The sequence below is a fragment of the Pygocentrus nattereri genome, chromosome 11 (assembly GCF_015220715.1).
Source record: "Pygocentrus nattereri isolate fPygNat1 chromosome 11, fPygNat1.pri, whole genome shotgun sequence".
Classification (NCBI taxonomy): Eukaryota; Metazoa; Chordata; class Actinopteri; order Characiformes; family Serrasalmidae; genus Pygocentrus; species Pygocentrus nattereri.
In genome coordinates this window covers 38,025,318-38,090,886 of record NC_051221.1, presented here as the reverse complement: position 1 = coordinate 38,090,886, position 65,569 = coordinate 38,025,318, and the positions used below count along the sequence as shown (strand labels likewise).

At 39.6% G+C, this 65,569-nt stretch overlaps 3 protein-coding genes across 5 annotated transcripts in view; all 3 read left to right on the top strand.

The window, feature by feature from the left end:
• Positions 1-5,123: 5,123 nt before the first annotated feature.
• LOC108416814 (plexin-C1-like) lies at positions 5,124-18,576 on the top strand. Its single transcript, XM_037542817.1, has 15 exons — positions 5,124-5,402; positions 5,543-5,671; positions 5,793-5,927; positions 6,575-6,675; positions 9,178-9,283; positions 9,378-9,534; positions 9,866-9,968; positions 10,375-10,468; positions 11,596-11,631; positions 13,523-13,653; positions 14,185-14,361; positions 14,797-14,893; positions 15,107-15,286; positions 15,858-16,019; positions 16,785-18,576. The coding sequence occupies exons 1-15, from the start codon at positions 5,142-5,144 to the stop codon at positions 16,854-16,856; spliced, it is 1,941 nt and encodes a 646-aa protein (XP_037398714.1). The 5' UTR covers positions 5,124-5,141; the 3' UTR covers positions 16,857-18,576.
• A 3,081-nt stretch (positions 18,577-21,657) lies between these two features.
• On the top strand, positions 21,658-61,886 carry plxnc1 (plexin C1). Its single transcript, XM_017716337.2, has 32 exons — positions 21,658-22,932; positions 23,073-23,201; positions 23,485-23,619; positions 23,909-24,009; positions 26,919-27,024; positions 27,106-27,253; positions 27,522-27,615; positions 28,854-28,935; positions 29,166-29,177; positions 29,325-29,360; positions 29,729-29,859; positions 29,948-30,124; positions 30,883-30,982; positions 31,170-31,349; positions 31,603-31,764; positions 31,892-32,006; positions 32,128-32,229; positions 32,745-32,848; positions 32,942-32,983; positions 40,284-40,408; positions 40,736-40,934; positions 41,680-41,832; positions 43,978-44,146; positions 45,401-45,501; positions 45,858-45,933; positions 51,373-51,407; positions 55,365-55,460; positions 57,195-57,358; positions 58,228-58,378; positions 58,469-58,609; positions 58,795-58,869; positions 60,270-61,886. Exons 1-32 carry the CDS (start codon positions 22,024-22,026, stop codon positions 60,372-60,374), a joined length of 4,455 nt encoding a protein of 1,484 aa, XP_017571826.1. The 5' UTR covers positions 21,658-22,023; the 3' UTR covers positions 60,375-61,886.
• Positions 61,887-64,044: 2,158 nt separating this feature from the next.
• The window catches only part of uhrf1bp1l (UHRF1 binding protein 1-like), a 53,379-nt gene continuing 51,854 nt past the window's right edge, over positions 64,045-65,569 (top strand). For all 3 annotated transcript variants that reach the window (XM_037542695.1, XM_037542694.1, XM_037542693.1), the window contains exon 1: positions 64,045-64,291. In XM_037542695.1, coding sequence (XP_037398592.1) covers positions 64,248-64,291 — 44 coding nt within the window. In that variant the 5' untranslated portion in view covers positions 64,045-64,247. The remainder of the gene's footprint in view (positions 64,292-65,569) is intronic.

Genomic DNA, 65,569 nt, shown 5'->3' with positions numbered 1-65,569 from the left:
CCTCAACCTCCAACTTCAGGCTCATGATCCTGTCTGACACTCTCTTTACAATCCAGAACACTTTTCACAAGCTGTTCCTTTAGGATTATCCCTACTCCATTTCTCTTCCTCTCTACACCATGATAGAACAGTTTGAATCCACCTCCAATGTTCCTGGCCTTGCTTCCTTTCCATCTGGTCTCCTGGACACACAGAATATCTACCTTCCTTCTCTCCATCATGTCTGCAAGCTCTCTGCCTTTACCAGTCATTGTCCCTATGTTCAGAGACCCTACTCTAACCTCCACACTCCGGCCTTTCCTTCTCTCTCAATGCCTTCTAATCCGCCTTCCTCCTCTCCTCTTTGATGGTCTTCGACCTACAGTAGTCCAATTTCCACCGGCACCCTGCTGGTCAACAGCACCGGAGGCGGTCATTGTTAACCCGGGCCTCGACCGATCCGGTATGGCAATCATATTTGTGATCCGCATGATAGTTTTGGCACAAGTTTTACGCCGGATGCCCTTCCTGACACAACCCTCACCATTTATCCGGGCTTGGGACCGGCACCAGAAGTACACAAAGTACACCCCTAATGGCTGGTTTATGATTCAGAGGGATGCAGTGTGATTTAAAAATGATTATCGATGCATCTTGATGCATCTTTTTTTTCTATGCAGGATTTCTATTTCTCTCTGTGTGAGGACTTGGTACTTTTAACGCAAAGTGTTTACAAAGTGATGTGGCAAGTAACCTGGAAGACTCTCATTCACTGCTCTTGTTTGGAGACGCGGCAGCCACTCATCTGCGATAAAATGCGCTGTTATTGTGAAATAAGATCCAGTGGCAATAGATGTCCATGCAGCATGTTACAGCTATTCTATTCATTTTATATATTTATTTATTTTTTGCTTTTGTAACTTTGGTTTTGGTTTTGTTGTAGAGAGCGGGGGGTTACAGGGTCCAGTCTCAAAGATATTTTATCAGATCGCTGTGTCAGTAAAATATCTTTGAGACTGGACCCTGTATCTCGGCTGGACAGGACCACAGATCGCTGTGTCAGTAAAATATCTTTGAGACTGGACCCTGTATCTCGGCTCCAAAGTACGCAATGTAGGGCGAAAGCCCTGGCTCTCAACAAACGAGAACTGGCGTGCAGAGTGCAGGTCACATAACAACGCAGTCTCCCTTAGCTAGTAGCTACGAAAAGGCAAAGAGAGATTTAAGATGAGCATTCGGAGACAAATGGACTTATTCATGTTTGCAAGCAGGGCACTTGGTTCCCTGGAACATTAAACCTGTAAAGAGAGACTGTCAAACACTAAAAGGTTGAGAAGATGAAGTCAGCGTCTCTTTCGAATTGTTCCGTTCAGAATTTAAGGTGGAAGGAAAAATTTGAATGAGAAGCTGGTGAATGAGAAGCGACTACAGCATCATAAATCAGTCAAACGTTGAGAGACATTTTATATAACTGATATACTTTTGAAGGACTGGTGGAGATGGGAGGAAAGCGGCTATAGCTAAAGCTTAAAGCAGTCTGCATTTTCGTTTATATTCTATACATTAACACATACTGAGACATGCTGGACATGAAATGTTGTGGTTCCCAAGGTGGTTTTTTTTGTTGAAAGGACAAGGACAAAATGGACAAAATGTCTCTTCTTCATATTTGGGTTGTCAACTCCTGACCTAAACTAGCTTTTAATCCAGAGGGGTATGGTCGGTTTTCTCGCTCATCCAGTTGTGTTTTTGTTATGTGCCGTCACGCACTGTTCTAAGTTTTTTTCTGAGCCGCTTCTCCATCAGGGTCGCCGGGGGTGGGGGGTGCTGGAGCCTATCCCAGCAGTCTTCGGGCGGAAGGCAGGATACACCCTGCACAGGTCGCCAGTCCATCACAGGGCAGGGCAATTTAGCATGTCCAATTGGCCTGACTGCTTGTCTTTGGACTGTGGGAGGAAACCGGAGAACCCGGAGGAATGACAGACACGGGGAGAACATGCAAACTCCACACAGAGAGGACCCTGGTCACCCGGCAGGGGAATCGAACCTAGGCCCTCCTTGCTGTGAGGCGACAGTGCTACCCACCACTATGAAGTTAACAATGAAGCCAATTTTAATAATGTACAAAAATCCATACAAAGACTATCTCATATATATATATATATATATATATATATATATATATATATGAGATATTAATTAGATTAATGAGATATTAATGAGATATTAATGAGATTAATATATATATATATATATATATATATATATATATATATATATATATATATATATACATACAGTGAGAATCTTATATCCTGATTATAAGCTTAGCTCTCTATTTTTATATTAATAATGTAGATAGGCCAGCAACTGAGTGATCTGTAGAAAACTTTTTAAAGACACATACAGGGTGCAGATATTTCCTGTGTAAGCAAGAATGGAAATAGGGCTGCCTCTGTGGTTGATGCTTCTTCATTGAAATGAAGTCATCAGCTTCTTCCACAGAAACAGGGTGTATCACCTCAGAGAGGTGCATGTTCTCGCATTGTTTTTTTAAGTATCATGCTACAAAATCCATATTTGGTAAGGCTTTACTCTTTAACCAATCATAAGTCTTATACTGGCTGTTCTGGAGTGCCTACATAACCCACTGTCAGATGAGTGTGTGAGATTTCTCGTTAGAAGACGCAAGCTTTCCAGGTACAGGAATGAAGGAAGATTTTCTGTAACTCAACAGTAACACTTCTTTAATTTGACTGAATCATTCTTACTTAACAACATACATATACACACACACACACACACACACACACACACACACACACACACACACACACACACCAGCTTCATTGTTTCTACAATCATTGTCTTTTGTATCAGCTGCACATTTACCTTACGCAGACGCATTTCTGCAAGTGTTAATATATACATTCAGGACTCATGTATAACTCTACAGCAGTGATACACACACACACACACATTTTCTTCGCTTCTCCCTCAGCGTCGCCTATCCCAGTGGTCATTGGGCGGAAGGCAGGATACACCCTGGAGTGGTCGCCAGTCCATCGCAGGGCAGACAGACAGAAATACACATTCTCACACACACACACACTAGCAGTTATACATGTGATGTTTAAAGTATTTTTTTAAGTCTTGTTTTGTGATTAATGTGTAAGCAGGTACAAAAATAATTCCTGTGTGTTTATGTAGTTGATTCTTTGGTTCTAAAGCCGTGACAAGCACATCAGTTGTCATGATCAGTTTCATCATGACTGAAGCTCAAAGTAAAAGGCTTCTTTAGATTTGATTATTGCCACTGCTCTTACTCAGAAGGTGCAACCTCTGTGGGAAAAAGTTGCTCTAGTGATGTAGGTGGTGCCTCATTTGAACAACGCATGCCTCAGTGTCAATTACCTCAATCTCTGGTTCCTGACTTCTGGACAGGACAGCAGGGAGCCAGTTGTGTAAGAGGTTGTGTTTAAGTCAGTACACATAGAATCTTGTCTGTACAGTGTGGTCAAACTGCAAAACATCCAATTCCTTTGTGTGTGAACGTGATCTGTAACACTGGTCAGCTGCTGTTGGTGTGTTCATTGTTTTCATGATTAGCTTTCAAGTAAAAGTCAAAATATGTAGCCTAATAAACTCAGGAGACTGTGTTCATCTCACTCTCCTCCACGCTGTGGCTTCATGTTTGTGGCATTTTCTCTTCTGTCATACAGCTCACTGAGTGTGGATGATCACAAAGAAACTGGACTTCAGAAAGCCGTGATTGGTCATGCTGTGAGTTTGTAGCGTCACCTACTGGTTAAAAGTGGAACTTCAGGATGACGTGAAAGAGTACATTCAGTGATTCAAACAGACCCCACTTGGTTCACATCACAGATAATGTCCAGAGACTGAGTGAGAAGAGAATCAGAGTATTCAGTGCTGAAAAAAAAACCCCCACAGAAAGCATTAAAGGTTTTTGATGGTTCCTTGTGGTGTCTGATAGTCGCTAATGGTACTTATTTTTTTCGTGATTTGTTGATATCACAGTGTAAAGGATGCTTATGGTTTAACAGGTGTTCTGAAACCCATTCCAGATGCATCTGATGGTTAATGGCTAATGTGATCTAAAGATGTCCTACAGGTCACCAGTGGTCTCTAATGGTAACTATTAAGCCAGTTCTCATTTAAAAAAACAACAAAACATCAAGTTTCAATCCTAATGGTACTGATTTTGTCTGCAGAGTTGTGTGTAGAGATTTGAAAAACAACTCTTTCCTAAAAATGCTTGTTTGCAATAGCGAGAAAACTGTGATAAAGACATCAGCAGCTGCAGCAGTTCAACACTAAAAACACACAAACTTAAAGAAGTATGTAACCGGTTTAACATGAAAGAAGTCGGAAGTTCTCACCTCCATCCACTTCGAGCAGAGACGCTCTGCAGACGTTAGTCCTGATCTTCTCTCAGCTCCACATGTCGATCAGACTGACTCGCTCCGAGTTTCAGCTCCACTCAGACCTGCAGGATGAGGACTGTTTATCTGGGAATGCTGCTCTTATTCCAACGCGCTGTTTCCTCCTTAACGGAGTTCAGCGTTAATGGAGAGATCAGGAACTTTGCTGTTGGAAACGGGAAAGTGTTCGTCGTCACCGACTCTCAGCTCCTCCAGATGAGGCTCGATCTAGTAGAGGAAAAACACAAGGACATACAGAACCACAGACACCAGAACCGAGTTAATATTTTACTGCCTTTCGACGCGAATAAGACCCTGATAACCTGCGGAACCTCTGACTGTGGATACTGTGAACTCCTGGACATCAATGACATCAGCAGAAGTCTCTACAGGGAGGATGTTCCAGTTTCACCATCTGTTAATAAATCATCTGTTTCTTTTATTGTAGATTTTGATGAAGGAACAGAGAAATACATGCTGGTTGCCAGAGAGGAGATTCCTGATGACTGATGCTCTGATGAAGGAGTTTCTCTGCATAACACTCTGGAATCTCAACAAGGAGGAATTTTCTCTAAATCAGGCATTGAGCCAACTGAAGCCAACATTTCTCCACAGAGTGATGCTGAGTGGATTGATGGCTTCCAATCATCTCCTCCCTCTCACTCGTACCTGCTGGTGAACGTTAAGTCTAGAACAGGTCCAGCTGTGGTGGTCTTAAGGATGAAGAACGGCCGCAGTAAATCAGAAATGACCAGATCTTTAGAAGGTGCAGTGCTGCAGTGCTGTGATGATAAAGAGCGTAAAAAGCTCTTGTCCTCCTCTGTAGTTCTCTCCTCTGGATCTCCTCTTCTCTGGACGGGAATATTCACTGCGCAAGAACCGAACGACCCCCAGAAAACTGCTTTGGCCATTTACGACCTGAGTCAGATCAGAGACCGAGTACCTTCATATTTCAGCTGTAAACCAACGTGCAGAGCTCAGGTGAGAAACAGCCAGTAAAAAAAATAGAATTTATTTTAAATAATCTGCACTTTATTCTTCATGTCATTCCGCCTCTAAATCAGATGCTGTAGATCAGTATCTGTCATTTCTTTCCCTCAACATCTTTCTGGTGTCTGCAGAAAGGAGAAGATGTTCTGAGGCCTCGTGCTGTGGTGCTCAAACACAGTTCAATGTCATCTGTAGCAGCAGAAAAGAAAGGATCCTGGATTGAGCTCTACATCGGAACTGCTAATGGACAACTGCTGAAGGTCTGACTCTCTGTCCATCTTCTAATACATAATAGAATATGATCTCTCTCTCGCTCTCTCTCTCTCTCTCATGTGTCTTTATTTATTTTTCTGAACATTGTTCCTTTTTATGTCTTTCCAGATTGTGCTGGACAAGGCTTTGAATTCTGGCTGTGTGACAGTGCTGTACAGCTCGGATGATGGCAACATGGTGTTTCCCAGAATGCAGTTTGACCCAGTGGATCATAAATACATCTACGTAGCTTCGAAAAATCAAGTGAGTTTTAAGTCCCTTTCGAGCTGGATTAGTATTACATGGTGTACCCAGGACGTGGTGTAATTTGAGTGATTACTAACGAGCACCATGATTTTAATCCAGTAGATATGAATCTGCCATATCTGTAGTTTTGACATGTCTGCTACATGTCCAGAGGGAATTAACTCCTACAATTCACCAAACTCAGAACTCCTCAGTAATAGTGGTCTTTTTCGAATCAACATCTGAGAAATGTAATGACAAAAGTGGGTAATAGAAAATGGTTGAGGCTGAAGTCATTAGAATTTTCCTGTTCCATCTTAAATGGTGCAGCAAGGACATTCCAGCGACTCATTTTCAGCTTTGGAGAAAAAAGCTCCTCCCCTTATTTTCTTTTTTTTGGGACCTGAAGGCAAAGCTAACAGGTACAATGGCGCTTCATTTAACCCAATTCATTAATCTTCAAGTTTATGATGAGACTTCTGAAATCCATGTTTTTGGTGACGGCCAAAGGTCTAGTGCTGGCTTATTTGACGCTTATCAGCACAATGTGTTGTTATTGCTAAGAAGTGAGGAAAATAAGTATAAATAATTAATGAGGTTTATTCAGGAGGCTGAAGGTGTGAAAGTTGATTGCATGACTAAACAATGGTGTGTGTGTGTTGTAGATCAGGCGAGTAGCAGTGTCTCAGTGTGGTGTGCACAGCACTTTCACCGACTGCAGAGCTTCTCAGGACCCTTCCTGTGGCTGGTGTGTAACCACAAACAAGTAAGTTCCTCTGCAGTGCTGTTCATGCCTCTCACACCTCAGCCCTAACCCAGACTCAGCCCTAACCTGTGGAACAGTGTCAGAATCTGCATCATTTTATTCTGCATAAGAATTTTCACACAACAACACACAGGTGGCATTTGGTAGTCTCCTCACAGATGTATCATATGGATCAGTGTGGACAGGAAAAGGGAAGGTGAGAGGTGGGCAGGTGGGTGGCTGCAGCTTAAGAGAAACAGGGCCTGTAATTCGGAAAATAATACTCATTAAAACTAAAGTTTTCACTGAACAAACAGATAGATAGAATATGTGTTTATGCTTTTTTTTTCCTGGGTCCAGCCCAAAGCAGAAATTACACTGTCGCCTTTTAGTTTTATTTGAGCTTTTCACACTGACATATTTAACATCAAACCAAAAGATGTAGTCAAAAAAACTGACTGGGCAGATTTTACGATGCACATAGACGGTAATGTACACCAAACTGTTCTACCTATGTGTGCAGTTAAATGTGTTTATCTAGTATTTTATAATGATTTTATAATGACTTCAAACACGCCTCAGGTTCGTTTTAAAATGGATCTGTTAAGAGCTCATGAACATAAAACACATGCAGGCATCAATACAACACCAGAAACTTGTATTTTCCTTGAACCAAAGAAGTTCTACACAGAGACAACCAAGATTAATCTCTCTTTGGTCCATTTGGACATATGAGTCTCTATAGTGTTCATATTTTAAACCAACCGTAACAGACTTTGGATGACAGCACCCTCATTTGAACCTCACTAAGGGCGTTTTCACACCTACCTCATTTGGTCCGGACCTATTTAACTGAAATGACCCCTGGCTGGGAGCACATTTTATTATGCAGACATTATGGCGCTGTTTGTCTGTTTTAACATCTGATATATGTTCTTTCAGCCCAAGATGCTGTTGATAACAGCAGATAAACAATAAAATAATATCCAAAGAATGCATATCATTTTCAGAAAATAAGAACGTTAGACAGAGACGTTTCCTCAGTAATGCCTTTATTAAAGCCCTCTCCACATTTCTTCTCACCAGCCATCTGTAAAATGCCCTGATAACAGAGAGAAACATATTTTCTATAGTTTTTCATTTCTTTTTTTAGTGATACTTGCTAAATAGCCATTCAACAAAATTCATCATAATCCAAATTAGAAACTATACTTGATAAAAGATGAAACAAGCTAGTCTGCTACCTGACCTAAGCCTGACTGGCCCAACAAAATACTAGCTTTTGGGCTGTGAGCTGATGTTTTATATACAACGTTGGGCTCAGGCTGCTTTTGCTGTCTAATCAGTGACTTTCTCATGTAGTAGATCCTTTTTTGCAGTCATACACTTTTCACTTAGTCTCTCCTTTGCCAGCCATAGACATCAGATCAAGACAGTGTAAAGAAAAGATGCCCTCAGCTAAAGATGTTTAAAGTGTTCTGTGAATTTGTAATGAGACTATATGGGGCTATAACAACTAAAGTGAATTGTGCTTTTGTCATACTCTAAATAAAAAATACATAAACTCATGATAACTCATGATCCAGTAACATGACTGTGCTTGAAATAGGATATATAGGATATTCGCTGGTACTTGTGACTAGTGACAATAAAGGTTCTTCATCATCATCATCATCATCATCATCATCATCATCATCATCATATAAGGTTGCAATATACCATTGCCACCCACTTCATTAGAAACCTTACTATTTCATAATCTGAGCAATCATCACAGAGCAGTGTTTAGCCACTTTATACTGAAATATAAACATAATTAGCTAGCATTTTGTCAGAACAATCATTTAGCTCAATGTATGAGATATTGAGATATGATTCATTTTTGTGAACAATCAGTAATATTTGTCATATTGAAACATGTTTTGGAGTACCCCATTATCACACAAACTACAACCCCGTTTCCAAATCAGTTGAGGCGCTGCGCAAAATATGCATAAAACAGAATGCAATGCTGTGGAAATAAATGAAACCCTATATTTAATTTAAAGTAGTAAAAAGACACCATACAGTATCAAATGTTGGAACTGAGAATTGTATTGTTTTTGAAAAACATACGTGCCCATTTTGCGTCTGTCAGCATAGAAACTGAAGTTTCTACAGTAAAATGATAAATGTCAAAAATCGAAGGTGTGACTAATCACAAAGCCGTACAGATGCTTTTCTCCAACATAACAGATAAAATTCACCACTAAAAAGGAAGTAGTAACTAAATGTTACTGACTCACAAAGTAGAAGTTTACTTTCCTCACAAATATACTTTAGTAGACATAAAAAAATATTAAAATATTCAGGAATGTACAAATCTATCAGAATTTTGTTTGAATGTATTTGAATTAATATCCACCTCTTCTTATCAAAACGTAACCACTTAGAACTGTCATTTAGCAAGAACATGACACATAATGAATTGTAGTTGCTCACTTCTTGTCTTGTGTGCATCTTTTTCTCCTTTGGGTCACTTAGGTGCTCCAGCAAGGTGGGATGCTCCAACTCCATTTGGATCCCCATTCCTGAAGATTTTTTTCAGAAGGAGCTGATCACATTTCAAGTGGCCAAAGTCTCTGGAAAGGTAACTGACATTATGTTTTTCATTTATATGTCAAAATGATTTACCTTGAATTTAGCCTTATTTATATGTTTTTATCTGCTGTGTTGTCATTCAGGTCAGTCTGAGTCTCTACCTGATAGCACAGGGCACAGTAGGTCCTCCATTAAAATGCAGTATTAAGGCAGGGAATGTGGATCTGTGTGACAACCTGACCTCAGTTTCCCAGAACAGCTGCTCCTGCAGTTTCTCCAGCCAACGTCTGCCTCCTGAAGGTCAGTGCATTCTCACTTTAGCTTATGATTGTTTTCTGAACTTCCAGAGTTCATTGTCTACTGGTGACAAGAGTCCGTTTCTAAAGAAGGTGTACTTTCCCTCCAGCAGGGAATAAATTAGATCTCTAGGCCTGCTCACCACTTTATAATGAAGCTCAATTAGTGAAGAGCACTAAGGAAGTGAATGAGGTGAATGATTTTATAGTCTTAAATTTAATGGTCTGCATTCATGTAAAGTACTGTGCAAGTCTTAGGCATCTGAGAAAGAAATTTTAAATGCTGTAAATGTAAAAATGTAACCAGAAGGTGATACTTTGCTTTGTGTATCCAGGACTCAGAGTCATAGCGACTGTCACTATTGGAGATCAGAAAATCACAGAGAGCCTGAAACTGAGGAACTGCCCAAACATCACAGAGACATCACCATATGCTGCGTAAGAGGATTCAAGTTATAAAACTCTCTAAGCAGCTGCCCCTTATCACATTAGGTTTGTGACACTGGGCCACTTTAGGTGAACTTCATCAGTAGTTCAGAACTTCGTCAGCTATTTTAATACAACTTTTTGCTTTTGAGTTAGCATGAAAATGTCCCATCACTTTTGCACAGGCCATATTTATATATATATATATATATATATATATATATATATATATATATATATATATATATATATAGTTTTAATTCAACAAATCAGTAAGTGTGCATTTAAATGTGTTTAGAATTGTGTTCTCTGTAAACCATGTGTAACTTATTTTCACTTAGAAACTCACCAAACCATGTGATTTGACCCGGGTGCACAAATTTTTACATATGACTGTGTTTGTATGTTTGCTATGCAGATGTGCAGCGTGTGTCTCAGTTGGGTGTCACTGGTCTCCTGTTAGTCAGAATTGCAGCTGGACTCAGGGTTCTGCACCACAGGTACACATACAGGTGAGTTCATGTAACCCCTCAATACACCATACAGGTTTATGGTGTATGTAAACCAGATGTGTAGACTTGAGTCACAAATTTGATGACTTCAACTCGAGAAAATCAAGAAAAACTTGTGACTGGACTTTGTCTTCAACACCAATGACTCAGACTTTGATGTGGACTCCCACCTTATGACTCTGAGAGACTCAAGACCCAAAGTGGAAGTAACATGGAGGCTTAGTCGTAGTATCAATGCATACCTCACCACAATGCTGATGTTTGCTTCTAATTCCAGTGTTCTATTACATTCTGGCACCAGTGTGGCATTTTTAAAGAGTTAGTTATCTTAGATTCTAAATGTGATATTCAATAATGTTTTTTTTTCACTAAAAAAGTTTCATTTTGTTAAGTCAACTAAAGGTCTTGTTTAACACTGTGTCTTCATATGTGCTGTTTAACTAGAGCTGTGTCTGAATAGTCAAATGACACTTCTTTTCCTGTCCACTTTTCTTGTGATCTATGATTTGTTAGTCAGGTAGATTCATGCTGGTCAACTCTGCAAACATATTTAGTGAGACTAAGGGCTTCAGATCAGCCAAAATCAAGAAAAGCTGGTAGAAAATGAGGATTCATTTAACCATTCTGAACCAGCCTATACAGACTAGACTTCCACAATGGCGGATTGTCCTTAAGTCACTCCATTGTGACATCACATTCCCCAGCTCTACAGATGTAGTTCATTGTGAGATGCAGAGAGAGACAAAAGAGTGAACATTCTGCACTTTTATTCACAGAGACAGCAGCACAGAAAGTAGTCCGTTTTATTTATATGTTTACCGTGTGCTGGATGCTGTAAAATATCAATCTCTTAGACTTGCAGTGTTAGGTATAAATATCAAGTCTGAGAGAGCGACATTTTACAGCATTCAGTGTGATTTAAAACAAGCACTGCTGAACGTTCTCTTTTGCTTGATCATTGGTGTCTGTGTCCTATAAACGGTGATCATCTGAACATTTCTACATTTAGTTAAAGTTTTGATTTAGAATTGCAGATAGGACATATTTTCAGCCGTCTTGCTTTTCAAAGAATTACAGCCAAAACGTTCTGATTTAAATGTTTTAAACTACTTTTCTTTTCTCTGTAGGATGCGTGTAAAGAATTCTCTTCTAAGAAGTACACAGTGAGTGAATTTGCCTACAATATTAGTAGAAATGAGAGCTATTTCTGTCAGCAGGGAGCTGAGAATTAAAAGGAAAGCTGGGCAGAGTGGAGTTTAGGTAAAAGGGTTCAGGCCTTTTGAAGAGGGATGGATTGATACTGATACAGGTATCAAGAATCCATCCAATACCATGCTCTTTTACTCATACTTTCCTCAAAAGACATGAACTGATATCAAGATTCCGATGCCAGCTGATACTGTGTGGCATAAGCCTAGTATACGTTACCATGCTAACAAACAAACTGGCAGTGAATGAGGGTCTGCCTGCACAGCATACTGCTAACACCATGGCAGTCAGATGCCAAGGTTAGGCTTAGGAGTATGTGTGAAGGTTTTGCCTTGAAGTTAAGATTAGGGTCAGATTTAGTAGAATCTATCACACTTTTGAGTTTCATTGCTTTTAATAGACATTTAGTTTAAGTTAAAGCCACATTGTGTATCTATAAAGCATCTACCTTGGACCATCAAATGTTACCAGTGAAGTAACTGTTAAGACACATTGCACTCATTTACACTAAAACCTACTTAATTCCAAGGAAGTTACTAATTATGGTATCAGTAGGATTTGGTTGTAGCAGAACCAATATAACAGTGTTATATAATCAGAATACAACAAACTAATTTAGTTAACTTTATGAAATTGACAAAATAAGCAAAGGCACCTTGCATAGAGACAGATTCAGCATTGCACTAAGTGCAGCATGATTTGGACAATTTTTCTCATTTTGCCATTATTAATGTATTGAAAAGCTAAATCCGTAGCTATTCAAAGTGTCCAGGTGCATCAGTGGTTATGTCCTCCGGAAATGACCAGGTTGCATTTATGAAGACAGCACTGGCTTTATAGTGGAATGTTTTCTGGAGCAGTATGTCATCCTGGTGTCCTTTGCATACTAGGAAATCTATGGCAAATTGTTGGTATAGTGTAGTGGATGGTTGGTATAGTGTAGTGGATAACACCTCTGCCTTCTATGCTGTAGACTGGGGTTCAATCCCCCACCTGGGCAAACATCCTACGCTATACCAATAAGAGTCCTTGGGCAAGACTCTTTAACACTACCTTCGCCTACCTGTGTAAATTGATAAAATTGTAAGTTGCTCTGCATAAGAGGGTCAGCTAAATGCTGTGAATGTATAAATTACAGAAATTTATGTTGGTCGCATACTACTTACTACTTTTATGCACAAGGAGTACTCCAGCAGTATGTAGTAGGCAGCCACTGTCTAGTGAGTGGTAAAGTTGGTTTCATTTTCACATGTAGGATTTTCTTCAGTGGTTTTTGAATGACTTGCAGAATGTTCTCATCAGTCACATCATTTAGCACTTAGTTTTTAGTGTAAAATCAATGCCTTTTTAAACTTGTAGAACACAATGATTCAGTGGATTGATAAAGCCACTTAGAGTTTATGGGCCATCTGCAAATTACAATCAGTAAAGTCTAAGGTCAACACACTACTATGAAAACTGAGCAGATAGAATACAAATGATTGACAGCTAGAGTTTTAGAATAGACTCAGTGTATAAGTATTGTTGATGAGGGGTCTCAAAAGAAGAGTTCTACCAGACTGATGTTTTGGCTTTGGTATGGATCATTTTACAATGATTACTTGTTTCTCTGTGTTTTAGTCCCAGAGCTTTTAGTCTCCATGTACCAAATTTTACATTTTCCTGTTAAAATCACTCAGATGTTGTAATGTGGAGCGATGAGGAGGCAGACGCATATGCGATATACTGATCTTTTAAATACTAAATATTAACATTATATCCAGATTACCACCCAATAGTAGAATGATCTGGCTATTGATTTCATAGTCACTATCTAAAGTCTTCTTTCTTTGTCCTAATTATCAGCCAGAGATCCTCTCCGTGTTGCCTAACCAAGTCTCACTTTATGGCAAAAACAATGCAGTAATAAAGGGGAAAAATCTGGATCCAGTTGTGAAAATTCGCTTACAGGGGTTGAAGGAGTGCGATTTAAAAGAGTGAGTAGTCACACATGTACATACACACACACACACACACACACACACACACACACACACACACACACATATATACACACACACACACACACACACACACACATATATAGATATACACACACACACACATATATATATATATATATATATATATATATATATACACACACACACACATATATATATATATATATATATATACACACACACACACACACACACACACACACACACACACACACACACATATATATATATATATATATATATATACACACACACACACACACACACACACACACACACACACACATGTGCAAACTCGCTTTTCTCTTTGATTACTTGTGGTAAATGTGGTAAATTTTCAGACAGCCGTTTACAGAAAGAAAAGTCAGTGTCGTCATTCCATTCAGCTTTGATGGCTTCAAATAATAGAAAAGCATTGATAAACTAGTTTGTGTTCAATGGTAGATCAAATATTCTCTATAAGGGGATTTAAATCTGGACTAGCCCAAGGCCATGTGTTTCCAGGACTCCAGTGCTGGAGCGCTCCACTGACACGCTGAAGTTCAGTATTCCGAGGAGAAATAAAGGAACTGTGAAGGTGTGTGTGGTGACAGCAGATGGCCGTTGTCATAGTAACGCTACCATCACTTATGGCACTCAGCCCACTTGTACTGGACTGCAGCCTAGAAACACCTGGGCCAGGTACAGCAGAAACATTCTGCACGTTAAATATAATCACTACTACAAATTCACTTCTGTTTTATTAAATATATTCAACCCACAGGCCCTGATGGTGAAATGCTCTTTAGTGTTTAACTGCATAAAGCTTATTTTCTTTTATTTAAGTTATTCTTCTCTCTGTAATGAGATTAAGACTGACTTAATATTATTTCTTACATGGCAAGTGTCAGGGTCAATTGTCTCAAAAGGTATTTAATGGAGCTGGTAATTGTGATTAAATAAAAAAAATACAGTTAGTAATATGCATAGAGTTACAGATATAAACATATTTAGCACAATATCACGGTTTCTTTTTGGCTATTTGTAGGAAGCAACTTAAGCTCTGCAGGTCTTCTTGAAATTAAAATGAAAGCGGTTTCCTGCTGCTGATGTTTGATGTTACTGTGTGTCGGTCAGTGGGGGGAGGAAGATTGAAGTGCTGGGGAGCGGTCTGCAGTACGTGGAGACAATCATAGTGAATAATAAAGAAATAAGCGTCAAGTCAAGCACTGTGGTAAAGTATTTGCACACAGTTATCTCCCTTCTCTCTGAAACAACAATCCTCTTCTGAGTCTAACTCTGTGACACAGTTATGACCTGTACATTCATTCAGAGCAGTATATTCAGAGCTGGCGTACCTTTTTTTTATCATCCCCATTACTCTTCATCATAACCCTTCATTAAACTTTACACTGTGTTTATCTTATGTTCTCTCTCTCTTTTTCAGGGTGTCTGGTTTCACTCTCCATCTCTCAGGGTGGGTGAGAGCTCTGGGCTGTTCTGTGTCTCTCTCAGAGTGGGGAACTCAACAGTGGACTGTGTACATAAACTCTCTTACCTCCCAAACCCAGAATTCATCAGCTTCTCCACCTCTCAGGATGTCAGTTATGGTTTAGTTTTCATTAATGTAAGTATAGTAAATATCCATCCATCCATCCATCCATCCATCCATCCATCCATCCATCCATTATCTTCCGCTTCTCCGGGGTTCGTGTCGCGGGGGCAGCATCCTAAGCAATGAGGCCCAGACCTCCCTTTCGCCAGCCACTTCCACTAGCTCCCCGGGTGGATTCCGAGGCACTCCCAGGTCAGCTGGGCGATATAGTCATTATCCAAGTTCCAAAGGCCAGTTTCACCAACCGAGGATCAGAACGCTAAGGCCCATGCCTTCGGACACTGCCCAATCCACAAAGCACCAAACCCCTACTACCGGTGGTGGGTCGATGGGAGGGGGGACTCATGTAACTCCTTCGGGCTGGGCCCAGCCGGGCACCATGAGTAAATGCCAATTATGAGCAATTATAGATCACACTTTGTCTGACCTGTCACCTAGGACCAGTTTGCCTTGGGAGACCATACCAGGAGCTTTTGCTCCAGACAACATAGAATATTAAACATGATGAAACACAGATGCTTTCACTGTCGTACACACAGTGCATATGTGGGTGATTAACAGTCGTCTTTCTCTGTCTATCCAGGTAAAGCAGGGCAGGCTGAATATGCGTGTGGAGGATGTAAAGGTGTGGGGTTTGCAGGAAGAGAAGCAGTTTGAGTGTGTGGTAGAGAAAGTCATATCCACTGCTATTGTCTGTGACATTCTGGAAACACAGGAAGTCAGAATAAATGTGACCTCGCTCAGGGTAAGACTAATCAGTCTATTAGCTGTCTCTGCAGTGTGAATGTGTGATAGTGCAGACTGAGCACTGTTGAGCCTGGTGCTGTTCAAAGCTAATGTTCTCTGTAAGAGTAATTACACACTCTCAGATGGAACTTTCAGATGAAAGTCAGTGTCCTACTTCTCTCAGATGTTTGGGCACTCCTAGTTCATTTTAATTTATTTAATTTGGTTAAAGTGAACAAGATGCCTGATCTGACCTCAGCCTGATTAAAGATAATTCCAGATTTTACATTTGCATTTATGAACTTGTAACTGTGTGTTTAACAGTTCACAGGTTTCCCTCTTTTGTAAAAGCCAGCGTTTTTATTTAATGTCTTTACACAACGTTAAAAAGGCATAACTGCAGAAGGTAAAATGTTCTACTAATTTACAGTTGAAAAACCCATCTTTCTATGCCATATAAATCATCTTTTATCTAAGTAATATGTGTTATAAATAGTCATATATGACTGGACATGTACACATTTATGCTAAGTTGAACGTGTAGAAATGCATATTTTGTAATTATCAGTCCAAATGAACAGAAAGATCTCAGGACTGTGCACAGCTGAAACATCATGTGTACAAGGAAGGACAAATATTTCCACACAACTGTTTTAAGACAGAAAGAGACGCAAAGGCAGTGAACAGGACACTGTTACAAATAGCAGGATTGTAACACTAATTAGCCTGTTTCTTTATTAAAATCAGAATAGTTTTGACTGTCCTCCTGTTTTTTCTGTTCCAGATCAGTGTTGGCAACTTTTCCACAATTCTAAAAACTCAAGTGGGACACACAGACAGTTTGTTCTGTGTGTAAGATTCACCCTGAATTTCTGAATCCTGTAAGAAAATGATCTTGATCATCTCTCTCTTCTCTTCAGTCAACGTGCTTTTGTAATTATGTGTCTGTTCTCAGTGTTTACATGTGCACAGTTCAGTTCCAACCTGCATCTAATATGCTGCTCCCCCTCCTTTAGTCAAGATAGTTATTATTATTAGTATCATTTTCTTTTTCTTTCACTTTCATAATTTTTTTGCTAGTGCTCTATGTGCCTGAAATACCTAAATGCACTCATTTGAGGGCGTGTCCACATACATTTGGCCAGTGTATGGAAATTGTAAAGTGTTCATTTTCATGATGTCATAGATGTAATAAAAAGGCTATTTTGCTTTTTAATTTTAACATTTGACATGAAACCTATAACAATGTTTACATACTATTATTGTTAAGTAAAATTAGGTTTAGGTAGCATGATATGGGTCTGTTCACACTCTAGGGATCACAAAATGTTTTAAGATATTCAGCTTCCTTATATCACACATAGACATGCATGAAAACATATATATATACAGCTATAGGCACAGGGCTTTCTGCAGTTACTCATGTCAGATTTCATAACTATGCAGGATATGAGGCACATTTAAACATGGTATGAGTGTTCATATAAAGTGTTAGCTGATGTTCTTGTGTATATATTTGGGAATAATCATCATAATTAACTGGAGTTTTGTTCATTTAATTTCAGTTGATTTTTTTTGCTTCTAATTATGTTTTAAGAACATCAGTTAAAACGCCCGGTCATACTTTATTTGGATGGTCTCCTATAGATGCTCTTTAGCTAGTAAAATCATTAACAAACTTTCTGGTGATCCCCAGTTGATTATCAACAACATTAGGGTTAGGAGTAGAGTTGGGGATAGATTTATGAACTTCAGTTGAGTTTAATGGTTATTGAGCTGAATGTTATTGAAAGACAGACTGAGCATTTGCAAAGAATCTATACTGAACCATCTAAGTTACATTCAACTTCAAGTTTAATGGCATTTAATGACCATTCAATTGAATGTTACTTAAATATATATACGGAACATTTACAAAGAATCTACAATGGACCATCCAAATAAAGCGTTGCCAAACTACTCTCCACTGCCCTGATGTCAAAATGTGCTGGGTATATAAAAAGAAACATCTAGTGCAGCGGTTAGTGGCTCATTTAAACTACGGAGGCCTGATTGTTATGAATTGTTGTTTCTAGAACACAATAGCAAGAATTTGGCCCTGTTTTAATAATGCGGCTACATTTTATCATTATCTTGTTTTAAGATACTTCAGATTCCATGTGATGTAACAATGTTTATTTGTTGATGCAAAAATGTTCCTTTGGACAAGGTAAATATCTTTACAATACTTTTTACCTTTCGTGCTTTTTCAGTGTAACTGACTGCATTTATGACCGTTTAACTGTTATATTATATTTAATAATATATTGTATATTTATATTTAATTACATAATCTACTTCATGAAATGGGATTTGAGAAAGCTCTAATTGTTTACACTGTGACGATGTATCACCATCTGCAGGTTAAACTGGGAACTACAGAAAGAAATGAAAATAAAGAAATCAAATCGTTTACAGACAACATAAATATAGTGAAGTAGCTAGAGCTGTCAACACATACTCATATAAAATGTCGTTATTGCAATGATGTAATGACTCAAATAAAAGGTATATTTGCAAAACCAACTTGAGAAGAAGTACGAGAGGACTTAAGTACTTTTTGTTAGGTGTTACAAGCTTGTCTTCTTCTTTTGGACTAAAATAATAAGCATTAAAAGTTAGAGGTGTAAGCAAAAGCACAGCAGTACAGATGCTGTCACTACCAAAACAAAACAAAATAATTATGTTTTACATTCCTCACAAGTATTCTTCAGTAAAAGAAAAGTATTAGCACTGAAAATACTCAGGCAAGAACAATTCCATCAAAATTTACCTTGGGACACATTCTCAAAAAAGGTATTAAACTGTTCTTTTTTAGGTACAAAGATTATCACTGGGGTGATGCCCTATAGGTCCTTTAGTTTAGTGGTATTTCTTAAGAACCTTTAGTTAAAGAATATAATTATACTTTACTCTTTTGTAGTTTCTCTTTCAATGTTTATTTTTTATGCTTTTAATGCTCCAAACTTTTAATTTTATTTTGTTTCTTCAAAAAAGTTTCAAATATGTGCCTTTCCCTTTGGAAATGGCAATGTAACGTTGGACCTGAAGGACCATGTTGAACCGTTAAGAGTACATTTACATTTTCTACTGAAAGAAGGGTTGCTTGAAAATTACTTGATTCAAATGAATGTGGTTCCACAGCAATGAAGTATACAATTATAAAATACACAATTATTGTCTTTCATTTTACTTCATTCTTACCTCTGGCAAGACTTTGTTGCAGTTGATGTGACGTATTTGATTCATGTGGAATTTATCTGCTCTTTTCAATCAAGTAGAAACTCAATCCCAAAAGTCTGGACAGGAGATCAAATGCAAAGAAAAACAGAAAGCAGTGATTTATAAATCTGCTCTGACCTGAATCTGAACAAGCAGTCAAGATATGTAATATTTTACCTTTTCAATGCCATTTTTTGTAAATATGAGCTTATTCTGATACTGATGCCTGCAACACATTCCAAAAGAGGGCCAGTTTCAGACTAAAGACTAGGAACATTATGAAATGTTCAAAAACCATGTTATACAGGTGATGCAATCATGCTTGGATATAAAATAGTAGGAGAAAGGATGAGTCGAGGACACTTTGCAAAAAATGCAAAAAATCCAACAGTGTAAAAAATGAATGTTCCTCAGCCAGTGAGTGCACGGATTGTAGGCATTTCACCCTCTACAGTGCATAAAAAAAAACGGAAACATTTCTGGGCATAAAGGAAAAAGGCAAAAAACACTGAGGAATACCTGTGACCTTCAACCCCTCAGACAGCACTGAAAACATGATTTTGTGATGAGGATCACGAGATCACGAGGTTTGGGAAAACTTTCACAAACTGTTGATAATAAACACCGTCCTTCACTGCGCCAACACATACACGTTAAACCTGTACACAGTGGAGGTCAGTCGTGTGGGGCACAGATGGGTTAAATGGTCTAACTCCACAGTGTAACTCCACAAACACACTTGGCTGATGGTTCTAAATTCAAATTCATCATCACACATCAACAACAAAGTGCAAAACCAGCCTCTGTCCACCTTGCCATGCATAAACATGCACCCATGCTCATTTCAACATGACAACACCCGTCCACATTCTGCATGTTACAATAGCACTGCAATGGCAGATTAATCAGAGAGTGCAGTTGCTAGACTGACCTGTCTGCAGTCCAGAACTGTCTCCCATTGAAAATGAGTGTTTTATTAAGCTCAAAATATGACAACAAAGGCACTGTATACAGCTGCACAGCTTAAGATTGTATAACAGCAAATGTCAAAAATGTATGCTTTCAAAACTGAAGGTGTCTTTAGTCCCTAGACGATTATTAAGTGCTGTTAACAGGAAAAGTGATGGAACACAGTGATAAACTGTCTCAACCTATTTGGAACATGTTGTGGACATCAAATCTGGGATGAGAATATATTAATAAACAACAATGTCCAGTCAAGTTTATCTGTATAGCACTTTTCACAACAGACGTTGTCACAAAGCAGCTTTGCAGAAAAACCCGGGTCCGAGCCCTCATGAGCAAGTCGATGGAGACAGTGGCAGGAAAAGCTCCCTAAAAATAAGAGAAAGAAACCTTGAGAGGAACCAAGACTCAAAAGGGGAACCCATCCTCCTCTGGTCAACATCTGATAGTAAAAGAATAAGAGCAGAGGAAAATGTTTTACCATTAGTATAAAATATTACAATACAGAAAAGGGGAAAGCAGGTGGAGCGATGGCCATGATTAAATAGTTCCAGTCTGTGCAGCAGCAGCATCAGGAGGGTCAGTTCATGCAGGTGAGGTTTGTACAGCGTTGTACAGGAGAAGTTCCATTAAATAAATTAGTTCACTATTTATCAAAGTAAGCCTTGTAATATGTCAGCAATAAATACCTGTATATTTCTAAGTTGGTTTGGCATCATTGGTTCTACAAATGAGAAAGCGTAATAGATGAATTGGGCTATTAAAATCATTACCCAATACATTATTTTACTATTTACCAAAAGAAAAACTAAAAAAGGCTAATATTAAGACATTTTAAAAGTTTCATTTTTCATTAATTAATTTCATTAATTTTGCATTAAAAATACAGTTTAAAATGATAAAAAGTGTTCAAATGTGTTTTTCTAAGATGGTTTGACACCATGAGGCCAGCCGCTTAAACGCACATCAATATGCTACTTTAAAATGAAATAAAACATCAAGTGATTAAGTGCCTTGTAGAATAATAAAGCCACACCTTTCACCACTTACAGCCTGCATTTTCTGGCAATAATAAGAAGAAGAAAAAGAGGGAGAAGAAGAAGAAGAATGAGGAGGAGGACAAGAAGCAGAAGAACCGTTGTAAGAACTTTACATGCAAAAATAAGACAAATATTGGAAAAACTGAAAGAAAACATTTTAGCTCAAATGAAACCACAAGGACATGATTGTCTTTATGATTTACTGATCTTCTCTGGACTTTTAGAGGCAAAGCTACGAGTTTTAATTTCCATGCAGTTCTGCATTTCTCAACCCCATAAACTGACAGCCGGCTTCAAACTCTGAATAATGACAATGAGGTGAAGAGGTCTTGGTGTCTGAGTGGCACCACTAGAGCGCAGCACTGAGTCGCGAACGACCGAAGCAGTTTCAGGTCATTGAGACCACGAACAGATTACTGATCCAGATGAGCGTCAGATTCACGAAGATCCACGAATTAAGATGAATCTTGATTCGTGATCTGGTAAATCTGAGAACTGGAGTCTTCCAGGAAGCCACACACTGTAAGACAGAGTTCAACGATCATCGTTATGTTTAGTAAAGAGCTCAGCAGCTTCACCGCTTCAGTCTGAGACTAATGATGTGAGGATGAGCTACAGACACATTAACACGGAAGTTCTCACCTCCATCCACTTCGAGCAGAGACGCTCTGCAGACGTTAGTCCTGATCTTCTCTCAGCTCCACATGTCGATCAGACTGACTCGCTCCGAGTTTCAGCTCCACTCAGACCTGCAGGATGAGGACTGTTTATCTGGGAATGCTGCTCTTATTCCAACGCGCTGTTTCCTCCTTAACGGAGTTCAGCGTTAATGGAGAGATCAGGAACTTTGCTGTTGGAAACGGGAAAGTGTTCGTCGTCACCGACTCTCAGCTCCTCCAGATGAGGCTCGATCTAGCAGAGGAAAAACACAAGGACATACAGAACCACAGACACCAGAACCGAGTTAATATTTTACTGCCTTTCGACGCGAATAAGACCCTGATAACCTGCGGAACCTCTGACTGTGGATACTGTGAACTCCTGGACATCAATGACATCAGCAGAAGTTTCTACAGGGAGGATGTTACAGTTTCACCATCTTTTAATAAATCATCTGTTTCTTTTCTTGTAGATTTTGATGAAGGAACAGAGAAATACATGCTGGTTGCCAGAGAAAAGGTTCCTGATGACTGTGGCTCTGATGAAGGAGTTTCTCTGCGGAACACTCTGGAATCTCAACAAGGAGGAATTTTCTCTAAAGCAGGCATTAATCCAGCTGAAGCCAGCATTTCTCCACAGAGTGATGCTGAGTGGATTGACGGCTTCCAATCATCTTCTCCCTCTTACTCGTACCTGCTGGTGAATGTTAAGTCTAGAACAGGTCCAGCTGTGGTGGTCTTAAGGATGAAGAATGGCCGCAGTAAAATTGAAATGACCAGATCTCTAGAAGGTGCAGTGCTACAGTGCTGTGATGATAAAGAGCGTAAAAAGCTCTTGTCCTCCTCTGTAGTTCTCTCCTCTGGATCTCCTCTTCTCTGGGCTGGAATATTCACTGCAGAAGAACCGAACGACCCCCAGAAAACTGCTTTGGCCATTTACAACCTCAGTCAGATCAGAGACCGAGTACCTTCATATTTCAGCTGTAAACCAACGTGCAGAGCTCAGGTGAGAAACAGCCAGTAAATAAAATAGAATTTATTTTAAATGATCTGCACTTTATTCTTCATGTCATTCAGCCTCTAAATCAGATGCTGTAGATCAGTATCTGTCATTTCTTTCCCTCAACATGTTTCTGGTGTCTGCAGAAAGGAGAAGATGTTCTGAGGCCTCATGCTGTGGTGCTCAAACACAGTTCAATGTCATCTGTAGCAGCAGAAAAGAAAGGATCCTGGATTGAGCTCTACATTGGAACTGCTACTGGACAACTGATGAAGGTCTGTAGTTGTGATCTGTCTCATAGTCTTTACTGTCTGACAGTCTCTCTTAAGAGATTCTCTGACCATATAATCACATCAGCTGTTGTTTTACATACTTATAAAATATATTAATCTCTTTATCAAAAAACAAAACAACTTCAAAGGTCCAATGTGGAACAACTGCTATTGCCTTTCTTATTTAGTTTAGTTGGCAAACATTATTTGCTCTCTATTGTTTTATTTTGTAGCCAGAGGCCAATTTTATTGTTTTATTATTCTTTTCTTCTGCGTCTGTTTCCAGATTGTGCTGGACAAGGCTTTGAATTCTGGCTGTGTGACAGTTCTGTACAAATCTGATGATGACAGGATGGTGTTTCCCAGAATGCACTTTGATCCAGTGGGTCATAAATACATCTACATAGCTTTGAGAAATCAGGTGAGTCTTAGAGCCACACGCCCATCATCAGAAGCTGATATAAGCATCATTAAAGGCAACTTACATGAGACGTTTTCAACTCTGGACCCTCTGGAAACTCTGGAAATAAGGAATTTAAGGCCCTTTTAAACGACTGCTCATCTTTCTGCAATGACAGTTCAAATTTATTTAAAGTCAACTAACAAACTACAATAATTTTAGGAGAGTTTTTTAAACTAATACCTTAGACATTTTATTAATTAGACATATAAGATATATTAGATATTAGTTGTATATGTTTGTGTTGTAGATCCGGCGAGTAGCAGTGACTCAGTGTGGTATGTACAGCACTTTGAGAGACTGCAGAGCTTCTCAGGATCCGTCCTGTGGCTGGTGTCTGAATACAAGCAAGTAGGTTCCTCATTACACTCGTACATCTCCTTTTCAACACTGCACGTCTGAAGTATTGAAAGTAATGTGCTGGGCATCTTTATAAATCTCTTTATCCACCTTACAAAATACACCAAATAAGCAGCCACGCCTCGTAGGACCATTTGTAAGCTGCAGCATGTTTTGGGACTCTGGATCTACTTAGAGATTTTAGGTGTCTCAAACTCAGAACTTGAAAGTCATGCAAGTCTTGTGTGTGTATGACCTGTATTAGACCACATATTAGTGAGGTACACCATATTCTGTATTCTTGAGTGAACATGTTAAACTGAGTTTAACTCAGCCTTAAAATCATGACAGCAGCTGAACATTCAGGCAGTTAAGTCAAAGGTAATTTACTCTACAGTCATACTAGCTGACCTGGTCCATTAAAAACAGTATTAGCTATTTTAGCATCATCAAAGTTCTTAGGGTACTATAGCTGCATTAATGCAAAGAGGATTGTTTTCTGTTTCATACATCAGCTTTATTAAAGTAAATTTAATATGATAATTTAGACTGATATGACTGTCAGGAGTCAACTCAAACAGCAGAATGGTGCAGAAAGAACTTCACTAAGAGCTGAGTGTGTTCTAATCTTAGAGAATAAACTGACTAGATTTGGAGAATCGGTACCTCCTACTAATAGAAAACCTTTTTTCTCTGATCAGTGCTAAATAAATTATAACTGTTATAATTAAGAACAATTCATATAAAATTCTTTTAGCTCACCAATTCTTAGAATGACAGTAAACACGGACAGCACAGATTCAGTATGCTGACCAGCAGAGAACCAGTGCTACATGCACTATAGCACTGAATTCTGCTGGCTGCTAGTCCAGCATGTTTTTCACAGTTGTAACGGACATTATTGTGTACCTACAGTACTGTGCGAAGGTTTTAGGCATCTAAGCACATTTTTAAACAATTTGCCTCAGCAGTGAGTTTATCACAATATACATTAGAATAAAGTCGTATTCATAATTCAAATAAACATAAAAACAATAAAAAGTAACAAGAATTTCTTGGGTCCATATTTTTCCTTGACACGTTCACAGCCGCCAGAGAGACTCGTTAATATCATCAAGTACATCATGAGCTCAATTTACTGAGCACTGATTGGTCAAACCAGGAGTTGCTTTTTAACTACATATAATACTGGGCTTCCTCGAGGAGAGGCTTGGAAATCAGTATTAATATTCTATAAATTTTGTTCATTCAAATATTAACACTTTTCTCAGCAAATAAACACAAACTACACAAATGAATAGATTTTGAAAATGTTGAACAGTACTGTATATGTACACTACAATGTCTGTAACTATATGTACAATGTAGTACTGAATGTTGCTGTATATAACAGACAGTACAGTGAATGTAAGAATCACACAATACTGGATGTAGCATTATCACAGAATCTAACACCATCAATTTAAATGTATCTGAAATCTGAAATATATTTGCTAATCCACAGTGCAGAAAAAGCATGACATCAGTAAGTCAGCCCAAATACAAATGGACATGTGGACATACATTTAAATGAATACCTAATACAGTCTATCGCTGTTGTCAGATCAAAACCTTAGAAGGAAAAAGCATCCTTTATTTTTTATGTAAGTCAGTGGGACCAGACCAAGTAATTTCAGGACATTTCATTTGGTCCATTTATCACAACGTAAAGGCCAACAGGGTATAAGGAGCCACAGAGGCCAGATTCCTGTAGACATTCTTCAGCATGGGGAAGGTTAGATAATACAGATACGAAATAATTCAAAAGGGATAAAACTGTGATTACTGCCAACTCCATACCAACAATCTATTTGAAAGGCATGCCAGAGAAAAGTCTTTTCTTTAATCTACCCAGAAATATAACTACCTGGAGTTTGCTGGACACCACTGGAACCTTGACTAAGACCGGGCTCTAGAAAAAGAGACATTCAATGGAGGATTTGGTGTAAAAAGTAACTTATACAAAAAGAACTCCACTTAAGTGTGGTGGACGATCTTTAATATTTTGGATATTTCCCAAACACAACTTGTAAGCATATATCACATCATGGACTCAAATCTCAGTACCATGAGATTTTAAATGAAACTTGACTCCTCTGCCAAAAAGAAAAACAAAATTAGTTGTGTTTGAATCATCTAACAGGACACAGACCCAAAACATGCATCCAAATCCATGCAACAATGGTTAAATGACCACAGAATTAAGTTTGTGACATGGCAAGCCCAGTCCCCTGATCTAAACCTTTTATTAAACCAATAATGATTGATTGCATCAAGTTGTTATACATACTACAGTTTTCAGCTGTTCAGTGAAATTGCAGCCACCCACACAAACTGTTTGCAGGTTCTGACTCTGGGCATTGGCCATAGTGGCCTGAAGATCTGAAAACAATTATGCAGTCTCATGGCCAAATAAAAGGGCATTGAAGGCCATGGATATATACTTGCCATGAAATGTATACCCTGCATAGTATTTTCAATTTACATCAATAAAAAATTCTGGACGGTATTCATTTTATTCTTTATCAGATACTTTTAGGATTCAGCGCAATGAGAAAATTGCCTAATCATATTGTGACACTATAATCCTTAGAGAAGAAAATCAGAGTTACTGCCTCAATTTAGTAGTTATGTAGCCCCTGTGCAGTACAGCACAGCTATCCTCCTGTATGAGGATAACTGTGCTGTACTGCTCTACAATATTTGATAATGTGGAGAGCACATACAAAGGGTTCTGAAATCATCCCTGAATGCTGAATAACACCACATTCCTACATTCACATAACCCTACATAGGCTCTCTGGACAGCATAGCAGACAGTAAACATCAAGTATCCACCATATGTGATTGTGTGATTTGATTTCTCATTGTGGTCACTCTAGATGCTTGACTAAAGATGAGTGTTCAGCCTCTCCTTGGATCTCCATTCCTGAAGATTATTTTCAGAAAGAGCTGATTTCTTTTCAAGTGACTGAACTCTCCACTGAGGTAAATGTGTCTCTTTACTTCATCTTTATTGTACAAATATTTTTATACAATATTTATCTGGTACTGTGCTCTCTCATTCAGGTCACTTTGAATCTCTCCTTGAATGTGGCAGGAAAGTCTCCCTTAACATGTACTTTCATGGATGAACATGTAAATCTATGTAGCAGCAGTTCTGGAGTTTTCCCCAGCTGCTCCTGCAGATTCTCCAGCCAGCTCCTGCCAGTTAATGGTCAGTTTAGATCTTCAAAGCTCTGAACTTTAAATTTTCCATTTAAGGGTACAGTTATGAAAGCCTATGTTATTTTTTATTATTTTCATACAGAAAGGAGTGTATGACTGTAGATATCTCAGAAAATATCAACAGCATATATGAATATGCAACCCACAAATATCAAACAATATTAATTTAAGTCTCTTTTTTTATTTTCTGAGTATCTGAACATGATAATCTCAGTATCTGATAATAAAACACAAACTGTTATCTTGTGTATATCCAGTCACAGCGAATGTCACTATTGGAGATCAGCAAATCACAGAGAGACTGAAACTGAGGAGCTGCCCAGACGTCACAGAGACATCACCATATGCTAAGTAAGATGTTTTACATCATTAAAGCCTACAGCCTGTCATCACACTTTGTGCCTGGTATTTTTAATCATATTGGATCATTGTAGGTAATGTTTGCCAGAGTATGTTGTATCGTTACCATTATCATTAAATATCTTCATATTTAACATTAATTATTCAAAGTGGGTATTTGCATGGGCAGAATATGCCAGAGAATAAACTCATAATCAAGTAACTATCAAGTCGTGTTCGATAGTAATTTCCTAGTTGATCACAGGCAGCAAGAATTTTATAACAATATTATAACAACTATTTTACTTTAGTCATGCTGTTACCTTTTCAAAACATCATTTAACTTTTAATGCTTTGAGACACAGGAGCTCATTCAGTGCAAGACTCATTCTACCAAAATGCACCACAGAACACCACAGGAAGTCACTCTTACATGTAGCCATTAAACTCTATAACTCCTCCCTCAATGTGCAATAACTCAGAGGTGAAGTAATTTGAACTGTTTTATACAGTATATTTCATATTTATTATCACAGTCACTGCCACTTTACTGTATTTGTAAGAATTTGAACTTGTACATATTGCAAATTTCTCTTTTTTATCTTAAATTATTAAAGTGTTTATTCTTTTAAATAAATGGTTGCAACTGTAACAACTGCAATTTCCCCCTGGGATCAATAAAGTACTCTGATTCTGATCATATGGTAGATGACTGCTGGCTATTAATTTGATAGTTTTGTGTCCTGGGAAAGGATATAAAAAAGCTTACATTAACAACTGAAAACGATGCCGTGGAATATTCACTCGGACACTGATTCACAGCATACACGTTAAAATAGACTGAACATGTGCAGACTACACTGAAAAAAGTTTCATACATCAGTTCTACAGTTACATCAACTTAAACGAAGGACATTATTAAAATACTTTCACATAGTAATTATGATGTAACATATGTAACATAGTTCATTAATGTGGAGCCAGTGTTCACATTTGAATATAGTACATTTAAAACAATCTTTACGCCCCTTTTTTGGTGTAAATTTTAAACATTAAATTCATGTTAATCAGGTCAGCGTCCTTTTCTGTATGAAACTGGAGGTCACTTTTGTTTTGCTGTGTTGACTGTCAGGTTTAAACATTAAAAACTCTCAACTGTTCTGTGATGCTCTGTTGGCAGGTTAAGCTGTTTGGTTTGGTTCAGCAAGGGTGTGTGTGTGTGTGTGTGTGTGTGTGTGTTCTGTATACAGGTGTGTAGCATGTGTCTCAGCTGGGTGTCATTGGTCCAGCAGTAGTAATCAGTGCAGCTGGGCTCACGGCTCTGCTTCACAGGTACTTATGCACATCTTATTTATTTTAATATACTGTAATAACCTTCTGTATCATATTACACACATATGTACTCCAGTACTGGAAAATCCACTGTACGTCGTGGTTATAGTCACACTATTCTAACCGTATGTCTGGTCTTAAAATTGGTTCAGTGAAGTCATGTTTTTGTGTTATATTTTATTGAAAAGTTCCAACTGAAAAAGCATTACTTTATTTTTTATTATGTTTAGGTGGCAGTGATGGTGAGTTAACAATTACTAAATCACTTAAACTTCAAATGTAGTATTTCTGAATTCAGTGATTTAAACAAGGCAAACACTCTTTTATTTGATTTTTCATTTTAATGCTAAAATGAAGTGTTTTCTGTGATTTATTTCCTTCCTCTGCAGGACAAGTGTGAAGGATTATATTCTGAGAGTAATGCAGTAAGTGACCCAAAGAACTGTCACTCACACTGTCAGTGGAAATAAGATCTGTGTCTGGGGGAAGTTTAGGGAACTAAGAATGAGAACATTCTAGTTTTCAACAGGAATTCTATTAAGACGGCTCCTGCATTTCTCTTTTGTGTTACAAATAGATTTTAGTCTACTAAAATAAGGTTAATTTATTTGTTTAAATGTATTTTTTGTATCAACAAAACTGATGTTTTTTGAAGATTAAAAAATAACATGTCTGTGTGCAGAAGACACGGCACTTCTTAACTGGTTGTTTGTACACATTGTAATGCAGGTGTTCTCATATAAAGGGTTGGTTTTATAGTTTCAAATTTCTCTCTTTTTATTATTTATTCTAGCCAGAGATTTTCTCCCTGGAGCCTAATCAGGTCTCCTTTCATGGCAAAAAACATGCAGTGCTGAAAGGAAGAAATCTGGAACTGGTAGAGAAAATCCGCTTTCATGGAGTCATGGAGTGCACTTCAAAGGAGTGAGTGTTAGCAGTAGTGTATTTATAAGTTTGTAAGCATGATGTGTTTGATTTGTGTCTCTTTTGTGAATCTGCTGTTTTTCACCAGGACTCCAGTGCTGGAGCGCTCCACTGACACTCTGAAGTTCAGCGTTCCGAGTGGAAATAAAGGAACTGTGAGGGTGTGTGTGGTGACAGCAGACGGCCGTTGTCATAGTAACGCCAAAATCACTTATGGTGCTCAGCCCACCTGCACTGGACTGCAGCCTAGAAACACCTGGGCCAGGTACAGCAGAAACATATATCCTGTTTCTACCCACATTTATTAAAATTTAAATACTGTTTTTTTAAGACAATCAAGTGGTTCCTGTTTTCAAACCAACTAATGCATAATGAAAAAAATCTGGCAAGATACTAATGCTTTTTCATTTCAAAACCATATACATCATAATAGCTTCAAACACCACTGATATGCATTCCAGTCATGGAAACCAGAAACTGAAATGGATTTAAGTTTTAAAAATACACAACTCTGCAAACTTTGAGACACTGGATGACAAGACTAAACGAAAGTAAATTCATTGAGTGGCACACTTACTTAGCCATTTCTACTGAGTTGTAGTACACTGGTCTTTTCTAAGGAAAAATGATCCATTTAGTTAGACTTGAGAAACAACAAAAACAGGCACCATACACTTTCTATTGCACACTTACCCATTAGCCCTCATTCAACAAGTTTTGTTCCACCACTGCTAATTATGTTTTGCCATCTTCAGTCCTCTTTTTCCAGTCTATAGTCATTTTGACTGTGTTTACACTTTAAGGCTGTTGGCCTTAGACTAACAAATTACTTCTGTTTTGTAAGTGGAAATGGGGGCCAATGTTTCTTGATTTGCTAAGTATAACTAACGTTTTGCCCTCACTTCCTCCTGTATCACTTTTAGTTATGACAATTTATTGGTTTTATCCCCATCAACTCCCACCTCTGCAGTTCTGAATCCCTTGTCTGATTGACTGAATAAGTGTTTAATGTTTTGCTTTCAGTGGTAAGAGGAAGATCACTGTCTTGGGGAACAATCTGGAGTTTGTGGATGAAGTTGTTGTTCATCCATATGACAAACCAATCACCCTCAACTCAAACAAGGTATATAAGTGCACTTTGCTTACTTATGAAGTAGATGCGACACAGGATGTCAAACAATGCGGCTTTATGTAACTTGCAACAAGAACAAGAAAATGAGGGAAAACAGAAAGGCTCAGAAATGCACATATACATGGCAAACCATCCATCACTAATATTAAAATCTGGTTTATCTTTCTGGTTCTCTCAGACCTTTTGGTTCCACACTCATGCTCTGAGAGAATACATGGACTCTGGGCCGTTCAATGTCTCTCTTATAGTGGGGAACTCAACAGTGGACTGTGTAGATGAACTGTCTTACCTCCCAGATCCAGAATTCACCAGCTTCTCCACCTCTAAAGTGGACAATGATGTGCAGGTCACCATACAGGTAGGGTCAGCATTTTGGATGTCTTTTCAGACATACTGAGTTTAACTGAGTAACTGTAATAAAAACCTATAAGCACCACAGCACTGAGCCTTATTTGCTTATCAGCCAAAAAAAAGGTGCCCATCTTTACTCTTTCATGTCTGATTCCACTCACATTGGGATTGATAAATAGCTGATGAGACTGACCAAATCTATATCTCTCGTTCTCTATATCTCACTCTCATTCTGCCCCACTTTACAATTCTTCCACTAGAAAAAAGACGACAATCTCACTATGAGTAACGAAGATGTGAAAGTGTGGGGGCAGCAGGAAGAGGAGCAGTCTGAGTGTGTGATTGATACAGTTATGTCCACAGCTCTTACCTGTAGAATTGTGGGGAACAAGAATCTTGAAATCAGAGTGGACTCAATCAAGGTATGAACATTTTGTCTGTTATCACTTTACGATCGACTGTAATGTCCCCATTATAGTATGGCCTGAATATCATTTATTATTGCTTTCCTACTACATCTACCTCTAATTTCTTTTATCTTTTTTTCAGATCATATTTGGCAATTTAACAAAAGCTATAGAAATACAAGAGATGCCATCGAATAATACAAAATATGCGTATACAGTTGTCGCATTAATTGTTTTGATTCTTCTTGGTGCTCTTGGTGAGTTTTGAGCTGTTTGTAGGTTGGGGGTTTATGTTAACCATTGCCTATGGTGGCTACGGAGTCATGTAGTTGCTTAGTTAATGTGTGTATTTGTCTGAATGTGTGTACCTTTGTCTAGTTGGAGTATTCATCCATCGTAAGAGCAGACAGCAGATGAGTGCACAAATGAATGAGCGCCTGGAGCTCCTTGAGAGTGAAATTAGAAATGAGATCAGACAAGGTCTGTAACTGAAGACACGTCAAACTCTTACGGCACCTAGAAATGAACAATAGAACATTTTAGAAAACAAAAACAAAGACAGTATATGACAAATAAAATAAAGTAGAATTTTTCAAAATTCTGCACTGTTTCTAGAACACTATTCAAAATGAAGTAAATTCTGAAATTCATATAAACATTTCAGAGATTACACTGTTTGCTTAAGATTGTTACGCTGAAGATGTAATTTGTAATGAAACAATTTGTATTAAATTAGAAAAGAATGCAAAATAGAAACACTTTCACTAGCGGTCTCAGACTTTTGGCCCCCCTATATTTACAAGGGTCATTTTCACAAGAAACCACTTCAAAACATACATGCCCATAAATATCTGAGTGTCATATGCATCACACAGATAACGAATATTTGTCATTTAGAAGGTCTTTTGGAGCTCTATATGGTATAGCAAAAGGTTTGTGGAGTTTTTGACCAACTTACAGAAGTGGTATAATTTTTGTTTTTCTTTTATATGCAGGGTTTGTTGATTTACAGACTGAGAAATCAGACCTGACTGAAAATGTTGGAGCCATTCCTTTCCTGGACTACAAGCATTTTGCTTTGAAAATATTTTTTCCTGAGGTCTGTGAACTTTATCTATCTGTTGTCTGTAAGGGGGTGTATGAGCTAGTACGGTGGTGTAAATTATTCACATGTTCCATTCTCTGTGTTTAGGGTGGGCCTTTAGCAAGCTTGATGATCAAAGACATTGGCCAGGTGAGATACTGTCACTGTAAAACTTCATTAGCTCTTAGACATTTGAAAATCTGTTTATTGGATTTGCTTAATTCACTTAAAACAAAGCTACAAGTATTTTAATGTTAACAAAGATTATACAAAGTCAGAAATGACCCACAGTTGGTCTTTGACCTAATGGCTCATTTTCAGGAAGATGTGGTTTGTCACTGAAACAGAAATGATCACGTGTGAATGCTCAGACAATTTATGCAACAGATATATTCAGGCCATTATTGTGAGCTGAATTTTACAGGCTTCGCATGTTAAATACAAAGACCTAGGTATTATCCATCTTTAACAAAACAATCTGTTAAACAAGTGTTCAAGCTGGCAGACTTGATTCAACATCGCAGCACACTCATGAAAAGATAAATATACTATTTACAGTACATACACAGTGAGATAAGAGGCTGCTATTTTTATGTAAATCTTTCGAGGTACGTTATGATATACAGAATCCTATCCTTATAATGAGATCTTTTTAGAAAATGCTATTCTTTGATAACAAATATTTATATTTCAAATTATAAATACAGAGCCTTGCAAAAGCTCCCTAAAATGTAATTAGATACCGAGACACTGCCCACATAAGGGCGCCCCTCAAAACCAAACATCACTTTTAAGGAATTACAGGGTTCAGTAGCTGAGACTGGAGTGAAGCTGCACCAGTCAACGATGCAAGTCTGGATTTAGCCTGAAAGTATCAGACTGACCCAGCTAAAATGCGGAATAAGGTTTTGTGGTTAGATGAGACATTTACATTTACAGTATTAAATGTAGACTTACAAGAAGTGGTTTCTCTATCTAGAGAAAGCATCTTTGCTAGTTACCAATAAGTTAGAGAGAAAGACAGTCCTGAAAGCTTCCCTAAAATGAGAAATGCAACCTCCGTTCAACTGAATTCAGAGGACGCACCAATGTATCCTTCGCAGCTCTGAGAAATAAACTTTTTGTTTTTTATTTGTTATGTTACACAAATCAATGATACAACTATTGTGGTAAACAAAAACTTTCGTTAGCACCAGTTTAGCACATAAACGGCTGTACAGGATGCTGTACCCTGTTGTTATATGGATGACCAGCTATATTTTTAGCATTGAGGTGCAGTTGTCAGTATTTCAGACTCACATTAATTTAAGTATGTAAGGGAGAGGGTTAATATTTTAGGGAAGACGGCAAACGACGAGGGAGGCAAAGCTATATCTCATAATATAGCTATAGCACACAGTATTAGAAAACAGGCTAACATTACCAGCCATAGCTGAATCTAAAGTTACACAAGCTGAAGCTACACAGCTGACTGTGGAGTGGCAGCAGGTGGGTGAAAGTCACTAACGTTAACTAATATTAATTAAGAGACCCTTATTAGTCCCACAATGGGGAATTTTCACCTCCGCATTTAACCCATCCGTGAAGTGAAACACCACATACACTCTAGTGAGCACACTTGCCCGGAGCGGTGGGCAGCCCAATCTACAGCACCCGGGGAGCAGTTGGGGGTTAGGTGTCTTGCTCTAGGATACCTCAGTCATGTGCTGTCAGCTCTGGGGATCGAACCAGCGACCTTCCAGTCACAAGACTGGTTCCCTAACCTTCAGCCCATGACTGCCCCAATTGCCCACCATCTGCGTGGTGACAATTTAACATGTTGTGACTTTTTAGTTAGGACCAGAGAAAACAGAAAAAGCTCTATGGCTTTGTGCTGAATCTCTTCACATGCACAAAAATACTACAGGCCGTGGACAGCTGATGAGGGGTCAGGGGTTATGACATTGCTGCAGATCTGAGTCTTCAATAGACCGATTCATAAGGTGCTAGCTGGGAGGAAGGCTCCTCTGCAGAATGCTGCTGGTAAGGACACTGCAAAGGATGCACTCTACCTAGCAATGATCCTTTAAATGAGACACTGTATATTTAGCAGTCAGGTGGTCACATATTTTCAGAATCTTTATTCACTCTAGGTGTACAAGGAATTTCTTTTGGTACAGGTGTCAGCATAAAATTAAATCCAATAAAATAAATATAGAAAAACAAACACTATATATAAACTTAAAAGACGGTACACAAACAGCAAGTCAAAGGATGTGCAGTGGGAGATAATACAATCAAGTACTGTTCTACCGAACTACATATATACAGTATGTAATTAAACAGCAAATATGCATGTAAACATATCTATAAAGTGTGTATATTTCAGTTCCAAAAGGGAAGTTAAAGTGCATATGTGCATTGATATTAGTAGAGAAAAGTAGGAAATATTCTTATTCAGAAGGGTTATGGCATAGTATACTAAGTGGTTATGTATGTTACAGTGTGAATAATAAAGTCCATATGAAGCCATTTGAAGCAGAGGGATGTGAGATGGCTCCTTGTTTAGGATGGATGATGGCCTGAGGAAAGAAGTTGTGGAGGTGATTCTTAATCCGAGTATTTAGAGCTCTCACTCTTGGTCCTGCTGTGATAGAAAGCCACTGGAACAGAGTGTCCAGAGTGTGAGGAGTCAACCATATTTTTTCCTGCACTCATCTTTATCCTAGATAGGTTGTCTTGCGAAGAGGCAGAGCCTAACTAGACGGCGATGTAGGATGTAATTATGGATTCTTCTATGTCAGTGTAGAACTGGACCAACAGATCTTGAGGCAGCCCAAATTTCTTGAGCTGTCAAAAGAAGTACAGGTGCAGCTGGGCCTTCTTCATAACTGCAGTGCTGTGTCTGTCCCATCTGACATCCTGCTGAATGGTGGTATCCAGGAACTTGTCCGACATCCACAAGTTGTGGATCCAGTAGCAGACAGATGGTGGGACACTGAGCTATTAAAAGATCAGGAATTATGATGTTGAGGTCTTAAAGCATGCAGGTACAACTGCTACTCCAGTTTTTCTCTCTATTTGTTTCTGGCAGTTTTGACTGCTTTGTTAAGTGCATACATTGCCCTTTGACCTTCGTCAAGGTTCCCACTCCTAGAAGCCTCTTCCTGTGTGCAGTTTCTTGAGCTCGCTGGAGAACCAGAGTTTGTTGTTGTTGTGCATATAAATATTCTTTGAAGGGACGCCAGTCTTCTCACAGAAGCTTATGCATGAGGTGACAACACCCACATAGTCATCCAGGTTATTATTGCAGATTTGAAGTCTGAGTTGGTAGAGTCCAGACATTTCCTCACTGATTTCACCTGAGGCTTATAGTTTTGCTTTTGCTTATATGAGGGATGAGGGATTGATCAAAGTTTCCAAGAGGGGCATGGAGAGTAGCCTGGTATACTTTGATGGTGCTGTAGTAGTGGTCAAGTGTTTTGTCCTCTCTGGTGGGGTGGTTGATCAGTTGTCTATATTTTGGGAATTGGTCTAAGTCTCCCATAAAGGTGATAGGAGAGTCTGGGTGGCCCTGTTCAACTTTGTTAATCTGGCCAGCCAGCTGTTGTTGAGCCAGTGGGAGAACATAGTCCCTGACCAGAATTATACAGTTACATTGGTGGGATGAGTAGAGTGACCTGCAACTGATGAGAGCTTCCAGTTACAGTTATATCTGTGCACCAACAGTGGTTAATGTTAAAAACACACTTTTCCACCTTGGGTTTCTGACTGAGAGTGGGGTTGTGATCCGCTCTGTAATGTGTTGAGTGAGCAAACTATGCCTGTCGAAAGCAGAGTGTCTGAAACCACAGAAGGACAGCCAGTGATCTTCTAATGACTTACTTCGAAGTGTATACATGCAAAGTCCTGAAATTTATTTTGTGGTTTTAAGCCCCTGATTTATAGACGCTTGTTTCAGTTGAAAGTAAGTCAGACTGTGGCATCATACACAAATATAGCAACTAAAATAAACAAACACATGAGACACGAAAACACTGTGCCTGTCTCTCAGAGCACCATGTCAACTGAGAGCAATTCTCATCAAAGACTCAAACGTGATTTTTTGCCGTATATTATGTGTAAATTACATTTTGGTCATAAGACTTTTTGAGGTACCAGCAGATTTGACTAGTGATTGAAATGGACAGGCTTTATTACAGGAATTTTGTTTTTCTTGGCTTTGTTTTTGTTTTGCATACTAAGTGCCTATTTTTGAAATACAGTAATCCCTCGCTACTTCGCGGTTCATCTTTCGTGGATTCGCTACTTCGCGGGTTTTTTCAAGGGGGCTTATTGATGCGAAAGTTAGAGATGACGAATCACAGACTCCCATTTTGTATTCTGGCCTGTGATTGGTATTTTGAAAGATGCTCACATACCCAGCGACTCCTTGTCATCTTGTTACAGCGAGGTCGTATTCAGTTGATCTTTACTTTGTGCAGAGTGTTTTTTGCGTTTCTTTGCGATTTTGACCCTCTGCAATGGCTTCCAAGCGTGCTTCTTCATCCAACGCTGGTACTGAGGCTAAACGCAAACGAAAAAATGATGACGATTGCTGAGAAGATTAGGAATTACTCTATTAAAGAAACTGGTAGGATATCACATGTAGTTCCAGCTGAAAAACATTATAGAATGACTGTTTAATGCAAAAGGTGGGTTGATAACAGTACAGAGAGGGTTTTAAAAGTCCAAATACTTGTTAAATACATTAAAAACTATCTTTCCTCTACTTCGCGGAAATTCGTTTTTCGCGGGTGGTCTTGGAACGCATCCCCCGCGGAAAACGAGGGATCACTGTATACTTTAAAATAATTCAAGATATTTACACATTTTTATTGCACTGATAAACACTCTAATTTTGCATTTCCTACATTTAGTAAGGCTGAGAACTCAATGCTGTACTTTTTAAAAATATGATTTATCTTCTTTTGTGGTTTCCATTCTTGCCCTCAATACTGATTTTTCTCCTTGATTTTATGAATGACATTCTTGATTACACTTAACATTTTGCTTCTAAAGACACAGTCATACTATTCTGTTCTCCTACCTATTACACTTCTGTCCTCGCTCTCCTCTCCCTGTCTGTCCTTGTCACACATCTGCTCATCCACATGTCTCTCCTCCCTTTTTGTTACAGCTGAAAAAAAATGTTGCCGGACACAGAACTTTCACTGATTATTGCAAATAAATTCTAGGTCTCTATCTGGTCTAGAAACTTTAACTGCTGACCTCATAATCAGCGATGCTTTAATAAATGCCAGAACCTGCATGTAAAAAACACCAACTACGATCTCAGTCCTTAAGTTATTTTCTTAAATAGAGATTATTCAGTAAAGTTTGTGAAGAACAGTGTGGACAAAAGCCAGCTCTTTGTATATATATTTTTTACAGCATTTTGGCTGACACTCTTATCCAGAGCGACTTATAGTTTATTCATTTTACACAGGTAGTGGCAGTGTTAGGAGTCTTGCCCAAGGACTCTTATTGGTATAGTGTAGGGTGTTTGACCAGGTGGGGATTGAACCCCAGTCTACAGTGTCGAAGGCAGAGGTGTTAACCACTACACAGTGTATATGTATATTTGTATAATGTAATAATATATAATATATATTTGTAATATATGTATGATATATATTTTGAAAGAACACCACTCAATTGTGGTTCCTAAGGGGGTACAGAATTTAAGCCTATTAAACAAACAAAATGATTTACTTAATAACTTAATGTCATTTTCACAGAAGCTAGGTATCTACGTTAGCTAGTGAGCTAACCTATAGGAATTCAACCAAGCTGTAAAACACGACGGTACAACGTATAAGGAGACAGACAAAACTTCTAACACATGGAAAAGCAACCACTGCCGTAACAGACCAACTGTTAGCTATCGTCTTCATTTATTATGTATCCACTTGGTTACATTTCCATAAACGTACTTATCTACAGAGCCCCCGGAGAACAGCCGTCACTAGCAGGCTGGATAGCTCGGTGTCAGCTAGCTGTTAGCGTTGCCCTCTATTCGGCTCCCTTTTTGAAACTTGCTCACTTCCAAGCCGCTTATCCTTCTGGGTCGCCTATACAATAAAAACATGAAATGTCAAAAATAATAACTACAAATAATACCCAATAAGTCCAAATGCCGCCACTAAGGTTGGTTATGAAACGAATCCGTTTCGACTATAAAGGTTCTCGAAGCTTCTTGGCCGTTTCAACCGTTTCTTTCAAAAAACCCGCGCGCTGACAGACTCCTGCTACCATGGAGACTGGGTGGGCGGATCCCGCAGCAGCGTGACTTTTCGTTGGTTAAACAGGCTGCATTGTAAATTAGGGGTGCGTCCTTCTTCGTCCCGTGTACGTGGTTTAGAAACTAAGGCCAAACCCCAATTCTTCTTTTTATCCCTACCCCTTGTTTTCGAGTGTCACCCTAAGACAAGTATTTATTATCGCCCACCGCTAATTATTTGGTCATACGAAGCTGAAGTCAGCTATTTGCCAGGTTCTTGTTCAAATTTTGCCGTTCCACCTTAAATGGTACAGCATTCACACACTAAAACAATGATTCTCATCATTTTTAACGAAGAAATACTTGGGTTTCTGTGGTCGCTCGCGCAGCCATCTTGCCGGTTTTTATTTTTTTTCCTCTAAGGCTCAATCCCATTTCTTACTTTTACCCCTACCCCTTGTTTTCGAGTGTAACCCTCCCCCTTGAAATGGAGTTGTAAGGGGTAGTGGTTGAAATCTTGCCCCTATGAAATGGGATGACCCTTCAAGAACCAGATACGTCATCAGTTGTCATCAGCGACTTTTTCCAGGCTATTTTAAATGTGATTCACCTGTCCTGTCATGTGACACACAAGTGAGAGCACCACAGCTGGAGGCGGCGTATTAGAAATGGCCAGAAAACCTCGTCTCGTCTATTTACGTAAAAGTCACTGACGACAAAAGATGACGTTTCCGGTTCTTGAAGAGTTGTCGCATTTCATAAGGGGAAGATTTCAACCTCTACTCCTTGTAACTCAGTTTCAAGGGGGAAGGTTACACTTGAAAACAAGGGATAGGAGTCAAAATAAGAAATGGGATTGGGCCTAAATCACCTTATCACAAAACGCTGGCAGCATTAAAACTATAGGTAGGGTATTCTGATAGTCTTAGTCACCCTAAAAGTAGCACTATTCACCTGATTCTGTTAAAATATCAAGGTGATGAACCACCAAGACATTTTTTGTAGCTTTTTAGCTTAGCTTTACCAAGAGCTTCAGGAATTCTGAAGAGCACTGCATGCAGATACAAGTAGGTTCCTTTTTTCAGTATCAGAAAAAATCAGAAAGAAGTCTTGTGAAGAATAGAATTTTGCACAGTTTCACTGTTTCAGCCTCATTGAATGTGAGAGGATTTTGTAAATCTGTGTCTTCTCTGATTTTGTTCTGATCAGGATGCAATGAAAATAGAAGTGGATGAGAAATGCCAGGCTCTTTCTGCGCTGATCCGAGATCAGATGTTCCTCACCTGTTTCATCCATGCTCTCGAAGAGCAGAAAACCTTCAGCATAAAGGACAAGTGAGTGGTATTTACTGGGCAGCACAGGCAGTTCCATTGCAAACCAAGATCATCTGAGACCAGATGTAACACTTCATGCAGGTTCATTTAGGGCAGGAGTATTTAGTTCTGGTCCTAGAGGCCTAGTGCTCAGCACATCATGGCATTTTTCCTTCTCTAACACACTTGACTTGGCTTATTAGTTAACTGGGCATAGTAGGTGTGTTAAAGATGTTAATCCTCCAGGATTATCACCTTGATATAGGTTATAGAAATGCTTCTATGCTAAAAGTTGATGAAGAGCTCTGGGCCTATTTGAGCATCTCTTTTTCTCACACTGGTTCTCAGGTGTGTGGTGGCATCTCTGTTGACTGTAGCCCTACACGATAACCTCCCATATCTGACTGAGCTAATGGAAGACCTGCTCCAAACTCTGATGGATCTGCCCAGCAATGCTCAGCCCAAACTTCTGCTGCGCCGTACAGAGTCCATTGTGGAAAAAGTACTCACCAACTGGATGTCCATCTGCCTCTATGGCTTTCTCAGGGTCAGTATATCCTTTCAGCTATCCATCCATGATGGACGGATTATGGTGTTATGAGGCCCTTTGTCACAAGTGCCTTTTGAGGCCCCTCCTGCCAGCCATCGTTTACTGAAAAAAAGAATTCCATGAAATAAATAAGGCATCATTCAGGCTTTGATGTAAAATAGTTCACTGTAGAGAAACTTGCCACCTCAGATTTCTTTACAGTGGTGCTGTGAAGAACCACAATTCACAGTGTCTACAACGCAAATATAGTAATTTTATCTACTATCCAAAACCAACACTAAACCTACACCTGTCTTCTAAGTGTTTATATATAATGTTGAAAATGCTAAATTAGTGGTAAATCTGAAAAAAAAAGAAGTTTTTTTGGGAATGTTACATAGGAATGTGTCAGGAAACTGTTTCAGGAGTCCGGCAGAATATTCATAACGATTTCATGCAGTAGTGTTTAGAGGCATTCAGACTCTTCAGACATCTGGCTCCTAGCACCGCTGCTGTGAACAATTCTGACTCAGTAGGTTCCTGTAGAACAGGGCGTATCACATCAAACCACTTCAAAGGTCTATTTCAGCCATTTGAATATGCAGACCTTTTGAAAGATCTGTTTTTTGAAAAACCCATTTAAGTACATGCATCATCCATCAGTTATGGTTATAATATTTTGACATTAACTGTAAGTACAAAGTGCAAAGTGTGTTTATCTTTGGTCGATCTGTATATGTGATTATGTATGTTCCTCCAACAGGAGTCAGTTGGGCAGCCTCTGTTCCTGCTGGTGTCTGCTCTGACCCAACAGATTTCTAAAGGGCCGGTGGATGCTGTGACAGAGAAAGCTTTGTATACTCTAAATGAAGACTGGCTCTTGTGGCAGGCTCAAGGCTTCAACTTTAGCCATTTGGTTTGCACTATTTATTTTCTTCCTCCTTCTGCTGTGAACATTTTTAGGGCTGCCTCAGTGAGTCCAGGGTGTTTTTGCACCTAACTTGCAATACATGTTAAGTGTGTCATTTTGCATGTAATTTGCAGTACATTAAACAACTCCAACTGTTGTGAATATCTACATCCCTCAATCTCTTATTGCATTAGGTCTCAATGTTTCTCTAAGCTTTCTGTCAGCTAAATTACTACATCACTTAACTGGTATACACCTGCATGAATGTTGTTGTCCTCAATTATTGCTATACTTTACACTGTGCAGATCAAATACCTGTGGATTTTGACACCTCATAAGGAGATAAGAGATAACTTGAAGGATAACCTTTAGGACTTTTATTACATCAGTCTTTCAGACTATATGTCTGTACATGACCTTAGCCTGCTTACAACAAAATAGTCCTTATCAGAGCCTTTCTGAGTGAAAAGCCTGTGCATGTGGAACATCTGGGCTTATTTCTAAACAGCACTTGTGCAACGTGTTGCTCTGTTTCCTGTGCAAGAAATCTTTCTCAACGGTCATCCAGGCCTCCTCTAACAAGAAAGACCAAGACCTACCATGAGTAGTAGTATTTCAAGTTGTGACATATTCAGTTCCACGTGGAAGTTCCCCCACAGCATTTTCCAGAACTGAACAGCATGATCTATTTTAGAATCTGTTAGTAGAGGCAGTTAACAGGACTGGCCTGCCCTGGTTTTGTGCAAGTTTATGTTCACATTTTGTGTGTAAAGTTTATTTAGTCCTTAGTTAACTAAAGTGATTTATAGTGCAACCAAATTTGGTAAAAGAATAGTCTGAATATATTCAGGCTATTCTTTTACCAAATTTGGTTTGCACCATAAATCATGTCTTAACTAACTGTACCTACATTTTTAAATATTATCATGATGATAACATTCAGAAACTATGTATAAATCTATGAACATGCATGAAAACATACTGGCAGCTTGTGCTGACTTTTATCTTTGGAAAAAAATGGCCCCTATGGAAGAGAATGATGCGTACAAGTTAAACCGAAAAAATTGTAGCCACAGTCTGTTTATTCCTTAATGTTTTCTTGTGACAACCAGATATCCAGCTTTTAAACATCTGGCATATTGACACAACAGCAGCATCAGTTTAGACATTTCTGAAGCTGCTGAGTCTCACTGAACTGGGGCTGTGTGTTAGCTTTATGTTTAGAGTTAAAAGCAGGATAATGATTAGAGCTGAAAGTAAAATTTACAGTGATATAACAATAGAACCGTTTTACACAATCATATTTGTAGTCTTTTTTTGTGCTTTCTATGTAGTTTGTGTTGGTTTATCGAACACTTACACCTGCTTAGGAAGGGTGTATGTATTTAGTTGATACTAAGCTCAGTGTGAAAACTAGATTATGTGATGAAACTCTTTTCATTTAGCAATCTGTAAACCTGAACTTTAAAAACACTTTTGTTTCCACCAGCCTTCATTTGAACTTACGGTGGTGCACGATGGTGCAACCATGCCCTGCTGGCCTATGCTGGCTTTTGTCTTTTACTAAATTAGGTTGCGCCACACATCCTTAAGTAATGTCTTGTGATTTAGTTAGAAAAATAACAGTGTATACCTTTTATACATCATGTTTTTAGCTTAGGTAACCACAAAAAGGTCATTTTTGATGTTTTTGTGCTCTCTATGTAGTTTCTTTTGGCTTCTCTAACAGTTACATCGGCTTAGTAAGGTAAATATTTAGTAGATGCTAAGCTCAATGTAAAAATTTGAGGTTTTGTGGTGGAACCCTTTCTGATTCAGTATTGTTTAAACCTGAACTTTGTATGTTACAACTAGCATATGTACATATAGCTGTTACAACCAGCCCCAGATTTTATGACCAAGTCTATGGAACTTCAGTGGTTTGTTACAGTAGATGTACACATCTTTAGGTTAGGGATGTTTATGTAATCCACATTCTTCTATTCTGTATGAGCACTAAATATTGTTGAATTTAATTGCACACTACTTAGAAATGAGTGATCCTTTAGTGTCATCAATGTGGTACCCAGGTTGTTTAGAGTTTTTGTGTCAAAGGAATAAAAGGTCAAACGATCATTGAATCAACGCAACTGTCTCTGCTGCATCTTTCAGAAGCTGAACGTGCTGTTTGCTGTGGGGACAGAAGGAGAGGTCAGCGAATCCCTAGAAGTCAATGCGCTGACCTGTGATACTATAGAGCAGGTGAAGGAAAAGATTCTGCAGACCTTCCAGCGCAAGTTTGGATTCCCATACACTCAACAACTGCGAGAGATCGACATTGGTCAGTATACTTGCCTCTCAATGCACTCACATTGTAATCTGGTATTACATGAAGAGCATATCTCTCAAATAGAAAACAACCAAAGTTCACAAAAAGCACTTTAATGGCTTAAAGGGCCCAAAGTAAACCTAATTTTCTTTGCTTTTTTAAATAGGTTGTTTAAGGAGTTTTATATAGTATATAAACAAAGTTTAAGTTTCAAAATGTGCCATTTACGACCCAGTCCATACAGTCCATATATGCAAACACAGCTGAGAAAAACAGCCCGTTTGTATTCATTATTTCTGTGATGTCATCAAAACAAATACAGTTGCATACATTCAGCCTACAGCAGCTTTGCTCAACCCATTCATGCTATGGACTGTTTTTTGAATGAGGTGCAGTACAGGGCAGCCAGTCTTGTAATAACAACAGCCATAAAAATAGGACAGTTGTAGTAATGATGTAGTTAACTATTATAGTACTGTCGACATCAGTCTTTCAGCATGCAAAATAGCGCAACACGATGCACACGCAACATCGATAATACAGACTGATAATATCCAAGTGCTTTATACATTATTGCAAACCATTACCTAAATCTCTACAAAGCATGGATCCTTCATGTGTGTGAACAGAAACATCACACCAAACTATTGTGGTATGTTTCAAATAAAAAATGACTAATGTTTGGTGGTTGGTATAGTGTAGCGTGTAACACCTCTGCTTTCTATGCTGTAGCCTGGGGTTTAATCCCTTGCTTGGATAAGCACCCTACACTATACCAATAAGAGTCCTTGGGCAAGACTCCTAACACCACCCTTGCCTACCTGTGTAAAATGATCAACTTGCAAGTCGCTCTGGATAAGAGCGTCAGCCAAATGCCAAATGCAAAATGTTTGCTCCATGCAATCTGTAGTGCTTTCAGCGTGCAAAATAGTGCAGCATGATGCACACACAACATTGATAATACAGACTGATAATACCAAAGTGCTTCATACATTACTGTAAACCATTATCTAAATCTCTACAAAGCATGGACCCTTCAGGTTTGAGTTATCACACCAGCCTGTGGTGTGTTTCAAGTCAAAAATGACTGTACTCTCTGCTCCGTGCAAACTAGCAGATAATCTGTCAAGCATAAACAATGCAGCAGTAGTGGGTTCATCCTCACATAACCCATCTTGCTGTCAATAGTGTAGACTTGGAGCTCAATTGTGGCTATGGCACCTCATATTTGATGTTTATCTCTGTTTGTCTTGTCTACCGTGGAAGAATATGAGAAGGAAGGAAGGTATGAGCCTTTAGAGGAAGTGGATGGAAGCTCAGAGGTCCAAGGGGAGGTGACCATGCTGAACACGCTGCAGCATTACCAAGTAAGTGTCCGTTTATGTTCAGGAAACTGGTTAATCTATGAAGAGCTCAGCTTGTGAAAACCACAAATGACTTTGACACTAGCTGCTGCTGCTCATTTGTATGGGGTTTGTTAAGCAGCTCACTGTTAAATCCTAAGACCTTTGCACACACTGATTAGCCTGTTTATCTCAGTGTGGAACATTCACCTCATTTGAGGCCACATTTGAGCGGTTGTGTCACAAGACCAAGTAAACCCAGTATTAGATTAAAGACCTCACCTAATACATTCAAAACTGCCTCACACCGGCAGCATTTTGAATACTGCAAAGCTGTTTTTGTGTAAATGCACAAGCATGGCTTGTTTTTTTCTCCACAGATCCCAGATGGAGCCTGTATTAAAGTAATGACCAAAAGGCTCCATGCCCCTCTCAGTCCACAGACAAGTGTAAAGGGTGAGTATAACATTATTTCCAGTTGAGATGTTTCAGTCAAGCTCTCAAGAACCCCCAGCCAGGCACATTTTTAATATGTTCATATTCCCATCACACCCGATGCCGTGTCTTGGTTGGGACCGTGCACTGACCATGATCTGATGGCTAGAGCAGCACAAGTATTTTGTAAAAAGTACTACAGTTAGTGCCTTACAGCTTTGTATTACATCATGTGTTACTGTTTGAGTCTTCATGTTGGTCCAAGATGCACAAAAGATTTTATTAATGGAACAAGCAAATTGGTCAAATCTTACAATAGAAATATTCTGTATAGATCACTAGGAATACTGTCTTTTACGTTCTGTCGTGTAATGTCTGGCGGTGTGACATCACTGGCTGGTGATAACAGGCTCACTTTAAATCTGTGTATAGTCTAGCCTTGAAGGCGCTCTAAAATCTCAAGAAAAACATCTTTCAAAATATTATTATAGTAATACTATTTATCTTGGCGGTACAGAATACAGAAAGTAACAAGATGTGTTTCATTGATATATATAGAATATAGTTATGGATGGACAAGGTTTGGTTCCCGACTTCTTGCTGAGCTCCAGTCATTGCATGGCATTGCAATAGCATTTCAGCAGCATATCGGATTTATTTTAATGAAGGTTTGATTAGTTGAAGCAGCTATTAGAAAGTAACTAAGTACTGCACTTTCTCGACGAGAGATTTGGAAAGATAAGGCACTGATACAAACTCACAATTAGGGGCGCGACGATTATTCGACTCAGTCGACTAAAATCGACGAATGACGTCACCAACTAACCCACTACCAAATTAGTTGCCAACTGGGTTAGTTGGTGGCGTCATTAAGCGTCTTTCTCGCGCTTTCTGGGAACGTTTTGACATTTACATTTCACTGGAGAGGTAACAGCAGCCTCAAAAACAAAATACTTAAAAGCGCGGAGCTAAACTCAGAGAAAAGGGTTGTAGTTGTGCTGTTTGTAAGGCGAACTCAGCTGGCGTGGGAGCCCACCCTCCACGCTGGAGCGTCTGAAGAGGAAACTCACTCATCTCTGTAATATACGCCGCGTCCCAAACCGCACACTAGCTCACTAAATAGTGTGTAAAAATAGCGCATAAACCGTTAGAGGTACACTCCTTAGTGTAGTGTGTGAAGTATAGTATTGTGTGGTTTGGGACGCTGCCGAGCTAGTTCGCTAATGCTAACGTTAAAAGCCGTCCTCCTCCGTCTTCTGAGCCGAACTTCAAAATACAGGTTCTCTCAAATCGTTAATGGAGCTGAAAGAGAGAAGCAAGTAACTGTTATTCACAGCGACCCTGTTCGCTTTACAGTTTTAAACACTGCATCGGCGTCGAGGCGGCCGGTGCAGTCAAACTCGGCGAAGACAGGAGACCCGAACATGTCTCTGTTCTCTGTTCCCCGAGAAAAGAGAGCCCCCCTCTTTAGCCCCCCTCGCTAACGGTTTTAGGACGTAGTTTTCCGTGAACTGACAAGGCAGCTGGACAAAGGGTCCCGTTGAAATGAAGTTTTTACACAAACTCGTTCAAATTGAACTGTTCAAACAGAAAACGTTCGCCACTTTCCGCTCCACGCCGTCAGAGCCCGTCTCTCTGCAGCGGGGAGCCTCGGCTGTTGGGAGGACAGCGAGACTCTCAGGGGGGTTTCACTAAAGACCCGTTACTGTAGAGTTTAGTTGCAGCAGAGTGTAGACAGACAGCAGAGCACAGATTACACTGTGTAGAATTAACATTTAAATTTAAATTTCAAAGATTTTTTTTTTATTTACTCGATTAAAGGAAAACGGATTTAGTGTCGAGAGAGTCTGTTCCAGAGCCCCTGCCATGTGTTGAGGTGAGCCCAACTATATCTAGTTGGTATGTCTCAACCTCATACACTAGCTCGGGCTCTTTCCCTGCCAGAGAGGTCACGTTCCATGTTCTGAGAGACAGTTTCAGTAACCGAGGATCGGAACGCCAAGGCCCCCACCTTCGGCCGCCACCCGATCCGCATTGCAGCAGACCCCCATAAGCACCTCTCCCACTGGTGGTGGGTCCATGGGAGAGTGGACCCATGAACTCTTTCGGAATGGGCTTACTCATAGCTCCCCGGGTCAGTGCCTGTACCTTGCGGTTTTCTCCGGTGGATGAGAGGGTTATTTCCCTGCGCCTTCAGGTCTGGGAACGGGCTCTCACTGTTGTCTGTGCTTATGCACCGAACAGCAGTTCGGAGTACCCGGCCTTCTTGGAGAGCCTGGAGGGGGTACTGGAAAGTGCCCCCTGTGGGGACTCCATTGTCTTGCTGGGTGACTTCAACGCTCACACTGGCAATGACAGTGAGACCTGGAAGAGCGTGATTGGGAGGAACCATGTTCAAACATAAAGTTGTGCATAAGTGCACATGGCATCAGGACACCTTAGGCCGCAGTTCATTGATTGACTTCGTAGTTGTGTCATCGGTTCTGTGATCATGTGTTTTGGACACCCGAGTGAAGAGAGGAGCGGAGCTGTCAACCGATCACCACCTAGTGGTGAGTTGGATCATATGGCGCGTGAAAATACCAGACAGACCTGGCATACCCAAACGAGTTGTGAAGGTTTGTTGGGAACGTCTAGCAGAGGAACTTACCAGAAAGATCTTCAACTCCCACATCCGACAGAGCTTTGACCGCATACCGATGAAGGCCGGTGACATTGAGTCCGAGTGGGCCTTGTTCCGTGCCTCTATTGTCGATGCAGCGGATTGGAGCTGTGGCCGCAAGGTCATAGATGCCTGTCGTGGCGGCAATCCCTGGTGGACACCTCGGGTAAAGGAAGCCGTCAAGCTGAAGAAAGAGTCCTATCGGGCCTGGTTGGCTTGTGGGACTCTGGAGGCAAAAGATGGGTACCATGTCTGAGACCATGGTCCTCAGTTGGAAAAGGGTGGAATGCTCTGTCCAGGTCGGGAGTGAATCCTTGCCCCAAGTGGAGGAGTTTAAATATCTTGGGATTTTGTTCATGAGTGAAGGAAGGATGGAGCGAGAGGTTGACAGGCGGATTGGCGCGGTGTCTGCAGTAATGCGGACCCTAAACCGGTCCGTCATGGTGAAGAGAGAGCTGAGCCAGAAGGCAAAGCTGTCAATTTACCGGTCAGTCTATGTTCCGACTCTCACCTATGGTCACGAGCTTTGGGTAGTGACTGAAAGAATGAGATTGCGAATACAAGTGGCTGAAATGAGCTTTCTCTGCAGGGTCGCCGGTCTCTCCCTTAGAGATAGGGTGAGAAGATCGGCGATTCATGAGCGGCTCAGAGTAGAGCCGCTGCTCCTCCACGTTGAGAGAAGCCAGTTGAGGTGGTTCGGGCATCCCTAGGGAGGTGTTCCAGACATGTCTGATGGGGAGGAGACCCCGGGGAAGACCCAGGACACATTGGAGGGATTATATCTCTCAACTGTCTTGGGAATGCCTCTGTATCCCTCCGGAAGAGCTGGAGGAGGTGGCAGGGGAGGCCTGGCCCTTTTTGCTTTGGCTGCTGCCCCTGCGACCCAGATAAACAGGGATTGATGGATGGATGGATGGATTTAGTTTATTATGCTTTATTGCTGCTTCTTGGTTATACATTTTGGCATTTTATTGTAATGTTAGTGTTTTTTTGGAACACATAATGGCTTTGCATAGCATTTTCTCAGGTTATGCCTTTTGCACAGTACTGTAAGACCTGCTGGCACAATGCTCCTATGTTTTGTGCTCATTGTAAGATCCTAGCAACAAGCATACTCCGTGTTTTCCATCTTGCCCGGTTGGTGCCGTCTAGACACTTATTCGACCTGTTATCGGCCAGGGCCCCGCGGTAGCTTTCAGTAAATGTTAAGCTGTTAACAGACTCGCCTCGCAGCAGCATTTTGTTCTTGAAGGCATGTTGATGTTGTGCTGCATTGGCCTGCTTTTTTCTGCTTCTCAGCTGCTGCTGAGAGCCACATTTCACCTACTGTATGGTATTAACAGACTGTGGACTCATGCTGTCACATTATTCGCTGTGAAATGTTCTGAGTAATATGTCCCCTTTATTTACCCCACCCTAAACAGTGCTCTGGTCTTGTTTGTGGTGTATAATGAACTATGAGTAAGTAGCAGCTTCACAACCACAGTGCTTCTTGTACCGTGCATTACACTTTTGCAAGGGGTCATTCTGTTTAAGTGCTGAACATGGCGCCATCAGCATATTTCACACGTTTCTTTTTTTTAAAGAGCAGCGGTTCCTTCTTTTTATAAGATGCGTACAGGCTATGCATAGTTTTTTTTCTGCTGACTCAAAAGGCGCATGATAGACTTGTTAGAAATTATACACAGTCTGCCATACTGTGGAATGATTGAGGCATAGTTTCTGTGAATTTCTCTTTCACATCATTAAAAGTCTTCCTGTTGACTGCCACTGGGAGCTCTGTGGATCTATGCCTATATCTGTGAATTTATTATATGTTTTCACATGTTTTTACATGACTGTACAATTAAGATTAGACTAAGCTTAGTAAAGCTAGGCCCTTCAAACTACTCTCAAGTAATTTGTTGATCATTTGCACTGATGCAGAATGTAAATCATTGTTAATTGTGGTTTCAAGTGACTTGAATCTACAAGCATTGACAGTCAGCATTGACTCTACATTTCCATTTGTACAGAATAAGGAAGCATGAATTGTAACAGCGCCACATTCTGTTTCTGCATGTTGACCGTCTGCTGGGGAAAAAAGCAGTAACATTTACCATTTGCTTACTTCTGCATGCTATTTCCCCATGTTAGGTAAAGCAGGTCAACATTACATTAATGTTGCCGCAAAGTGCTGTGGTTTCAGGTTTGCCCGGGTGTGACAGTATGCTCATGTATGAGGTTTTGAATCGGTTATGTGGACAGACAATTATAAAACTGAGCAGTGTGTTTAAATGATGTGTTCATAGCACATACTTTTTTGTCAGTTACTACTAAGAAGGCACTGTACGCTTCAAGTCCCTTGCTGTAGTCTTGCTTGAAAAGCTCTGAGGGGGAAAGACAAACTATCAGACCGTTTAACTACAACAAATTTAGCTGTCGGTCATTCCTTGTACAATAACATGCAAAAGTCTGAACACCCCGGGTCAGATTACAGGTTTTTTTTTAAGTGAAAATCTCTACAGTAAACATTTAAATAATAATAATAATACATTTATATGGCACTTTTCTAAACCCCAAGAATGCTATACAGTAGTAACATCTGCACATTTTAATGTACAGTTATTTTTATTTGCTGCTTTATTGTATTGAACATATCAGGGAAAAAATTAAGACATGTAATGTGGGCTTTGAAAAGGGTAAAGTCCATGTGTGTAAATGTATTCCACCAACAAAATCTGCCAATTGACCAGGGGCACCCAAACTTTTGGAGATTGATTTACTGTAAGTGCTTTCTTCTTTTGTTGGTGTTGCAGATGATCAGGACTTCTCTACAAAGTACTTCCACCTGGTGAGTCATAATGTACTGTTTCTGCAATACGTTTTGCATATACTGTGTGGGTGTGTGTGTGTGTGTGTTGTTTTTGTACATTTTGAGGACCGAAATGTTTTGACTTTGTACCCTGACTTTGTAGGGCCACCTTCGATGTTAGGACCAGAGACATGGTCCTGAGAAAGTGGTGTAGTCAGGCATGTACATATCGCTGCTGTCGGAAGAAAACCTCGTATCTCCATTTTTGCCATTTTTCAGTTTTTTAAATAATTTGGAAGGACCAGTTGTCCTTTACATTGTGTGTACATTCCATGATGAATGGACCAAAAGAAATGGCCCAAAATGATGTGGAAAAAATTCTGGTTCCATTGACTTGCATTGAAAGTAAAGCAGGTTTTTTCCTTCTGTAAAGTTACCTTTTTGGAGAGGCAAGGTTTTCTTCCGACAACAGCGATATGTATGTGTTATACTTTTTAATAGGAATTTTTCCCATATGCTCACTTCTACAGACGTGTTTTTTGGTTATACTCTTTTATATTTTTGCATCCAAGATCGTATTCAAAGACAGCTCACAAGCCACAGAGAAGTTTAATGGAGCACAATGTGATTGGTCAGTTCTGTTAAATAATAAACAATTCAGTTGAGTCAGTCAAAGACATGCCTATACGGTCAGGTTTGCTAGTGCCAGCACTGTGATACTGGCAGCAATTCAGCAAGTAGTCAATTAGCAGTTTTGTAAAAGACTGTGGCTTATTTTTTATAGTTACTATGTAATGTAATGAATCAGTTAATCAGTTAATTTATGCAAGCTTTTTTCTGAAAAGTGTGATTTCTACTTTTGTTTTCTGTGTTGTTTATATGGTGCAAATAAACGGATGCTTAATCATTGAAATTAAGTAACACTTCACTGTAGTTCAGTTTCATAAAATGACAATCACAAAAGCCTTTCATGACGTCTGACATAAACTTACATAAACATTTAGAAAGGCTCGTTCTAATAAGGTGGTATTATTGGGTGGTGGATCTTTTTTAGCAGTGCAGAGACACTGACATGATGTGTAGATGTCTGGAGAAGAGCGTCTGCTAAATGCTGTAAATGTAAATGTAGTGTCATAGTGTGGCTCAGCCACCGCAGTGTTACTAGTGTCTTTAAACAGTTCAGTGTCACTGCTGGGCTGAGAATAGCCCAAAAATATCTAGCTAACAATGTTCTTGTGGTCAACAACAACTCCAATGAGAAAATTACTAACACAACCTGTGCAGCAACAGACGAGCTGCCATCTCTAACTTTACATCTACAGGGTGGATCAACGAGGTAGAAGTGTCTAATAGAAATGGACACAGTGTTCACTTCCAGTAACACACCAGTTTCCAGCAAACAAATGTGACATAGTGCCTTCAAAGGGCCATTTAAAGTAATTTAAACTTACATTTACTAAGTTGGCCCAATAGTCTTTGTTTATTATTGGCACCATTAGCATCTTCGGTGATGTTTCCTGGTAAACAAACTACAATCGAGTTTCCTAGAATTATAAAGGATGTTTGTATAACTAATTTGGGCCCATGTACTGAGAAACCACACCATGACATGTCTTTGACATTTTGAAGAAATGTATGCTGCACTGACTGGTGAAGCAGTTGAAGATCATTCTGCAAACAAATCCTAGCTAGCACTTTAGAGCGCTGGATAGCATTAGCATTAACTACCCACTTGTAGACAACTAAGCAGAGTCATTTCCATGATACACAAACTGCAAACCAAAGTGAGTGGGAAAAATCTTTATTTTTAGAGAAAAATTACAGCAGTGCTTGAAAGTTTGTGAACCCTTTAGAATTTTCTATATTTCCGCATAAATACGACCTAAAACGTCATCAATTTTTTTTCCTCCTAAAAGTAGATAAAGAGAACCCAGTTAAACAAATGACACAAAAATATTATACTTGGTCATTTGTTTATTGAGGAAAATGATCCAATATTACACATCTGTGAGTGGCAAAAGTATGTGAACCTGTAGGATTAGCAGTTAATTTGAGGGTGAAATTAGAGTCAGGTGTTTTCAATCAATGGGATGACAATCAGGTGTGAGTGGGCACCCTGTTTTATTTAAAGAACAGGGATCTATCACAGTCTGCTCTTTACAACACGTTTATGGAAGTGTATCATAGCACAAACAAAGGAGATTTCTGAGGACCTCAGAAAAAGAGTTATTGATGCTCATCAGGCTGGAAAAGGTTACAAAACCATCTCTAAAGAGTTTGGACTCCACCAATACACAGTCAGACAGATTCTGTACAAATGGAGCAAATTCAAGACCTTTCAAGAACCCACGGTAACTTCTAAGCAACTGGAGGCCTCTCTCACATTGGCTAATGTTAATGTTCATGAGTCCACCATCAGGAGAACACTGAACAACAATGGTGTGCATGGCAGGGCTGCAAGGAGAAAGCTCTCCAAAAAGAACATTGCTGCTTGTGTGCAGTTTGCTAAAGATCACGTGGACAAGCCAGAAGGCTATTGGAAGAATGTTTTGTGGACGGATGAGACCAAAATAGAACTTTTTGGTTTAAATGAAAAGCATTCTGTTTGGAGAAAGGAAATCGCTGCATTCCTGCCTAAGGACCTTATCCCATCTGTGAAACATGGTGGTGGAAGTATCATCGTTTGGGCCTGTTTTGTTACAGCTGGGCCAGGACGGCTTGCCATCATTGGTGGAACAATGAATTCTGAATTATTCCACTGGGGCGACACGGTGGGTAGTGCTGTCACCTGGGTTCGATTCCCCGGCCCCGACCGGGGTCCTCTCTGTGTGGAGTTTACATGTTCTCTCCCCGTGTCTGTGTGGGTTTCCTCCGGGTTCTCCGGTTTCCTCCCACAGTCCAAAGACATGCAGTCAGGCCAATTGGACATGTTACATTGCCCCTGGGTGTGAGTGTGTGAGTGACTGTCTGTGTCTGTCTGTCTGCCCTGCGATGGACTGGCATCCTGTCCAGGGTGTATCCTGTCTTCCGCCCGATGACCTCTGGGATAGGCTCCAGCACCCCCCCACCCCGCGACCCTGAGGGAGATGCGGCTTAGAAAATGGATGGCTGGATGAATTCTGAATTATATCAGAGAATTCTAAAGGAAAATGTCAGGACATCTGTCCATGAACTGAATCTCAAGGGAAGGTGGGCCATGCAGCAAGACAACAACCCTAAGCACACAAGTCGTTCTACCAAAGAAGGTTAAACAAGAATAAAGTTAATGTTTTGGAATGGCCAAGTCAAACTCCTGACCTTAATCCCATCGAAATGTTGTAGAAGGACCTGAAGTGAGCAGTTAATGTGAGGAAACCCACCAACATCCCAGAGTTGAAGCTGTTGTGTACGGAGGAATGGGCTAAAATTCCTCCAAGTCGGTGTGCAGGACTGATCAACAGTTACCGGAAATGTTGAGCTGCAGTTATTGCTGCACAGGGGGGTCACACCAGATACTGAAAGCAAAGGTTCACATACTTTTGCCACTCACAAATATGTAATATTGGATCATTTTAAACAAATGACCAAGTATAATATTTTTGTCATTTGTTTAACAAAAAATGTTTTAGATCATATTTATGCAGAAATATAGAAAATTCTAAAGGGTTCACAAACTTTCAAGCACCAATGTATGAAATTAGTTTTTTTTTGTAACTTAAGATATGTTTAACCAAAGAGCCACGTCAGTAATATAATTAATTTATTAGTTAATTCATTAATGAAATGAATGAATGAATCAAGAAGATGATCCAGAACAGAGGGACACAGCTCATGTCCTATGACAGCTATGATGTGTATAGACATTAGTTTGAACCCTTCACATTAGGCCATTGGCTTCACTAATTGGCTTCCTTCCATTGTTGTGGAGATGACCTTTTATCCACTGCTTTTCATTATGATTTGTGAAAATGAATGGGCAGTATTTTAATGAGTTGTTGCAATTCTGTGATTCATCAGATTGACCCGGACATCGACAGAGATGAGAGAAACCACCCAGAGAGGAAAAAATTGAAGCTCAAAGAGATTTACCTCACTAAGCTGCTCTCAACCAAGGTAAGACTGATGAATGAGTGAATACCTTACAGAGAACACACATAAATATCACATGTGAATAAATATTTGGAGTTTTTGCACACACCCCATGTTAAAAATTAGCTTTCCTATGTGAAAAAATGTGGAATCACACATATAAAACATGTAATCACAAATGTGTAATATTGCGTGATCATATGTTAAAAAAAAATCTGTGATTACTTTAAAACGTGGTTCTTGAATACTTACAGTATATGAGACTTTTCCATAAGGGATGGATAGTTAATGCAGTGGTTCTCAGGCCAGGTTCTAGAGACTCCATATGCACTCAATGTTAAAATCTCCCATCTGATACTGGAAATGTTCCACTCTGCAATGCCTGCTTTATGGAAACTTCTCTGTACTTGTGTGTGCTGTGGTATCTGTGCTGTGGTTTATAAATGCATGTGGCAGAAATATCACAGCCATTGTTTGATGGACCGCATATAGATCAGAGGTTAGGCTCAAAATAACACAAAAAAATAATCACATATTTTTCTTTGTGAGTAATAATTTATCGTTTTCAATTTGAAACAAAGAAAGATGAAAAGTTTTTTTCCTCCTATCTGGTGGAGACGGACTTAGGAACGCTGAGAATCTACATCTACAGAGCGCTGACTAGTAGGTCAGATTTTAAACAAGGAAACAAAAGAGGATATGCAAGGCTGATTGTCCTAAAACCAAGAGCCTTCAAGCACACCAGGCTGATGAAAGTGTCCGTGCCAAGCTAATCCATTAGTATAGAAATGGGGATAAAGTAAAGAAAAGTAAAATGCAAACAACTTATGTGTTGATATGCTTTTTTACACATCTGGTCACACTGGGGACACAATACGCTATCTTGCTATCTTCCTGACTAAATAAAGAGTCAATTTTTTATTTATTAACAGCTTGTCTGTAGAAGCATTTTTGGTATTCTTAACTAGCTAGAGCCACAGCACTGGTTTGCCTCACTGTGGTGCTCAAATTGGTTCGCCCAGTTGGTCCTTCAAAGCCTAGCAACTGTAACTATGTCTGGGATATCTTTGAAAAACTTTACAGTATTCCATAGCATATATTTAAGTCTGAAAACTTAAATTTCCCATGAGACGGTTGGAAAGAGTGAATTGTTATTCATTTCTCAAAGACAAAAGAGATGTGCAAATAATGTGTGGCAGAGCTCATTGCCAAACTAGAAATTTCCAGAAGAATTATTGAACCAGTTTTTTGCCATTGTAGCTAGGATCAGTACCGCTATGGTGAGTGAGCAGCCAACATGGGACCCCTGAATACCAAGGGGCATTTTGCATACTGCATACAATACGCTTAGTATATTGTGACATTTATCATAGTAATATCTTAATCATTTATTATGATAATGATAAATATTGTCATATGCCTGGCACTATTTGCTAAATAAGAACATAATAGAACAGAACAGAATGCAACTTATACTTAAATAAAATAGAAATATTATAAAGAATCAGCAAACCATATTGTTTGACTGTGGGTGGGGTGTTTACATTTTTGCAATATAGTGTACGAAAATTATATCAAGATTAGATCATTAATAACATAATAACAAAAGTTGACTGTATTACATTAGCCATTTCAACATGTTTTATTCCAACTACATTGGCATGATATTTATATGCATACACTGTGCCACTGTATGCTGATAGATATATTGTATAGTGTTAGTAAAAGATGATTTTTACAGACTTTTGCTCATCTCAGGTGGCAGTGCACTCCTTTGTGGAGAACCTCTTCAGGAGTATCTGGGGAATGCCCAGCAACAGAGCTCCCTCAGCAGTGAAGTACTTCTTTGATTTCCTGGATGCACAAGCAGAGAAAAAAAAGATCTCAGATCCAGATGTTCTCCACATCTGGAAAACAAACAGGTACTAAATGGGTTCTGAATGCATAGTTGTTCATTATGCAGAGTTCAATAAAGCACCCACAAAAGGAAAAATTGTGAATCACAGTGAGACAGAGAGATGTATTGTAAGTCTTCCACACAGCAACTTGGGGTCAGCCGCCTTGGGGTATACGGACACAAGGCTGGATATTCTGCAAAAGCAGAGTTGTTGTCTGGTGACTTTCAAAACGTGCTATGGATTAGAAGGTTTTTTGTTATGGTTGTTGGCCAGTTGAATCTGAAAATATCAAAATTAAACCCATCAACATGTCGTGTGGTTACAGCACAACTGCTCTGCAGCGTGTGAATTCAGGTGTTTTGCCCACTCCTTGTTTAGCCCTCTGAATGGGATACTCACTTTGTGAAATACATGTTAGTGTATTTGGTTGGTTAGTGTAGTGGTTATCACCTTAGCCTTCTACGCTGTAGACTGGGGTTCAATCCCCCACCAGGGCAAGCACCCTACACTATACCAATAAGGGTCCTTGGGCAAGACTCCTAACACCACCTTGGCCTACCAATGTAAAAAATGATCAAATTGTAAGTCGCTCTGGATAAGAGCGTCAGCAAAATGCTGTAAATACATGGTATCTTACACTGTGTATCAAATATGACAATACCATTTTTTTAGCACAACTAAATTATATTTTACATGTTATCTGGTGAAGCCTGAAACTTTCAGAGGAAAGCAGATCTTTCTTTGGAAAGCAAACCTGTTGAGTCCTGTGTCTTCTCATATTCTGGAAGATGTATAGGCTATTGCATGGGGTGTCGGAGAAGGGAAACTAGATATGAAAACTGGTGGTCTTAAACTGAAATATTTAGCATGACCACAGTGCCCTTGCCTTCCAGCCTGCCGCTACGTTTCTGGGTGAACATTCTGAAGAACCCCAACTTTGTCTTCAGTGACCTAGAGAAGACACCTCACCTAGATAGCTGCCTGTCTGTCATCGCACAAGCCTTCATGGACTCCTTTTCCCTCACTGACCAACAACTGGGCAAGGTAACCATGGAAACGGGCCCTTTGAGCCAAGCAGAAAGCTTCATTCTTTGAATGATCTCATCTTTTTTCTTCTGTTTTTTGTCATCACAGCACGCACCGACCAATAAGCTGTTGTATGCAAAAGACATTCCTCTGTATAAACAAGAAGTAAAGACGTACTACAAGCTGGTGAGGGATCAATCATCTGTGAGCAGTCAAGAATTCAAGATGTTTCTGCAAGATGAATCAAAGGTGCTGCACACATGAACAACCTGAATTTGATTCTGAGTGCAAAACATTTGGTTGTGTGGAGTGCTTTTGTTTTTCTGTGCTTCACTGTGTGGTCAAAGAGTAGCATAGCCTCCAACCTGTTTGGCCTTTCATATGAAATGAAATGGAAGCCTGAAGTGCTGATCAATTGGTTTCTTCTTCAACAGAAACATGAAAATGAATTCAATGAATCTGCTGCCCTTCGTGAGCTCTACAAGTACATGCACCGCTATTTTCCTGAGGTATGAGGGTTTTAATGTGAACCACCACAGTGACAACCAACACACAAGTCTTATCTCTCAGTGTCTGTTTTCTTTTAGTCTGCAAGAAGATAGATCTCTAGATCTAGATAGGATCACGGTTGGTGAGCAGTGATGTAATGAGTTTTACATAACCAAAAATATCTTGGCAGTGGAGCTTGTGTGTCTACAGATGGTTTCCAGATGCTTCAAACTGAACAACTTTACATCTTGGAGGGATTAAAGTGGTTTACAGTTTGCTTGTGAGAGACGTTGTTTTATGCCACAAATGTACATTTGATAGAAGACATTTAGTGATTCCTCCAAGTAACTGACATAAACTGTATCTTTACATATCTTAAAGGATGGGGTTTTATTTTTTAGAAAATATTTGTTGTTAGAGTGGCATTGTGGAAGCTTTATTTCACTTTTCAAATTTTTCCTTTAATAAGCTACACACAAATAGAGTGGTGCACCTTTACATCAGACATGTGCACTACTGATAGTATGTTTGAGTAGTTTGACTCATGTCAGCATACACACAGTAATCGGTAAACAGGTGCAAATGATAATGTTAGTAGTGTTAAACTGAAAATGCCATTGGCAGCGCTTGAACACAGCTCTCTCACTTCCTTTTCTCTAGATACATGGTACAGTTTTGAGGTTTGTCGTGAGGTTTTGTTGTTCCAGTTTTGTTTGTCGCGAGACCCAACGCATACGTCACCAAATCTTTTTTTTTTGAAGAGATTTATTAACTTTTAAGATATAGTAGCATTTCAATAAGCTTGGCTTAGATCAGTAACATAATCAGGGTGTCAAACTTTAAAAATCCATCAGCATTTCTTATGGTGGGGGGAGCAACTGCTTTGTGGTTTGTGAATTGTGAAAGAGTGGTGGTTGATAGGCGGGGTGTGCTCTCATATGTTCTTTTCTATGTTGATCTGGAGCTCTGTGTGCTTACTTCCTGTGCTGGGATTTCGAGCTTTATAACTTTAGGCCAGTGCTCTGACTATTGTATGTCTTATCCATTTCTTTTCAGTTACTGAGATGAAGGACAGGATTATGTTGATAGTGCACCTCTCACTGTTGCAGTTTGGTGGTTATGGGGTGGTGGCACATGGAGATTAGATTGGGATTTGCAGATTACTTAGTCGCTTAAATAAAAATAAAACAAAAAACGTAACCCCTTAACATTCCAGGTTTAGTCTACTAACTAGCTGTACTGTTCTGTTGTTGTTGTTGTAGTTGGTGTTGTAGTTGCTGTAGTAGTACTACAAGTATTTATGACCTATGAGGTTATATCTGCTGTAATAATATGTTTATCTGCATCCTACCTTAGTGACATTCTATTTGTAACCCATTTATTCTAATCTCTCCATCTTGGTGGTTTCCTTCTGGTTCAGATCATCCAGAAACTGGAAGAGAAGGATGCCTCATCTAAACTGAAAGAGGAAATGCATCGCGTGAAGAACCTTTTTGAGGACATGAAGAGAAGTGCATGGACCTGAGCGTCTCTCTGCCTCTCTCCAAAGACAAAATATGACTCCACTGCCTTAATTCTTACCTCTCCCTAGCTTTTTGAGCAGGTGTCCCATCACTTGAGGAGACTCTTTGCATGACATATTCTTCTCTCTGGCTTGTGTCCCAAGCATGAAGAATGACAAAGAGACTTGGGTGGGTGCTAAATGTGCACTGCTCACATATTAGAACACAAAACCTGCAGACTGTGCAACGCTCCGCACAGATCAAATGAACATCTTACGCTAATGTTGGACCATCTTCCAGTGTTGCATGATTAGGCTGGTCCAAGATCGTTATAGACAAAGGTTAACATTATAATAATGCATTATACTAACATAAGCTATTATGCCACTCTGTTACCTCTTTTCTTTAATGTTCCTTTAATGACATTTTCACATGCCAAAACATAACTGAACAATAATACAATCATATGCAATATCTTTAGCCACACTGTTGTAAAGCAGTGGCTTTAAGATAATATGCAGTGTAAGCTATGCATTGCCTGCTTCTAACACACTAATGCTTCAGATTGTTATGCTGTGCTTTTTACATGCTTTTTTTCATGGGTTAAAACTGGACAGACTGTTAATCTGTAGTTTTTTGGAACCACAGAGGGCTGTAATGCTCATAAAACGCTTCTGAAGTCAAGGCTCTTGACAAAGCAGAAATAGACCTTGTGACAACTCTGAGCGGATGCCAGCTGTCAACAGCGCTACAGGAAGTTCCTTAAAGATACAAAGTGATAATCGTCTAATCTCAAACAGTGCATCAGTTAATGAACTTCCATAAAAAGTTTTAGTGAGTGAACCCAACACTGCCTCTGAGGAAACTGTAGATTCAGAATGTATAAATAGTATGTTAATGCTGTACTTTGTGAAATTTTGAGATTTTGTTTCTTTGATTTGTTATTTTATTTTATTTTTTATTATATATGGGATGTTTGTTACATGTTAGGATTGTTTTACTGCAGTTTCTGTTGTTCTCAGTAGCAAATATTAAAAAAGAAAAATGAGAGTAATAAATGTTGGTGTCTCTCAGCTGAAGACCCTTTTAGCCTCGATACAGTGCTGCCCTCTGCTGGTCAAATCAGTGAAAGCACACTAGGCACAAGCAGGAAATATTGCAATGACAGTCCATGATGTTGATTACATCAGTGCCTGTGTGTCCTTTGCTCAGTGGTTTCCAGTTCTGGTCCTGGAGCACCCTGTCCTGAACATTTTGGTGGCTCCCTTGTTGAGAAAGGGTTTGTTGGCCTATGAGCTACACTGTGTATACTTGTGCAGGAAAACGTCAAAATATACAGAATGAGACTGCTCAAAGACTAAAGTTGGGAAATACTGCCTTACATGAAGTCAACAGCTTCATGTTTCAGATTGTAGCAATACACCATGCACCAGTAATCATTGATTTGAGACTTACAGCGCTGAGGTCCTGTTTGGTGATTTTCCTGTTTAAACACTCCTAGTAAACTAAAGTAATAAACTGATGAAAGCTCTAGACTCCAGCTCTCCAGGACTGGAATTGATGACCCTACCATAAGCTTATTATACATAACTGAATAATTAAATTTCAGACACTTTCAATAGCATTCTTTCTGACTTCGGTTATAAAATGATTTTTTTAAACAATCCTTGACCCAAATTTAGCGGCATATATTTAAATCACTACAAATACCCATGCTAAAAAACAAAATTGTATTTCAATTGCTTTCTTGTATTCATATATATATATATATATATATATATATATATATATATATATATATATATGCCGCTGCTTCTTCACGTCGAGAGGAGCCAGCTGAGGTGGTTCGGGCATCTGGTTAGGATGCCTCCTGGACGCCTCCCTTGGGAGGTGTCACAGGCGAGTCCACCTGGGAGGAGACCCCGGGGAAGACCCAGGACACGCTGGCGCGACTATATCGCCCAGCTGGCCTGGGAGCGCCTCGGAATCCCCCTTGGAGAGCTGGTGGAAGTGGCTGGGGAAAGGGAGGTCTGGGCTTCATTGCTTAGGATGCTGCCCCCGCGACCCGAACCCCGGACAAGCGGAAGATAATGGATGGATGGATGGATGGATGGATGGATATATATATATATATATATATATATATATATATATATATATATATATATATATATACACAGTCCATATATGTGTTTATATATATATATATATATATATATATATATATATATATATATATATATATATATATATATATATATATATATACCCTCACACACACACATACACTCACCAGCCACTTTATTAGGTACCCCTTGCTAGTAAAAGGTTGGACCCCCTTTTGCCTTCAGAACTGCCTTAATTTTTCGTGGCACACTTTCAACAAGGTGTTGGAAAAATTCCTCAGAGATTTTGGTTGGTTGTTTGAGTTCCTGTTGCCTTTCTATCATCTGGAACCAGTCTGCCCATTCTCCTCTGACCTCTCACATCAACAAGGCATTTTCGTCCACACAACTGACCGCTCACTGGATATTTTCTCTTTTTCGGACCGTTCTCTGTAAACCCTAGAGATGGTTGTGCGTGAAAATCCCAGTAGATCAGCAGTTTCTGAAATACTCAGACCAGCCTGGCACCAACATACACGCCACGTTCAAAGTCACTGAAATCCCCTTTCTTCCCCGTTCTGATGCTCGGTCTGCACTTCAGCAAGTCGTCTTGACCACCTCTACATGCCTAAATGCATTGAGCTGCGGCCATGTGATTGGCTGATTAGCTAATTGTGTTAACAAGCAACTGAACAATGAAGTGTACCTAATAAAGTGGCCAGTGAGTGTGTGTATGTGTGTATGTGTGTACACTCACCAAGGACTTTATTAGGAACACCTTCACCTACTCATTCATACTCATTCATGCAATTATCTAATTAGCCAACTGTGTGGCAGCAGAGCAGTGCAAAAGCTCATGCAAATACAGGCCAGCGGCTTCAGTTGTATTGTTTGCAGTAATTGTGACTGTGGAGGGTGGGTTTACAGTGTGTTGAAGCTTCCAGCCTCCACGGACGTCATGCTCCCCCACGCTCCCTATCCTTGGGTTTGCTGCTGGGTTAGCAGTAGGCTGGGCATTTCTTGCTGTCTGTTAAACTCCCTGTTAAGAATAAAGAAGCAATCAGTCATACACTTTATATTTTTCACACCTTTCTTTACACGGACACTACAGCATATTTATGAGTGTCCCTCATAAAGTGCTCAGTGAGCGTATAAATATTTATTATTATTATTATTATTACATTTGAATGATTTCTTTCCAAAATGCTGCGTAAACATTGTTAACTAAAACGTTTGAAAAGAATAACAGCTGATATATAACCCAATTTGTCACAGAAAAAAACAGTGATTAAAGCAAAAATGGTCTGACTTTTTTTCTGATAAATTATTTGTAAACAAATGATGGAAATAAGCATTTTTCCTCACATGTCCCATCAGCAGACGTTTCATCTTGAGGACATTTGGTCAGCACAAGCGACACACGCTGGCGTATGACGTAGACATAACCCCCCAAACTCCCCCTCAACACACACACACACTCACACTCGGTTGACCTGCGTGACGTGCACGCTCTCCCTGTGCTCCATTGGCTCAATGATGTAGGGCAGGTTCGTGTAAACACGCCCAGTGCTGACAGCGCAGGCCCCAGCCGAACCGCATTCAGTATGGAGCCCGCTGGAAAGTGGGGAAGGCTGCGGTACCCTCTGTAGAGCTGATGTCATTCAAGTTTTATGTAGCTAACTATGTGCTTACACATAGGAGGAGGAAACATGCCGATGAACAGATAACTACAATGAAAAGGAGCGAAGAACTGATCCCGGTCTGTGGATAAATCATTCATACGATACGGTCATGGCTGGACTGATCAAGAAACAGATCCTCAAGCATCTTTCCAGGTCAGTGTTCAGCTTATCGACGCTTCATTCCATTAGAGTGAAGGTGTATCTGATTCGGTAACGGCAATAGGTTTAGTAAGTTAACCCGGTTCGCTGTGTCATCGTTAAGAAATGTCTCAGGGCTTGTCGAGCGGTAACCGGGCAGCTAGTTAGCTGACTGGTAACCCACCGTGTAACGTTAGCCGGTTAGCTAACTGGTTATCGTTAAATAGCCGAGGGCATTTTCCAGACTCGAGTACTGGGTTACCTAACTATATAGCTCCGGGTATGGCTGTGTTTCAGAGGTTCGTGGGTTGACGGTGGTTAACGTCTCGCTGCCCGCTGTCGTGTCGATACAGAGCGAGATGACCACCAGCTAGCTAACCTAGCTACGGTAACGTTAGCTAACGCTAGCTAACTGTCGCTGCTCAGTTAAATGTCATGATTTCTCTTGTTTGTGGCCGCTAGACGGGGAGCCCAGAGCCCTTCTTCCTCCGTCTGGGTATTTTAAACTACCTGTATTATGTCAGACACTGTTTCGCTTTCTCGGTGGACACCCTGCGTGATGATAAAGATGATGTTGGCCAACTTTTCTACCCTTTTGTGCAGAATGTCTGTAGCTGGCTAGCTCTGCTTCCCTTGACTGAGGCAGGTGAATCAGCTGCGGTTTCGGTGAATGCTGTCAAACCAGGTCTTATTCCCTTTGAACGGAAGGCGTGATTCAGAAATGAGCGATATTAACCATTTTCTCCTATTAGGAATACAGCCGCACCCGAATGAGGCCAGCGTTTGGAAAGTATATACAATAAACCAGGCTGAAGTGTGTCATTAAGTGCAACCCCAATTGCAATGAAGTTGGGACACTGTGTAAGACATAAATAAAAACAGAATACGATCATTTGTAAATCGTTTTCAACCTATGTTCAATTAAATACATGACAACGACAAGATATTTAATGTTCAAACGGATAAACGTTGTTGTTTTTTGCAAATATTCACTCATTTTGAATTTGATGCCTGCAACATGTTCCAAAGAAGTTGGGACAGGGGCGTGTTTACCACTGTGTTACATCACCTTCCCTTTTAACAACACTCAATAAGCGTTTGGGAACTGAGGACACTAATTGTTGAAGCTTTGAAGGTGGAATTCAAGATTAAGATGTGAAACACCACATACACACTAGTGAACACACATACTAGGGGGCAGTGAGCACACTTGCCCGGAGCGGTGGGCATCCCTATCCACGGTGCCCGGGGAGCAGTTGGGGGTTAGGTGTCTTGCTCAAGGACACCTCAGTC

Bases quoted from the DNA above. Each gene is read 5' to 3' on its own strand.
- LOC108416814 (XM_037542817.1), top strand. From the start codon at position 5,142: ATGAAGAACGGCCGCAGTAAATCAGAAATGACCAGATCTTTAGAAGGT. The intron at 6,676-9,177 runs GTAAGTTCCTCT...TGGGTCACTTAG, and splicing joins TGGTGTGTAACCACAAACAA to GTGCTCCAGCAAGGTGGGAT. The intron at 9,535-9,865 runs GTCAGTGCATTC...TTGTGTATCCAG, and splicing joins CCAACGTCTGCCTCCTGAAG to GACTCAGAGTCATAGCGACT.
- plxnc1 (XM_017716337.2), top strand. From the start codon at position 22,024: ATGAGGACTGTTTATCTGGGAATGCTGCTCTTATTCCAACGCGCTGTT. The intron at 44,147-45,400 runs GTCAGTATACTT...CTACCGTGGAAG, and splicing joins ACTGCGAGAGATCGACATTG to AATATGAGAAGGAAGGAAGG. The intron at 45,502-45,857 runs GTAAGTGTCCGT...TTTTCTCCACAG, and splicing joins ACACGCTGCAGCATTACCAA to ATCCCAGATGGAGCCTGTAT.